Below are 72,089 nucleotides of genomic sequence, written 5' to 3' on the forward strand. Positions count from 1 at the left end.
CTAAGTGCCAGAGTGGCATATAGGGTTAAAAGGCATATCATGGGGCACAGTGGCATATAGGGTTAAAAGGCATATCATGGGGCACAGTGGCATTTAGAGGGTTAAAAGGCATATCATGGGGCACAGTGGCATATAGGGGGTATAAGGCACTTCTGAGGCAGATGTGCATAACTGGGGGGCAGGTTGGAAAATAGAAGGAAATAAAACCAAAATATTTTTCTCAAGCATAGCTTTTATTAAAAAAATTGTTTAAATGAATTAACATTTACTGGTAAAACTTTTTTCCTATAGGGTCGTCTTATATTCAGGCTTTTTCTTTTTTTCCTAAATTAATATTAAGATTTGGGGGTCGTCTTATAATCAGGGTCGTCTTATAATCGAGCAAATACGGTATATATATATATATATATATATATATATATATATATATATATATATATATATATATATATATATATATATATAATATATATATATATATATATATAATATATATATATATATATATACACAGTGGCAAAAAAAGTAAAAGTAAGTGAAACCTTTGGAATTGCCGCCATTTATGTATACATTCGCTTTAATATGTCTTCATGGTGTAACCACCTTACCTGTGGCTACGGCTACAGCAACCTCCCGCAGATGCCGTCGGACCTTGCGCATGCGCAGGCCACTCCAATGATAGCTGAGCATTTACTCCTGTGGCAGGATACGCATGTGCAGGCCATTTCTCCATCTATTTGTGCACTTGGCTTGGGGCGGGGTTATCTGCCTGGGGCCTATTTTAGGGCTCCTTAGCTGTCCACTGGCTGCCTGTCAAAGAGATTCATTGCTTGTTCTCTGGGCTCTGCTTGTGCTTCTCAGTTATCCTGTTTGTTCTGGTTCTGACCTCGGCTACGTCTCACGGCTATCCTGACTTCTCCAATCCTCGACCTCGGCTTCGTTTGTGGACTGCTGTACCCGTGTCCCAGACGCCTGTTCTGGTTCGTGTCTGGGTTCTGAACTGTGGATCCTCAGTTACTGATCCTGACCGTTCCTGGCCGTTACACATCTAAGTTACAATAATAAACACAATCGTTTTTAACCATTAACACACGTTATTGTATTGTTCTTGTCCATACGGAATACATCATTCAAACACTCATAGGGCGGGTTGGTAAAAGTATGTGAACCCCCAGGCTAATCACTTCAACAAAAGCTATTTGGAGTCAGGAGTTAGCAAACCTGGAGTCCAGTCACTGAAACAGGATTGGTAACTCTTAGAGTTACTTTGACATAAAATAACCCACTCCAACATTTTGAGTTTGCTATTCTCAAGAAGTATCTGCTGATGTTAATCATCAGAACACCCGCAATCAAGAATTGTTGATTTGCATAAAACTGGATAGGGTTACAAAGTAATCTCAAAGAGTTTACATATTCATCAGTCCTGCTTTTAGAGTGTCACAATCAGAGCCCAGACCATAACCCATTAGAGATGATGTGGATTACCTCAAGAGAGCCGTTCATGCTAGACACCCTTAGAATATTGCTGAGTTTAAGAAGTTCTGTAAGGAAGAATAGGCTAAGATTGCTCTTGAACATTGTGCAGGTCTGATCTGCGGCTACTAGAAACACTTGTTTGAGGTTATTGCTGTCAAAGTTATTAAAACCAAGAGTCCAATTACTTTTTTCCACCGGCACTGTGAATGTTTAATGGGTGTGTTCAATAAAGACATAAGAGATAATCATTGTTTGTAAGTTATTAGTGCACATTTCTATTTACTTATTAAGCACATTGTGTTTGTCTATACTTGAGACTTAGATCAGATCCCTTTTTGTGAACAATTAACGCAGAAAACCCAGATAATTCCAAAGGGTGCATTTACTTTTTTCTTGCCACCGTATGTACATAATAAATATATAATTGTGTACATAAAATTAGCAGATGCTAAATAAAAACCTGTGACTAAAGGGATTCTTAGGCTGGATGACAAGGGTGATAAGAATGTAGGAGCTGATGGAAAGGATATGTACAGAACTTTATCATGGCCCAGATTTTATCACAAAAATAAAACTGAAAAATTAGACTTTCACTGATTTCAAAGTATAATGTTTGTATATGTTGACTATACAGTACATGTAATATGGTTATATTAATTTTTCAAAGGTCCGTGTGGATCTGATGTTTTATAATAGACAGGAAAAAAAATGTATGGTCAGATGTATTGTTTTTATTTAAAATGTGCAATTATTTGCCATTTTCTTAAGATCACTCCTGTTTTAATTGCATATACCAAAAATATGATTTTTGTTTGCTTTGTATAGATTTGCCTCTGTCTTGTGGATTTTTCATCCTCTTAATAACATAATAACTGTAAAAGTAATATTTATCAAATACATATTTTATCTTACTTGATGGAATACTTTTGTAGCTTTTTTTTTTATTTACAAAATGAAAATGAAATGCACAAGGAAGGCAACTTAGGGGTCTGTTGGTGAGTTTTCAGAAAGGTTGCGGTTATCATCATCGCCTGTCAGGGTCCGTGTACCAGACCCCGACGCAGTAACTCACCTTAGTACCAGCTACTCGTGGGTTCCTGATCTAGCACCGTGTCTCCAGCCTTCTCCTCATCTGCATCCCACGTGTCTGCTTCTGGGGTACTTTATGCGTCCCCGAGTGGAGACGGTGGAGAACGCACTCGGGTGACGTCACACACGGAAGGGGGGGGTCTGCTGAGCGGCAAGTTTAAAACTCAGCACTGAGCATTGCTCAGTTATTGTGCCTCTATACCTTTCCTGATGTGAAGCGTGCTATTTATGTATTTGATTCCCGTGTACCGAACCTGGCTATTCCTTTAGACTTTGCTGACCTCCTGTGCCCCTGACCTTGGTAACTAAACGGCTCTCTGATTCCTGTGTAGTGACCTTGGCCAGTGAACCCGGACTCCGCTACTGGACCTTGCCTTCTAAGTCACTTTTGCTGGTTCCTGTGTTCTGCATTCTGGACTCCTCAGTACCTGCCCGCCACTCCCGTGACATCGCCTTATAAGACCTTAATCAACAGAGCACAGAGACTTCCCGTACGGCTCCTGCTGCCTGAGAAGATGATGTATTATAGCATGCAACCACCTGTCCCCTTCCTGATTGGCTGCTGCTTTTGTGTCTTTTTTAAATCATCATAATGCTTTCTGTCATAAGAGATTGGCAGGTAAATTGAAATGTTCTATTCATTTTTTTGCTACAAAAACAGAAAATGTTTTAGTTGTCATAGTCTACTGGGGCATAAAAGTGTTATAACCTCTGAAAATTCATTATGCATGATATAAGGTTATAAATAACAGCTAGGTATATAATATGGTATAGTTAAAAATTTAACATGGTTTTGTGTTGCTGACTTGTAAAAGTGTCAAAGATGTGAAAAAAACAAACAAAAACCCAAATGCCACATTTACTTAAACACTTGATTAATAATACGGTCATATATGTATGCTCCACATTATTCCACCGCATATATGTATGGAAACCTGTTTGTACTTTGTTTTATTAATTAAAATTAAATGAACCATCGGTAATTATTGATACGCTCTGTTTCTATTCAATAGTTACTTTTACTAGGGACACAATGTTATCTCAGAACCAGTAATCTAACTTCTCAGATTCTCGTAAAATATTCATCTCTTCGGATATTCTACATTTGTGTTTTGAAGCAAAAGTTTCTTATTAAATAATATTGACAGAATTGGTAAGAGAAACATGTATAGAGAAACATGGGTTCAAGTGTTAATCCCACCGCTCCATTTACCTTCACCCCTGCAGGTTACTTTCAAGACTGAATCTGCTCAGTATGTGAGAACTTTACAGGGCGTTCCCACTGACATGGCAGGAAACACCCCCTTTTAAGAGGGACATAGGCGGGGAGCAGGGCGTGGGTCAAACCCGGAGAGTTCCCAGGTATGCACATGTCTTAGTTTGCATATGATAAAGTTAGGTAAATACAGTCTAAAGTAGATGTTAATTCCCTGCAAAGTTATGAATTTTGGAAAAATAAATTTGCAAATTATATCTTCAATTGGGTTGTGTTAGGTAGATCATTAAATGAGAAAGACCAAGAAGACCTGTTTTTCCCAAAGCTACCACCACTCTAAGGGATTCTGGGTAGGTAGGCCTATATGTAAATAAGCCCAACAATGATCACCTTTTTGCTTCTATATCCACTTTAAATATAGACCTCTTGGAGCAAATGTACTCTGTACTAGACAGCCTTTAAACAAAGCCCGGGACAGGGGTGCAGAAGCCAGATCACCACACATGGACAGCTTGGGTTTATTCAACAACTGAGTGTACATTACATACAAGGTAGGCTGCGACGCAGCATAGGACACAAACATCAGCAGCTTAGCCAAGTACATCCTGTGATGGAATTAGTATGCTGTCAAAAACCAACAGTATACCTAAACCAGAAAATCATGGAAAATACGGAGACACATCAGTAATCACATCACACGTTTAACACTTTCAGGGGCGCAGAAATAGCGGTGCCAACTGACAAACCAATGAGTTCTCAGAGGGTCCATCCAGACCTGCATTCAACTAAGCAAGTCAATGGAGCCCAGCTCTCTAATCACAATGTGATTAGTAAAATAAAATAAAAAATGAAAAAAAAATAATAATAATAAAGAAATTGGTAACATGCAAACATAGTTCCCCAATGATGTCACCAAAAAAAGTCCAAATATATATATTTAAAAAACTTCATGAGTAAGTCCTAAAATTAGCGCTGTATCTTCATAAAAATTGTCACATGGAAAGAGTTTTTAAATGCCCATTGGGTGCCTAGTTTAAAAAAATGTATGATTTGATGGGGTAAATTGAATCTTCAAAGATGTCCCAAAGATAGGACATGGGCACAGACTGACCAGATGTCCAAATTCCAAAAAAATGCAGATCTCAGAATGGTGGCGTTTTACCTCCCAAATAACCCAACAAACACATGCATGTGGGGTACTCAGGAAATGTTGCTGAACACATATTGTTGTTTGACAGTGACATATACCAGGAGTGGCAAATTCATACCTGAAGTAAAATGGGTGTGAAAAAAACAAAAAAAGATAAAGTTTGACAAAGGCCGATACTAGCATTTGAAATACCCTGGGGTGTCTAGTTTCCAAACATATATGGTTTGATGGGGTAAATTGAAGCGACTGGCTCCAACAATCTCCCGAATAGGCAGGCAGAATGACCATATTTGAAAAAAATAGTTTTTAAATAGCAAAACGCTACTTGTACTTATTACACTATAACGTGCAAAAAAGGCATTTCTAAACTCAGGACAAATAGTAGTATCCATTTAAATAAAAGTTAGAAAAAGTCATTTTTCAAAAAAAATCACCATTTTTTTTATAGTAAATTAGATGACATGATAAAAATAATGGTATCTAAATAAAGTCCTGCTTGTCCTATAAAAACACTATATTCAATGTGTGTAGGTGCACTAAATGAGAAGAAAATTACAGCTAAACAGCAACACCGCAAAAATCTTAAAACAGCCTTTGTCCCAAAGTGTACTACAAGTAAAAGTCAAATATATACCCAACTTATATATAAATCACACAGACGGTATCTTAAGGGTCACCATGACTATTCCTCCCTATCACATGTTGGGTTTTAGTCCCCATTAGTCATATTTAAAGAATTAAGTGTGATGAACTTGGAAATGGCATTCAGTAAAAAACAAATTCCATCAACACATTGTAAAGTCAGTCACTAACTATTTACCACAAAGGACCTAAACAAAATTAAGGGATTAGCTGCATTTTTATTGGATGTGCAACAAATGTAAAAAAGCATTATGTTTCAAAATGGTATTTAACTCCTTCACAAAAAAGCCCGTACATGTACGGGGTCACGATGCAATGCATTGATGACAAAGCCTGTTACGGAGCACATATTGTGTTGTTTGACAGTGACATCTACCAGAAGCGGTACATTCACACCTTAAGTACAATGTGTGTGAAAAAATTACTACCATAAAGTTTGGCCAAGGCTGATGGTAGAATTAGTGCATGGAAAGGGTTAAAATACCAGCATTTTAAATACCTTGCTGTGTCTAGTTTTCCAAAATATATGGTTTGAGAGGGTAAATTGCACTGCCCGGCTTCAAAGATACCCAAAATAGCACATGAGCCAGAATGACCAGATTTCGAGAAAAAATGGTTTGAAATAGCAAAATGCTAATTCTAATTATTGCCCAATAACTTGCAGAAAAAAGCAAAAAAACATAAAAACATTGGGTATTTCTAAATTCAGGACAAATAGTAGAATCTATCAGGTTTTTGCATTACTTTTTGCAGATGAGTAAAAGATTTTTTCAAATTGTTTACAAAAAATCACCATATTTTATCATTTTAAATGATGATGATATGATAAAAATAATGGTGTCTAAAGAAAGCCCTGCATGTCCTGAAAAAATATTTATTGTGTGTGAAAGTGTACTACGAGTAAGAAACAGTCTTGTCATTAAGGGGTTAAATTACACAACTGTGTTTACAGCAATAAGTGTGCCTATGTTTGTGATTCATGCGCATTGGCGTCAAGCACATTAAATCTCAAGGCTCTACCTAATTGTGGCGTTGTGTTCCTTTCATTGGCCTAATTATTGCAGACAAAGGATATAATATATATTTTGTAAACAGTGCGTACTTTCCCTTGCTTTATTCATTAACCCCTTAACGACAATCCCCGTACATGTACGGGGTTGCCGTGCAACGGGTTAACGACAATGCCCGGCGTTTTCGCCGCGATCGGCGGCTTTGCAGCATCCACAAGTGAGGCTGACCGTGGATCCGGGGAGGGCAGCCCTCGGCAGCCCTCCCCGGAAGAAAAATGGCCGCCGCCGCACCGATCATCAAAGATCGCGGCGGCGCCCGGCTAAAACTGCTTAGGAAGCGATCGGAATCGCTTCCTAAGCATAAACTGTGTTGCTGACATGCCTCAGTATCGAGGCATGTCAGCAACACTACCCCCCCGACCCCCGATCGCCTTGTGATTGCTCCGAGGAGCAACCACAAGTGCCATCCTGTGAATGACGTTGCCGTCATTCACAGGATGGCATTAACAATCTATCCAGACCCTCTTGAGAACTCTCTAGCTCCTCCTGCAGGTTGAATGCATGTACTGCATCCAACCATGCAAGGTCAATGGAGCCCAGCTCACTAATGAGAGTGACTAGTAAGTAAAAAAAAATAAAAAAAAAATTAAAAAAAAAATTAAAAAAATGTTTCAAAAAAAATGTCAAAAATATGGTAACATGTAAAAATCCCCACTGTCACCAAAAAAAAAAAAAGTTTTTAATAAGCAAGTCCTAAAATTTTTTATCTTTACAAAAATTCCATTATGGAAAGAGTTAAAATATTGGCATTACAAATGCCCATAGGGTGTCTAGTATTAAAAAATATATGAGTTGATGGGGTAAATTGAATTGGCCGGGTTCAAAGATGTCCCAAATATGGGACATGGGGCAGATGTCTAAATGGCAAAAAAATACACACCTCACAAAGGCGGCCTTTTACCTCCCAAATAACCCTACAAACCCATGCATGGGGGTATCGCTGCGCTCAGGAGATGTTACTGAACACATATTGGGGTGTTGTGTGACACGGACATATACCAGGAGTGATAAATTTATACCTGAAGTACAACGTGTGAAAAAAATACAAAAATAATTACTACCATAAAGTTTCACAAAGGGTAGTGGTAAAATTAGTGCATTCAAAAGATACCCGAAATGGCACATGGGGGGAAGAATTACCAGATTTGGAAAAAAAGGTTTTGAAATAGCAAAACTCTACCTGTACTTATTGCCCCATAACGTGCAGAAAAAAGCAAAAAAACATAAAACATTGGGTATTTCTAAACTCAGGACAAATAGTAGAATCTATTTAGTAGGTTTTTTCATTAGTTTTTGCAGATGAGTAAAAGTTTTCTGTTTAAAAAGTGAGAAAAAGTAATTTTTTAACAGAAAATCCCCATATTTTATCATTTTTTTTATAGTAAATTAGATGATATGATAAAATGAATGGTATCTAAAGAAAGCCCTGTTTGTCCTGAAAAAAACAATATATAATATGTGTGGGAGCATGAAATGAGAGAGAAGAAAATCACAGCTAAACAGTAACACTGAAAAACGTTAAAAGAGCCATTGTCCCACAATATACTACGAGTAAAAACCCCTATTGTCCTTAAGGGGTTAAAGATTGCGTTACCAGAAGACTTTGTATTATTATTTGATGTCCTAAGCAGCTGCCTAAACTGCTTATGATGTCACATCTCCCAACACTTAAACTGGACAGAGGGACAATTTTACTTTAAAAACCCCTTGCTACTGAAAGGGTTAAGGGCAGTGGTTCGAGACATGGCTATGGGGCAGGGCTATAGGAAGACTGTATGTCACTTTGTGAACCACTGATAGCTACTTTAATGATTAATTAAAACCATTAAAACAAAAGAAGTATTTTATTTTTTAAATACACATTTTTGAGGCAAGTGGCACATTTTTGAGGTACGGTACCATTTATAGATAAACCGAGGAGGAAAAATGATGTTACTGGAGAAAAATAATGGCTTATGGTAAAAAAAAAAAAAAAAAACAGAAAAAAGAAACAAAAAAATGCAATAAGAAAATGTATCAGATAAATGCTAATACATACAAACATTTGTTTCGACACTCTTAAGTCACATCAGTTCAAAATAATAATAATGATAATATAATAAGGCCTCTTGACATGGGTTTAGAATAAAATACGATTTTAAAAGTAGATGTTTCTATATTTGACATCAAGAAAATACTTGGCCGCTATTACATCACTCAATAAAATGCAGAAAATAATAATACAATTATTATTATTATTATTATATACAAGAAAATGTCTGCTTGGGTGTAGATGTAAATATTTCCCAATGTAATTTTACGTGAAGAGCTGTCTAGTGAGTTTTGAAGAGGATCTGGCTTGGGTGTCACTCTTACACCCACTCACTGCCTCCACCCCTGCCAGGTTATACGAAGCACAATATTGGCTTACGTGTCCCCTCCTTCATAAACTCACAGGTCTGGAATGATCTGTTTGTTATCCCAAGAGTCATTGCTCTGACATGAGGATAAAGGACTAAAACTTAAGGGGAGGGATAAGTTACAGTGACATCTCCCTGAAACCTTGGCTCTCAGTGCTAAGCAGAAGTCAATGGCGTGACAGCACAAGACAGAAAGAGGTTGACCCAGGGACACTAAGAAGCACTGAGGTTCTCTGGGCTTGGATTCCACGGGAAATGAGCTACGTTATGATGGATCAGGGATTACCCTCGTCTTGCTATAAGGTACGCAGAATATTATTGTATCAATAGTTTTAACGAGGTTCAATGTTTAAAATCAAGTTCCATGCATAAAACTGCATAATCAATGACCTAATGAAGTCCTTGCTAGATAAAATATCATTTGTCAGAGTGTGTGGCTGGCTGGTGATTAAGACTGGGGCATTCTATTGTATACCACAGGCAGTATGATAAGGAGTCAGGATGTTTTTCTAGTAACAGAGCTAGAACACATAGACATGGCTAAAATGCCAGTGTTTGGAAACATTGTATTATGCAAAAACTAGAACTGTCTTAAAAAAGGAAAAAATCAAAATTTTTTGAAAACGTCCTTTTAATCTGTTACTAGTAAATAATTGTGGGAATTCTCCCTTAAACATCCCTTTGTTGCATACGTGTAAATATGTATGTGTCTAACAAGATGTAAATATTAAATGTGTCAACTATACCGCAGCACAGATACAAAAGAAAACAAATCTTCAGAAGACATGCATTTAAAAGGTTTAGCTGTAATCTTCTCATGGTGCTTGAAATTAACCTAAAATCACTAGTGAGCCGATGTTAAGCAGAGTCACGCCAGGTCAATGACCAATGTTCCCTTAGGGCCAGGTTTGAAAGAATAATTGTATAAAGGCATCACTGTCTTCCCATGAATGCTCCACTTTACATGAGGTATCTGTGATGTCATAAATGCCGAAGGACCGCGAAGCAGATCTTCATAGGAGGCTAAATAACACTCCAAATCCGGCTTCCTTTTATTTCATTCCATAGATAATCCTACCGGTTGAGTACAAACCATTTTCTAAATCCCTTACAGAGATTGTGTTATTATATATTTGTCGATGGACATTCACACCCACCAGAAAGTGGTATCAGTAAATGGAGATTAACTTCAGTTTCGGTTTCACACCCCTTTCAGTCTGCAGATTCCCCGTTCATGACAATAAAGGGAGAATTTAAGGTCATATAGACAAGTAGCTAAGTGTGCATTTATTGGGGATGGAACCTTTGATCTACTAACTGGCTGTACTGAAAACCACGCTTTAGGGTGTTGTTACCTAGTTAAAGAAGTTTTACATTAATTCTATATAGCAATATAGCTACTGCCACTGTGCTATGATAGCACCTATATTACCTGTTTTTTTAATTAAAAGTCTACATCTGGCCTTTTCTCAAAGACAACTTTAGATCCAATGGCCCCATCAGACAAGAAGCACTGTTAGGATTGCACTCTTTGCTGTATGTCTCCTATCCCCATCAGTGGGGAAGGATTGTAGCCAACTGAATGCCCCGCAACACAAAATGAATCACATGACCAGAGTGTCTGGTGCCCCCATCAAAACATGCCTCCAGGCAACCTCCAGGAAACCCTGACGCAAGACCGGCCCTACCCGTGCTTTGATTATATCATCTTTGTCGTCTCCATGTTCCAATTAGCTCAATAGAAAACTCTGTTTATAATATGTTGTAGCCCTATTGGTTCTACCTCATTTTCCTTGTGATTCCACAAACTGGTGTTCTTACTCCAGATCTCCATTCTCTCACTCTGTTACTGTCCACTCATTTCCATTTCTGCCATGAATTCCCCTATAACGGACTCTATTTCCAATCTTTCTCTACCTCTACCTTTTAATACACGGAAGTAAAGTCACCCATCCTATCATAATCCTTACTGGTTTTCTAAAATATTTTGGGATTGTGAAATCATCAGTGTTTTTCTTCCTTATACTCACAGCACGCACCTACAAATAACTTCTTGTAGTTTGTTGTATCATCATGGCTCATACATTTAAGTATAAGCAAGCAGCTCGTGTCATTTTTGTTTTTGAATCTATACACCATTTAAAGGTTTATAAAACAAAAAGTAATGAATGACACATTCATTCCAGTTTACTCACATTTCCGCAATAACTACTTAAAAAACATAATAGTTAAGTGTAGGAGATGTGGCATGGAAGCAGAAAACACTTTGTCAAAGATGATTCATTTCATTGAGGTAACTGCTCACAAAAAGTGTTCCCAATTTTATTGGCAAAAAATGTTTGTTTTTTTAAAACCACAAAAATGTGTTTTATGTAAGAGGTAACTTATGGGTCAATTAAAAAAAAATCAATGAAAAAACAAATCACTAATCAGAAGCTCTCTTTGTAAATGCCACTAAAACAATTTTTTACCACAATTTACAGTATGTATTTGTTAATAGATATAGCTTTGTCCCCTTTTAGCCTTATTCTTGCTGTCAAAAGAAGTATAATATAATATTCATTTTTTAAATCACTTTTTCGGTATGTTATTTTACTTTGGTTTTAATAAAAGTATTGTGACAGTTGCCTTAGAATAAAAAATAGAAAGGTACTATAGATACAAATTGCATCATTCGTACAGCTAGTACTTTTTTCTCCATTGATCAGAAAGTAAAAACATTAAACAACTTTAGCAATAAAGCTAATTTTAATATATTAATATTTTTTTTATAATAAAACAAAGTGACAGTTATCCTAAAGTTAACAAAATGTTGAAACCGTATATATGTTATAGCAACCTGAATACTTCTCCAGTCCTCTAATTATTTCATATGGCCAAAGAAGGACACTTTAGATTTAGGGTGAACATTTACCAAGACTTTTTGCGACACGTTGCTTGCTATTTATTTAGCCAAGTAAGGTTTTTGGAAGAAGAATAATGATGTATTTATGGTGTTTCTTCTATACAAATTATTGTGACTTTTAGGGCTGTAGATACTTTCATACCCAGCAAACATGTTGAGCTTCTAGGGGAGAAGAGAAGGAAAGAGGGATTTGGATTTCAAAGAGGTCTTTTCCATCTTAAATAGAGATATTTGGGAGGTATGTGGCCCATGTACTTCATGGGTGGTAATACAACCCTGCGGAAAGTGGGATTTGGTTCCTATTAAAGATGAACGCTGCTAGTAGCCCCTTCAGTAGTGTTATGTAAAATACGAGGGATGTTCAAAGAATTTCCAAGATGTTCAATACATTTTTTTAAAAACAAATTACATCACTTTTCTACATAGTCACCTTCCTTTGCGATGCAATTTTCCTAACATTGTACCAACTTTTAAATGTCATCAGCAAAAATGTTTTTGGTTAAACTCGTAGCCACTGATGCACCACTGCTTTCACATCAACATCATGATGAATGCTTCCACTGCATACTCTGCCGCTTGCTTCCGGGCTCGTAAAGGTGAACCCACGTTTCATTATCAGTGACTGCAGAAAATCATCACCTTCTTCTTAATAACGGACCATGTGTTGGGAACAAACGCCGAAGCGTTTGCGCTCCTCTGTCAGCTGCTTAGGCACCCACGTGGCACACACTTTACTGAACTTAAGGCTGTCATGAATCAGGACAGAGGCAGATCCAACACTCACACTCAGCTTTCCTGCAACCTGTTCAACTGAGCACACACGCGAAGATGATTATGTGCTCCCCGCACACCTTCTGCCCCAAAAAGTTTCGCAGCCATCTTCACCCCAGGGTGAAAACTCTTATACTAAACCCCAAGGGGCAGCTGGCTTGTCAGACAGAACTAGTCACATAAGTCGCTAAGACATGACCAGTTACTACTCCTCCTGCCTTCACCATTTCCAACGAAAATATCAAAGTGCGGAAACTTTTTGAACGTCCCTTGTATCTAATCTTTAATTTATAAGTAATGGTACTAATGGCTACAATGAAGCAAAAAAAAAGAGAAACCAGTTAGGGGAGTTCAGGCACAGGTTGGTACACGGGCACAGAAAGGATGATAAATGAGGAAGAAGATTATATGAATAGTTGGATGCCCTGCTAACTAATGTTTTGTTTAGTTTAGGGTTGACAGATTGACATTAAAGTACACCCAAGTTATTTTTAGATGACGTACATATTTTAAAGTCATGTTCAATTGTTCATTGCTATTTTCATAAAATGTTTCCATAAACATGTTTGACATACAGATTAATACTAATTGATTTACCGTATTTGCTCGATTATAAGACGAGGTTTTTTTCAGAGCAAATGCTCTGAAAAATACCCCTCGTCTTCTAATCGGGGTCGTCTTCTAATCAGACCTCAAATAGAGGTCTGATTAGGAGACTAAGATCCAGATCCCCCGCACCGCTGCAGGGGACCTGGATCCTCCTGTCTCACCCGACCCCCCCCCATCATACACACTTACCGGTGCTTCCTGATGTGTTGCCGGGGCAGCGGGTTGACGTCTACGCGATCCGCGTAGACAACGTCCGCTGCAGCCGGAAGGAGGTGTGGCTAGCAGCGGGGGTTGTCTGCGTCCGTCGCATACACCTTCCCCGACTGTCAGAGATCAGACTTCCCCGCACCGGTGCCGCACCGGTGCTGGGAAGTCTGATCTCTGACAGCCGGGGAAAGTATACGCGACGGACGCATACAAACCCCCGCTGCTAGCCACACCTCCTTCCAGCTGCAGCAGAAGGCGACGTCAACCCGCTGCCCCGGCTGGAAGCACCGGTAAGAGAGGGGGGAGAGCGGGGGAAGGGGGGTGAGAGAGGGGGGGTGAGAGAGGGGGGGAGAGAGAGAGAGTGTGTGTGTGTGTGTGTGTTAGTTAGTTAAATGGGGGTATAGGGTGTGTGTGTGTGTGTTAAATGGGCATAGGGCATTTCTGGAGTGGCGTTAAGGGGGCATTTAATAGAGCATTCTGCCTCCTGAAATGCCTTATACCTCCCTATATGCCACTCTGCCCCATAATATGCCTTTTAACCCCCTAATTGGCAGAGTGGCATATAGGGGTATAAGGCATTTCTGGAGGCAGAGTGCTCTATACAATGCCTTTTAACTCCCTTAATGCCACTCTGCCTCCTGAAATGCCTTATACCTCCCTATATGCCACTCTGCCCCATAATATGCATTTTAACCCCCTAAATGCCAGAATGGGATATAGGGGTATAAGGCATTTCTGGAGGCAGAGTGGAACATAGGGGGGTCAAAAGGCATACCATGGGGCACAGTGGCATATAGAGGGTTAAAAGGCATATCATGGGCCACAGTGCCATATTGGAGTGGCAAGCCTGGGGGCAGATGTGCGTAACTGGGGGACAGGTTGGAAAATACAAGAAATAAAAACAAAAAAAATCTTTTTCTCAATCATAGCTTTTATTAAAAAAAATAGTTTACATGAATTAACATTTACTGGTAAAACTTTTTTCCTTTGGGGTCGTCTTATATTCAGGCTTTTTCTTTTTTTCCTAAGTTAATATTCAGATTTTGGGGGGTCGTCTTATAATCAGGGTCGTCTTATAATCGAGCAAATACGGTAGTACTTTCATATATCCTCCATTGTACTTTTCATATCTGATTTCAGCAATGATGGGTTTAAGGGCATGGGTGTTACCAACCACAGGCAGTTATGAGGTAATACTAATCTTCTTGTTACATCACCAAAAACACACAAACAAAAAATGCTCTAGGTAAGTTAAAAACAATATGACTGACTGGTTATAATAATGACACCATGTTCTCTGCAGGAGGAAGCATCTAATTATGAGTTATCTGTAAGGATCATTCAAGCTCAGAATATTCATGGCACAGATATAGGTGAGTAATGAGGGCCATATAATGGAAACTAGGCTTAAAAATTTTGTATTCGCTTATAAAGAGACTGAGGATTCACCCGAGTATGTGTGGGAAGCTTATCTCCTTCTTATATTCTTATACTCTATATTCTTATATTCTTATACTTATACTACTGGTTCCAGAAGAGGGAAATGGTGGAGAAGTCCTTGTTCAGATAATGCTCCTTCTGCCACAGGCTGCCACCAATCTCAGCTTCCATGAGATGAAGTTGTAAAGAAAAACAACCAAAATAATTACACTGCTAGATAAACAAGAAGTAAAAGCTATATGCAGTATCAGTTAATAATTATATTATGGTAAAAGCTGCAACAGTGACAATTCCCCATTACGGCATCATGGGAAGAGCATGGACTGGATATGGGTGAAGTATATGTGGTGAATCTTTAGCCTTGCCTACTTCCAACTGCATAGGAAATCTGTTCTACTATATAGGCCCTTAATACAGATTTATCCAACTGCGTATTATGCATTGGTTACAATCTCACCAGTTGTGTGTATGTACGCTTATCAAATACTGATACTATGCTAGAATGTCACCTAAAATGACATGAGCGAAGTGTCATAAAGAATTCAATCTTCTGTATTGCTGGAATAATGCATATTTTTAATGTTAGAGGATACACTGCAAATATTAACCCTTGTACAAACATCATAGGCATTTATTCACCAAATAGCAGGATGAAGAACATCCCCTCATGACATTAACTGTGCAGTCTGAAGATTCTTTCCTCCCGTCAATTCACTTTTTAGCCAAAAATCTATGTCCTAACCCAAAGTTATAAAACAGTTGCCTTGGATATACAGCAAAAAGAAGAGAAAGAGAATGTACAATTAACATGTCATGCATTTCTCCGTTGCAGTTACCAAACCAGACTGCTATGTATGTCTCTGGCTTCCAACTAGTTTGCAGGAAAAAAAGAAAACCAAGACCTTATGGAATTGTAAAAACCCTGTCTGGAATGAGACCTTCAACTTTAGAATCCACAGTCAGATCAAGGTATGAAATGTGACAAAAGGCCAAGCAAATACACTAAAGACCCATTTTGACTTCTCTGTATTAGCAAAAACAAGTAATATTTTGTAATAATAATAATAATAATTGTACTGTGGATAATTTTCTGTGTTGTTACCTTCTTGCTGGAGATTAACATATAAAGCTTCTGCCTTTAGCTCTTATATCTTGGTGAGCTAGAGGTCTTGCACTATCCACAACTTATTCCCAACACCAGGAAGAACACACTAATGCTTCTTTTTGGTGAATTCTATTGAGAACTAGCTATGGAAGCCACTCATCTCTCTGTACAGAAAGAAACTGAAAGTATACCTATTGGGACTCCTATTGGGAGTCCTTAGCAGACAAGGGAAGACTTCTTTGCTGACCATACATAGACTCTGCAGATTAAGATATAAAGGAAAGAAATGACAGAAACTGGCTTTTGACAGCAGAATATATTTATAGCTAAAATGAATAGATGTCTTGCCATCCCATAAATGTGTAAAGGTGTCAATCACTCAGTAAATCTGCTGCATTATCTGGACTGGGTGTTTGGAACATTGGTCCTCTAGTTCCCTCAATGGCACAGGTTTTGTTACTTCTTCCTACTAGCAAAGACCTGAAAGACAGATTCTAATTGGTCTACCTGTGCTTATCCAAAGAGGCAATGTGCACAGCTGTGAGTCTTGAGTGCTCGATTCAATCACCAGCTTAAGCCTTTATTGGTGTTGAAGTTGGAGCCATTCAACATTCTTACTAAAACCAAAACAGCTATTGTGAATCTAAGACCCTGACTGCTAAAAATGGTATATTGAACTCAATAGACAGTATTGGCACAACTTATATGGAGACATTTTTAAACATATATTTCTGAGCATAAAAAAATATATATTATGCCAGGATATGACACATAAATTGCTATTTTTATCAGCAGTTCTTACACATTTTCAGATTTGTGCTCTGGGAGCATTGTGTGTCATTGAATCGAGCCTAAGGAGTTACTCTGATTTAAACTGTACCAAATTTCTTAGTTTTCATACATTTTTATATCCCAAGAACATCCTGGAGTTGTCATTGCATGATGCAGACACGGGGACTGAAGATGACCATCTTTATACAGTATGCTATGATTTGGGAAATGTTACACTTGATAATCCAGTCCTGGAGACTTTCCCTTTTAATAAAGAGGTGAGTGTCAGACCGTTCATTTTGAGGTGTGTTATCGAACCTTTCAAATTATCTTCATATTGTAGTCAGTTTTCATAACACACCTGTCAATTTTTTTAATATGACTTCCCTCATGTATTTGTGAATTGAAAACCTATAATGTTCTACAGCTAGTTTTAAGTTCACCGAGACTCTTCTGCAAACAACTTCATATAATAATTGAATTTCTTTGCTACCCAACACACACAAATTCCATGTTCCAGCAACACATGAAAGGGACAGAGAGGGTGGTTAGGGACAGAGAGGGTGGTTAGGGGTGTATTTGGATAGGAGGGTAGAGATATAAGGGGTTGCAAAGTTGTTGAGGGCTCTGTAGGTGAGGAGTTTGAATTTGATTTCGAAGGGTATGGGATGCCAATGGAGCGATTGGCACAGAGGAGCAGCAGATGAGGAACAGTAAAAGAGAAAGATTAATCTAGCAGCAGTGTTGAGGACAGATTGGAGTGGTGAAAGGCAGGAGAGGGAGTTGCAATAATCCAGGCGGGATATCACAAGGGCGTTGGTTAGTATTTTGGTAGTTTCTTGTGTGAGAAATGGGTACATTTGGGAGAGAAGGTGGCAGGATTTGGTGAGCGATTGGATGTGAGGGATGAAGGAAAGAGCAGAGTCAAGTGTGACACTAAGGCAGAAAACGTGGTCTCTTGGTGGTAAAGTGGAGTTTTCAATGGTGACAGAGATGTCAGGAGTTGTGGATGGAGGGGATGGTTAGATAACCATAAGCTCAGTCTTTAAGATGTTAAGCTTCAGGTAATGTGACGCCATCCATGATGCAATCCCAGAAAGACAGTCTGCAATGCAACTTAGAAGAGATGGGGAAAGGTCAGGAGAGGAGACATAGATTAAGGTGTCTGTGCAACGGTAGTATTGGAAGCCACAGGAAGATATGACTTGTCCAAGTGAAGAAGTGTATATGGAGAATAGTAGAGGCTCAAGAACTGAGCCCTGAGAAACACGAGGAGAGGGGAACAATACATCGCCACCAAGTATTAGATAGAACCAATTAAATAAACACTGGTTTTAGGACAAAAACTATTAGTTACACAATTATTTAGTTTAATTCAAAAGTATTCGCCATTTGTAGCCTTTATTGTGTGTGTTTTTTGTATTTTAGAGTGGCGAAGAGCTTCAGGTAGAATTCACTATGCTGCCAATGTAAGTATTTATAAGAAAACAAACTCATAGTAGAGAGATCTTACCCCAAAATAAAGCTGCTAGACTTTTAAAATGATAGTTACGTCCTTGGCTGATGTCTAGATGCTTGATTTTCACTTTCAATTTACAAAATATCACATGAGCGGTGGCTCAGAATCTGATGGAGGGCAAGCAATAGGACAACATTTAAGGTTTCAATGGAAAGTGACCTTTACTAAATCATAATTCACTGAGTATTAATGAGGAAACTAAATATTGTTTTGATTATTTTTATAGTATTATTTTATTTTTTAGCTCAGAGCCAAAGAAGACAGTAACAACCAATGGAGTGTTAGTGGTAGGTATCATCCCATTATGCCTTGCTGTGCCAATAATAATAATACAAAATAACCTTCTTTATATGCTCTAATGTACTTTAATATTAATTAACAACAGGGGTCAGTTTCTTTGTAGTTTTTGGTTGTGGGATACAATTTCCATCTTGCCGGTTCATCCAAAACCTGTAAGACAGCTAAGACAGCTGTCCCTTTTTTCACTCAAACCCTTCTCAGATCTCTCTGCTGATGGGATAAACAGAACACACAAAAGTTTTGTCATCTTTCGTTAAGCAACAACTCTGCACGGATGTCATATCACGTCTTGAGTTGTGAAGGGGTTAAAAGTTTCTATGTTTTTACAGCTTCTGAAGAAATGATAAAATTACAGATTTGTTTTAGTTCATTTGCTTAATATGTCACAGATGAATTAATATTATGAATTAATACTCATATTATGATAGCCCTGGACAAATAAATCTATTTTCATTGCTTATCGTATTCTGTCTAGTATACATATTGAGGATTCTATTGCCATGTATTGCTTTAACCAACAACTATATCAAATTACCCTGATTTTGGCAATCCCTGTCTAATCCTAACATGTTGATTACTGTGGAGCTGAGCCATGTATTTGTTAAGTCATGATGCCCCTTTTATGTTTTTGGTGTACCCACATGAATTAGACATGGGAAACCACAGAAATACATTAAATTAGAAATATATTCCCTTGGGGATCTCTCTTGGATCCAGTGGGATCCAGTGATATCATGGTGGTATTACTAGAGTGGCGTTAACTTTTTTCAGATTAGTTTTGCATTTTGATCAGGAAGTAGGACTTCATAGCCCATGCATTACTAATATCAGTACCAGCGGTGTGGTGATTAGAGGTGCCACCAGGGTCAGGACAGACCTTCCTGGGTTTCTAACCCTTGCTAAAAAAAAAAAGGCAAAAAATGAAGAAAAATGCAAAAAAAGGGACCCAAATATCTGCCCGAAAAGAATACGGGAACGGGCGAATACGAAGGTATTTTTGTACATGAAGACGAACAAAAAGACTTGGCCGCGCCCGAGTCTAGTTTCTACTTGGACAACCAGCGGAAGGGAATCCCTTCTTGCGACATTTAAATACCTTAAATACCTGTCACATTGGCTGAAATAGAATTCATCAATCTCTGTAAATGAATACTTCCATTTGCAAGCAGCCCTCTTGGTAGGCTGAGCTCATGTAAATGTTAATTATGTGTTGTAAATATAGGTTGTCAAAACCTAGTAATGTTTGAACAGGTTTTGCCACATTAATACTGTACTTTTATGAGTACTAAGGCATCCTTCAAGATTGTAAGCGTGTGAGCATGGCCCTCTTCACCTAATGTATAGGTTTGTCTTAGTCTGCCATTTAGTCTTGTCATTTTCCTTGAATATATGTATTGTATTAATAAAAGATAATAATAATAATACCCAGCGCTGATGACAAATGATGTATTACTAAAGAATCTTTCAAGGAACCATGGGTGGATCAGTGATCTAGCAATATTGTATAATATAACTAAATATCTAGTGATATCTGCAAATAATTCCGAACATTGGGAGTTATGTATATGATTCTGTAGCAAAGTTTGAAAAAAATAGCCTAATTTCCATGGCAACCAACAGAATTTCCATGCTGTTTAGACCAATGCATTGGTTGCTGTGGAGGTAAGACAACCTAATGAGCCCTGTACCAAAGTTACTTTTTATATGTAACCCCAGATGGTTCATTTATTAAACTTTAAGTCATGTGTATAAGAGAGGACAGAAAGCAAGGGTCGTTTCTTCTCCTTCACGTGTGGTAGAGTAGTACACATAAAGAACTCCATGTGGTAAAAGTACTAAGTCATACAAATGTGACTTCACTTTCATGGTGTATAAATATTTTTCAGTGTCCTGAAATGGCTGCTCTAGAAGTCCAAATTGAAAAGGCAAAAGTGGAAAAATGTAAAGGTAAGTCTGCTGTTTGTCTACTTGGTACAAGGAAAATATCAGATACAGACACAACATATATAGCGGATCCAGCTGAAACCATCCAGGTTTAGTAAAATTAGTATGAGAGGATATTCATTAAATCCAAACTTCATTAATTCCCAAAATGGGATTGTTGGATGAAATTCAAGGATGTACTAGCATAAACCCAGCTACAGCTGTAATCATCAATGAATAGTGGATCCGTTACCTTTTAGAAATCACGTTTCTGATTTTATTTATCTTAAATCTTAATCTAAGGTCACTATTCATGGCCACCTTAACGTGTCAAGGATGCACTATGTATTGCTTAAGGTGCCAGTCTTCTTGGGATATCCCCATGGTAGTATACTGTCACAATGTCAGTGCAGGGATAAGCAGAACAGATATCATTCTGGAATAACATAGAAATGAGTTAATTGAACAGATAACAAGATAATGACAAATGGGTTTCTCTGCACTGCTTGTACTATATAATTTCCACATGGGGTTTGAGCATTCTGCCTATACCGGATCACATTTCAGATAATAATTCACCTCTAGAACCCATAGTATTCTTGTCTGTGACACACAACGACACAATGGCTGCCCTTATTGTGGAAAGTTACTTTATATATTCCAGTAGGGGTCACGGGCTCATAGGACATATTCTTACATTATACCCAGCATGATACTTCTAGAGTTATTGTGTCACCATTTACTGTTCATTTACTTTGAAGAGCCACATCTTGTTACGAGTCTTGCCTTTGTTGCACATTCTATAGTTTTCTTCATTAATATAAATGTGCTACAATATACCAACCTTTATCAAAAGCCTGGGAAGAAAAAAACAAATGGGGAAGAATAATAATCATAATAGGAAATTAAGAATGAAGAGACAATGAATCTGTTTTTTTTGTAATTATTCTATTTTTAATCATTTAACATAAACATTTAACTAAACCTTCCTGTCCTCTGCACAGAGATATCAAAAGCCAGATTATGTTCCCCTTCAATAAAATAAGTATAAGTAAAAAACAGAGTGTATTCTACCGAAAGTAAGGGCTGACTGGAGACCTGAGGGAAATATTACAGTATTTCCATATCTTCCATTGCCATCAATCACATTAACTGTATTTTTCTTAGATAAAACAGAGCTAGTGCTGACTGTGAAAGGCTCCTATGAGGATTCGCACAGAACTATGTTCATTCCAAATATCACAACTGGATCGAGTTCAAAGGAAACGTTTGAGTTTCATTATTCCAGAGACTCGGCCGCAGAACTGACAGCTAGTCTGAACAAAGTTTATCCTGTTGTGGATGTCACCTTTGTAAGTTCCATCACTGCTTTTTTTTAAAGTGTTCAAAAGAAATGAATGCACCAGAAAGTAAATATAATGTACCGACTATGAAAAATATACAGGTAGAGGAATAAAATAAATACCGGTAATAGTAACTTAAAAAAATAAATAAAAAAGAGACGCCAACTGATATAAAACAACACATGGGTTGAAAAATGTGGGAGGCTTAATGAGAGGGTTTGGGACAATACCATGGCTTTTAAGAATTACAGGCACTAAAACGTAGTACAAAACCCCCCCCACTACCTTTCCTTGTTGTCAATGTGAAGTTGTGAGTATACAGGTATAATGGGAAACACTGTGTTTTATACAGCTACAGTAATGGGTCTGATGCCACTGTTTGCCCTATCACCAATGCTTACCTGCATTATTATTTATATAATTTATATATCGCCATCATATTCCGCTGGGCAGTACAATTGGGGCATGAGGTCAATGGCATATACCTCCATTCTTAATGGTCTAGTGAGGTAGCAGTTGGATAGCAGCCTCCTTTCCCCCCTTGCTTCTCCATAAATGCATGTGGGACACTAAGGACATAACTCATAAACCAGAACCTTGAATACTTTCCAATATGTAGATTAGTGGGAAGAAGGAGGAGAGCAACATAAAGATCCATATCTCCATTTTACCCAATGAGACACCCAACAGTGTGGGTTGATTATGAAAAAGTGTTAAATTGTGGGTCCAAGGGCTGTCCATTTACCCGAGGTGATAACAAATACATGCCATATATGTATATAACCTTCATTTTATTTTCCTACATACAGAGTAATGAAGATGACCATTTGAACCTAACCACAGTGCCACTTAATGTGATCTCTCCCGACACCGAAACCAATGTCCAGTTACCCGCAATGGAGGCAAGTGAACCATTCCACGTATAAAGTGAAATCTAAAGGCTGGTAACATTAAAAGTTTTAGACTAGCATGCCTGCTATGGCTACAGTTCTAAAATAGCGAAGAATAGTGTTCTTTGACATGAACACCCTCCCAACGCTTTCCAGACTAGATGCAGGTTCAGGATTTAACCAGAAGGACATAGAACAAACCAGGACTTCTATAGATCATTGCTTGAATATGTGAGGATTTAGTCTTAGTTTTTCATCATTTCGCCCAGCCCTGTCCACTCTGCACACACTCTCCATCCCTCCTAAGCCCCTATGCCCCTATGCATAGCCCTGTCACTACATGCCCCTTCTGCTTCCGATAAGGAGAAGTAGAGCTCCATAGGGGAGCTATGGGAAGTTCACCGGTATGATCGCTTTGGTAATACATGACCCAGTAAAGTCCATAATACATTTTAATTTAACCCTAGATATTTTTACTGCCTTTGCAGTACATTTTTACACATTTGTAGTATCTGTTTGTCAGTGTTGGGATGTAAATTTACACAAAAGACACTAAAAATAATATTATTTTAAGCACATTATTTTTTTGTGCAGAACAAGCCACTGGAAATGCAACTGAAGTTAAACGAATGGTAATGTATTTTATCTCAACCCTTTCAGTCCATTAAATACACGCTGTAAGTAAGGCTATATCGTTTTAACATGGAAACTATATATTTAATTTGGGAAGAAGAAAGACTGTTCTCACCACCATCTGTGCCCAGATTATACAATCAGAAATATGATGACAAATGGTCCTAGACGGGCTACCAAATTAGCCCCCCCAGTGCTTTCATAGACATGCTTATAGGACTGCAGCCATTATTTGCAACCCCATGATCGCTCTGCCCCCACTTGGCCATATACTGAGCTTGTAATGTAGCATAAGGTCAAAAGAAGACCTTATGAGCCTCCATATCTACAGATAGCTAAGCAGAGCAACCGATATGTCTATACGAGGAGAGTAAAATGTTTTATGAGATATCTAAATTTATGATGTACTCTGTGTGATCTCATACAAATTACTTACAAGTCTAAATTTGTGTTCCATGGTAAGTCAGATGATGCTGATGTCATGGACAAATCCCTGTCCAAAGTAGTTACAGTATGATTACACCTGCGTTCATGTAGTATGCTCATGAATACAGCAGTTATTCCCCAAACAACACTTCATGCAGTAACAGTTATATTAAAATATTATGATATCCTACTGTTTAATCAGCAACATTTTGGTCAACAATTCACTTGTTCAAAAAATTGCAGTTCTTATATGTTTTACCAAAAATACAGACTAGGGGAGGGTACAAAAGCATAAAAGCCATACAGATTCAGATTCCTGCATTGCTGCTTGAATAATAATTGCCAATAAATACACAAATCAAAGCGAGAATTCAGTGCATACCCAGCAAATACAAAAAACACCTATCTAAGGCATAAATATTGGGGATTCCATCACACATATGTGGCCATATATTGCTTCGTCTGCCACTATGTCAAAATACCCCAAGTCCTATCTAATTTTCCATGGCTATATTGCTTACCAAGGATGCATTTTTACCCAAGCAGACTCTTAAGCTATGTTTTTTTAATGTTTTACAGCCCGGAGAAACTGGATGTACGTCTGGGCTTTAATTTGTGTGATCAAGAGAAGGCGTTTTTGGTCAAGCGACAAAAGGTTGTAGCTGCAGCATTAAAGAAAGTTCTTCAGTTGCAGAATGATTTGGTGGGGGAAGAGGTAAGTGAGCCAAAGGAGTTCTTCTTTCTCTTATTAAAAATGGATGGATTACACCCCAAGCACCCCAGACAGAACAGAAACAGCTAGCACTACCCCAGACCTTAAAGTAAATAAAAGATTTTGTACACAATGGTAGAGAATGATGAAACATGGATGACGACTTGAAAAATAAGCAATACATTGGATAAAGTGGGTGGAGCATACATCAAGCCACACCCACTTCCCATCCCAAGGGCACAATAAAAAGACAGCTGAAGTTCCTGTATTGTATTTTTGATCCAGCTCCATTAACGTGCATTTTTATCTATCATTTGGAGTAGTGCTGAGATTCAGTAGTCTGCCCTGTCATGCAGGCAATTAAATTTTTTTCTGATTAATGTCATCATAATTTATGTTTCTCCTGTTAACCAAAATGTAACACGAACAAAAGGAAAACATATCAGATGTGCTCACTATAGTTTCCTAACACGTGGTAGAATGCTGGTTTATTGAAGCAGTTTGGGTTAGGTTAATATGTCAAAAGTATTATTGCAGAAAGGCAGTGACAGGTATAGCTGGAGGTCTTAGTGCGTAATGTTTATTACTGAGCAGTAAGAGGGATTTCTGGACAGCGACACCCATGTTCACAAACATGTTAAAAAGATAGACTGAGCATCCCCCTCATGGTTGTTCACTGCACCGCTCATCCAAATGAAGATGACCGCATAGTTCTATGGTTTCTCCGTGGTGGAGTATTTTTTTGTTGGCTGGAAGTTAGGCTTCTGAATTTCTATCATTCACAAGAGGTAACGTGGTGCCTAAATTTACCAAAATGCCCACCATAAATACTTAAGCTGGCTACATCTGCTTCTAGTTGAACAACATCTGAAGATCTCCATTTGGCCATACCTCGGAGTAGGTAGATATGGCTGCAGTCACAGATTGTTGATGCTCCATATTCTGCCTGCTAAATCTGATTAAGTTGGAGAACTCTTTAGTATAGAAATGTTGTGATTATCCCACATTTCTTAAATTGTTGCTCCCCTTTCATGCAGATTCCTGTTGTGGCTGTCATGGCAACTGGTGGGGGAGCTCGAGCCATGTCTTCTCTGTACAGCCACCTGTGTGGCCTGCAGAAGATGGGTCTCTTGGATTGTGTCACCTATATGGCAGGGGCATCTGGCTCCACATGGTAAGCAAAAATCCACGCATGCTATGATGAAGTGAACTGCCACCTTCACAGCAGACACCATACCTGGGAATTCTCTGGGTTTGACACGGAGATTGCTGGCTGAGCTCCAGTTCTCCAGGTCAAGACCCGAATCCTCGGGGTGGCGGAAGCAGGATCTTGACACGCCCCGCTCCCTGCCCATTTTCCCTTTAAAAGGGGGTGTTTCCTGCTGCCATCAGCGGGAACCCCCCCAAACGTCAGTGGGACCGCCCCCAACATCAGCGGGAACTCCCACTGATGTCAGCGGGACATCCCACCGACGTCACGGGACCGCCCGCTGATGTCAGTAGGCAGTCCTGGCCGCGTCCCGCAAAGGAAGTCTCCGGGTAGCCCGAGACCAGAAGTTCCCAGGTATAGACACCACTCTCACCGCTGTAGAGAAAAGGTTGCTTCTGAAAGCTATGAGGCTGATCTTACATACTACCTACAAAATGCCGTAGTAGTCCATCCCACTATATGTGCATTGACTAAAAAGCTGGCCATTGCTTTGTATAGATGACTAATGAGACAGAGGTTGTAATTTGGTATCTTAACCAAAATTGTTAGCTATCATATATTTATATTTAATTTTAAACATATGACACAGATGGTCATATCTTATTAACATAGGTCCATTTTCACTAGTTCAGTCAAGAGGGAAAATAAAAACTGATAGGAGGTAACCATTACCCATAACTAGGTCTTACAGGCCATGCCCATGTCTATAGTGTCTGCCTGTAAAATCCCATGGAAAGTGGCCTTTATTAGTTGTAAGATAATGAACACCAAATACTTTAACTGGCCTCTTCCAGTTTGCCAGAGGTAAAATTAAAAGAAAAAAACATTAAAGTACTTTATAAGTACTGCAATATGCATTATTTTAAAAGGTTTTAAAATAAATGTTGCAGCTCCATGGTCTTACAATTCTTGCCACTGATTGCCTGATTGCATGCATATTATGGCTGGACTGTCACTTTAAATTAAACATCTGTATCAAAATAAGAACAATTAAAACAGTTCTATTAAAGCATCCAATTAGTTAAAACCAAAAACCAGAGTGACAGAATGCTTGATATTCAACTTTATTTTACACCAACCATCTTTTAGGACAATGAGCAAGTTATACGGGGACCCTGATTGGTCACAGAAGGAGATGTCTGAATCAATAAATGATGCAAAGAAATACATCACCAAAAAGAAAACAAGCACATTCTCAGTGGAGAGACTGAAATATTATCGTCAGGAACTACATCAAACATCTAAGGAAGGCCAGAAACCCTCCTTTACAGACCTGTGGGGGCTGATGCTTGAATCAATGTTTGATAATGGGGTATGAATGATTTCTGGTTAATCCAAATAATACAATAGCAGGACAGGAGATGCTTCCTGGATTTGTGTCTGACTTCATTATTCTGTTATTTTTAGTGCCTTTAACTGAACCCAATGTTTCTTGACATCTACTCTTCTGACTAGGGTTTTATTTCAAACAGGTTTTTATTGGAAGGTTCTGGTTGCAGAGAGCACTTGGTTGGAGAAAGAGTGGTTTATGATGGGTTGACTAAAATGACTATTTAATAGATCCTAAAGGCATCATTATATATATGCTGGACCCATAGGGCTGTGGCTATATTACTATTAAACCAAAGAATAGGAGTATTTTTAAATGGCTTATTGTGCATGAACGTGAGTACATATATACTTGGCTGTGTTCAGAACTGGAGAAACCTATCTTTTAGGGTTAAACTGAGCTCCTCTGGTCTCGGGAGAAGGACAGATGTTTACCCTCTTGTCCTATTCGCTTGTCCTTCCCTTCTAGTCAGAGGGATTAAGATGACCCATCATCCAATCCATTGTTGGCTATGATGGTGCACAATTGAGTTCTGGCATCTGGGAATTGTCCTGATTGTTACTTAATCATTTCCTAATATGGTTACAGGTACTATCATAATACCCAATAAACACCACAGTTACCTAATTCTAAAGAGGTAATACATTTCATCACTCACTTTATTAAGCATTTGAAACATTTCACACTATGAAGAAGATATGCAGCCTGTGAGTAAGTAGTGGATCAACCATCATAACCTTTGGATGTGTGCAGAAACAGATATGGTGACAAGAACAGAGTTGTGTATGGAACCTGCACATTCTGTTAATTCCAGTGTTGAGATTAGAATGCTGCCAGGCATAGCACGGTGTGAACTGTATTATACAATAGAAGAACTATTCAGCATGGAAAAGGTTTAACATAAAGAAAGCCTGAATTCTAAATCTATAACATATTGGACAAATAATCACATATTGTTTTTTTCTTTCATGTAGAGAAATGAAAGCAAGCTTTCAGATCAGAAGGCAGCACTGGAAAATGGCCAGAACCCTCTACCCATTTACCTAGCCATAAACGTTAAACATGGCAACATTAGTACACTGGATTTTAAAGGTAACCAGCATATTTCATTTATAGGTACTCAAATAAAAATGAGCCCCATAAGCATCAGATCAAGAATAGCTCAGTATGCACTAAAATATATAGCAGTTTTTATGGGGAAGTAAAATTGATACTTGTAAACACTTGTTACACTTTTTTCAGAAGATTTTCTGTGTTTTGTCATGCCTCCATATTTCCCATATGTATCCACTTTAAGAGTAATTAAAGCACCTAATGTTTTTAGAATGGTGTGAATTCACCCCTTATGAAGTGGGACTCACCAAGTACGGTGCTTCCATCCGCACTGAGGATTTTGGAAGTGAGTTCTACATGGGCCGTCTGATGAAGAGGCATCCTGAACCTCGGATCTGCTACCTGCAAGGTATTCTTTTAATCATTTTCAATGCTTTAATTTACCTTTTGCTATCTAATTACTCAATTTAGCCAGCGCAGGTTTTCAAGATACCCCTTACATAAACACAGGTATATAATCCATAGGAGAACCATCCACTGAGGGTGCTGCTGGTGTCTAAATATACAATAACATGGATGCAATTAGTTTGTTCTCACATTACCTCAGATTCCACCAATTGTGTAAATGCATTTCTGTAAAGAAATTCATATTTATATTTTGGTTATAGGGTTATGGGGTAACGTCTTCTCTCTGAACCTGGTGGACACTTGGTATCTCACCACTCAGCTGGACACCTTTTGGGAACACTGGATGAAGCACAGAATTAAGGATATTGGTATAATATTTTCTTTATACTTTACTTTATACGTGTCAGAACTTTCATCTGAATTTTCTTTATCCGATGTTAAAATCATTGTCTCATAATTTGATATATCACTAATAACAAATAATGCATTATCTATGTTACCATATGAAAATAAATCAATGAAGGTATAGGTTATAGTATTGTTTATAAAAATATTCCGGCAAACACTTTTAACTAGTTTTAGCGCAGGGTGATCAATTGTAAAAAAGCAGATAAGAGCATAATGTGTTTTCTTCATTGCGACTTCTGAGCAATTTACTGGTTTAATTTTTCTTTTTTAAAATGTTGTTTTGTTTTTTTCATCCAGATAATGAAGACATAAGGAGGAGGAGGGAAGAGGCACACACAAAAACCCACCTATTCACCCCATCAAGCACATTCTCCAGCATTCTGACGGGGTTACTTACTAACAGACCCATTGATGGAGAACAGCAGAACTTCCTAAGAGGATTTCATTTGCATAAGGATTATCACCAGCATTCACAATTCCGCACATGGAAAGGTAATCCTTGTACCCCCGTGATATGGTTAGAATGCAGAAGCTAAAGGATAGATATTCTGCAAAGGCTTTATTTTGGGCTTCTCATGTCAGAGACCTCATTATTTTTAGCTGGATTGGTTTCAAAATAATTAGCTATTTCTGTTGGTTGGTAACAGACCTGAACATGGCATTCCAAAAATGATGTAGCCCACAACATGGTTGATAGGGTTAGCGACATGGACATTTGTACAGTGACACCCCTCCACTTGGTTTTTAGGATATAGTCACCATGGGTTTCCCTCAATATGGTAGGGTAGGCCCTGGTAGGTATTTCCCTTACTCCTCATCCACATTTGCCTTTTTTCAGTTTTTTTTTTCCACGTAATATGAATTGTGAAGTTTTTTTTTTTGCAAAGTTAACTATTAAACTAAAAATAAATACATTTTCAAATGAATGATTTAAGGTATCAGTAAAGATTATGCTGTTTTTTTTAGAATCTGTGTTTTGTAGAAAAACTGGACTATATAGTTTTTACATGAAAAAAAAATAGAATGATGACTGTTAAACTGCCCATTTAATAAACACTTTTTAATCATTCACCTTCCATTTGTTTGAAAATGTTTGACAACCTAATAATGCACATCTCCAGTCTATGCCTCCTAGCTGACATTAGGCATATTGAACTAGTCTGAAAAACACTGATCTATGAGATATTGGAGGAAACATTGTTTGTTGGTTTGTTTTCCAGATACGCATTTGGACATCTTCCCCAATAAACTCACGCCACTGGCTGACAATCTATGCCTGGTGGATGCTGGTTACTTCATTAATGCCAGCTTCCCCCCTTTACTGAAACCAGAAAGGAAGGTGGACATCATCCTATCTTTTGATTACACTTTAGACACCCCACTTCAGGTTAGTACTGAGTGACCTTGAATTAAGGCTCTTACCAAACTGCTCTTCAGATGTCTTTTAGGGCAGCAATAAAACAATAGTTATTCAGTGTTCTAGTTATACGAACATGCATTATGAGTTCAGTGTGATTTTATTTGCTTCCTTCTCACCTCTGTAATGTACTTGTTGACATAGTTGTCATGACCCTGGTAAGCAGGTCGGGTAGGAGTCCTGTCGCAGGGGATACAAGGGGTTCTGTCTGTACCCCACAATGCATGACGGCTAGTAGGATGGTACAGACAGGCGCAATGAAACACAGCACAGGCAGAATACTTTGAAAGGTACTGTATTAACGAAGTTAACAGGAACAGCAAGTACAGGCAGTAAGTCTCTAGGGAGGATGCCCACTGGCAGGGTGGACGGCAGGAAGCCCACTGGCAGGGCAGACGGCAGGATCAACACAGGGTCAGGTACAGGGCCAAAGCAGAGCGGTCCAAACACTTTAATGCAAAGGCCCTGACTGAAGGGCAGGGCAGGTCTTTTAAAGGCAGGGCTTCAATCAGGTAATGGGTGCAGCTGTACCTGATAATCTGATTCTGAGCACTCCAGAGGGAGGAGGGTGGCCACTAGTGGTAGCAGATGGACATGACAGCAAAATAATTACGCATGGTCCGGGCTAGCAGGGTGAAATCCTGACAATAGTATACGATCTTTTTAAAAATATTAAATGTGCTTTAAAGTTTGGGGGAACAGCAGGGAGTGGGTCAGACTCCTTAACGACTTTTTAATCAGTACTCGTTTCCACATTCAGTAAGGCTTCTTAGTAAAATTGTTTACTTCGTATTTTATTATTGTCCCACAGAGATTTAGACTTGGAGTCCCTGGGTGAAAAGCTTCTTCCCTGCGCCAGTTCCCCTCTTACTCCCCTCCTATGCATGGCTGTCTGGGGTTAGCCCCGCCCATATTCATGGATACCCTGCCCCACACATGGCTAGCCCCACCTCCACAGATGGCTAGCCACACCCCCATTTAACCAGCAGACAGCCCTTGTCCTGTTTAAAAAGTACAGAAGTAACAATGTATTACAGATTTTGGTAATATAATGTAAAATAATATGTAACCATTTTCTGTCTTGTATTCATTTTGACAATACAAAAAATTACATTTACTAAATAAAGGAGTTTTGAAACCAATGTGTAAAGAAAATTATAATACGGTAATTTGAGGCAAGAATAAGCCATTCACTGTGCCTTTTGTTCATGCAGGCACTGGAACAGACCTGTACATACTGTGAAGCACAAGGCATTTGTTTCCCAAAAGTTTCACTGAGTGAAGAAGAAAGGAAGAAACAAAAGGAGTGCTATGTTTTTGTTGATGATGATAATCCTACAGCTCCCATAGTGTTACACTTCCCCCTTGTAAATGACACGTTCAGAAAATATAAAGAACCTGGTAAGTGTTATCATTGCTGTAATTTTATTCTTTCTCTGTTAGTTTGCCCTTGTCATTCATATTTATAGATGACATATATATATTTACATGACTTAGCATGTGGTCTGTAGCTCAGTCAGATATAGGATCTCTGGCTCGGATGAGCAGGAGACCATTTGGCTTACCTGAGCTGGAGGTAACTAGTTTTTCTTTTATCAATTTAGTAGCCTTTACTTAGATGACTTGTCTTGAATTGGGTGATTCAACTCAGATTGGATGAGCTGGGTATTGTTTGGCTTGAATGGGGTAGATTCAATGTGTAAACTTGTTTTAGATTGTATAGTCTTTTGGCTTGAATGAGCTGGAGGGTTTTTGGCTGGAGAATATTTCTCATATCAGCAGGTATTGTTTGGATTTGACAAGCTAGAGGGCTTGCATTAGCTAGATGGTCTTTGGCTTGGATGAGCTAGATGGTCTTTGGGTTGGATGAGCTAAATGGTCTTTGGCTTGGGTGAGCTAGAGGGTCTTTGTTGTGAGTAGGTAGAGGATATTGGCTAGGTTGAGTCGGAAGGTCTTTGGCTTGTGTGACATTGGTTGTATGTAGCTTGGATGACTGATGTTTGCTCAGGTGCGCTTCAGGCACTTTATGGAAATGTGATGCATTTCCCCTTTTGTGATATACAGAATACTAGGAAAGTATTACCTATAGCACTATCATAACAACAAATGATGCTCCGTGGCACACTAGATGTCAATATACTCCCAGGGCTCATATTTTGTGCAGAAGGTGGGGTCTGGAAGACAGATTAATCTATTACAATGTGTGAGTGGTACCCAACAGTTGTAAGAAACAATACTTCTGCCCACCCAATCAGCCAACACTCCGAGGTCCCCCGACACCAGCAGCTGCCACCTGGATCCTCTGCCTCTGACGCCAACTGCATGGTTTCTCGCACAAACAGAATTGCGTCTTCTCCAGGACAGCCTGTTAAAGGGAAATGACCTCCCTTCTTCGTCTATCCCTGACCTCGGCTTCGCGTACTGACTACGCCAACTGAATGTTTACGTGTTCCAGATTTATTCAGCCTTGTGTTCCTGCCTGCCATATTTCCCTGGTGGTCATTATCAAGTTCTTGCACTGCTGGTCCTCTAGCCATGACTGTAGTATTCTTTACCCACAGAATATTATTCACAAAATCAAAAATGCAAACTTTAGGCAGATACATTTGATTTCATAAGCAAATCTACTGAAAAGAAACCATATTGTATATATGATTGCCAACAAATGTCAGAAAATGTAAAGTTAGTATATTAAATTTAGTATATTAAATATTAAAGTTAGTATATACATGAACAACTCAAAAAAATATTGATTAATAAATGAGATTTATTTTCTAGGTGTCTTACGAGCTCAAGAGGAGATGTCGGAAGGCAATATAGATGTGACTAGCTTCTTTTCTCCTTATTTGTTGACAAACTTTACTTACAGCGAGAGTGACTTTGATCGTCTAATGAAATTTACGCAGTATAATCTTCAGAACAGCAGCAACTTAATCTTAGATGCCATGCGCACTGCCGTAGAAAAAAGGAAGAACAGGAATCTCTTAAACAAGATGTATCAAAATAAGACTCAAACTAAATCTTAATTCTTTCCTGCAGAGGTAATAGACAATGGTTTTGTCTCAAAGCTGAAAAGCACATGATAATTTTGGCCAAAGACAACTCAACAGGTCACATGGAATAAGCAACAAGAAAATCTCAAGAATGTCTTGAACAGATATCTTACGGTGTCAGCGATTGATATAGGTTAGGTAGATGAGAGGGCTATTTTTATAAACATAAAGAAACACAGGACGATAACAGACAACTTGCAGAGACAAGAAAGCATTTGTACTGTGAAAGTTAGATTGTATTTTAAGAGGTGCAAAATGTCATCTGTGCACATGTTCCCAAAAATTAATAAATTGTAAATTAATTTCATGGATGTTCAATTTTGTAGAATATTAATGCTAAAAGTCGTCCGAAAAATAATGTCATTTTGCCAATCTATGTTGGAACAATATTCGCATGCAGGCATGGTTTGGAGAGAGACGTGACTGCAGCCAGTATGGTTGACACTGGAGCTTTGGCTTCAAGGTGCCAACTTCTACTCTTGACCCAATGGGAGACCCGGATCAAGTACGGGCCATATTGCTACTAAGTATGGAAACCAGTGGTGTGTTCCATGCTTAGCTTGTTTATAAGTTCGAACGTAGGTATTTTTTCCACATCAGTGGAAAGCCAGGTACAGCAGAAGTGCTATTCATGCCCCCTGTTACTTATTTAGTTTGTACAGAGGTCCAACAGGTATACAGGGTATTTTTTATAAGCAGATGCGCCAGTCACGATAACTTCATTTTAATAGTTCTAGTGTCTAAAAATAAAAAAAATGTCTAAAAATGGGGTTGGCATTTCAATGCAGCATATAGATTATGAACAAAAACAATGCTGTAGCTTGTGAAGTAATACCACAGGCTCTGATTTGTTCAAATAATGACACACGTTAATTAAACTAATTATATACAGACATACACACAAACACTGGCAACAGAAAAGGAGGATTTTTTTAGATCTTCTCTGCATCTGCTCAAGGTCCATCCGAGTAGAGGTCTTGCCGTGAGCCACAGCAAGCATTATTTGACCATGAGTATGATGTTCCCTCTGTGTGATGGATGAAGCATGAAGATGAACGTACGATGAGCCTTATTTAATACCCTGACCCAATGGAGGTTTCATTCAGAAATGTCTGAACATTTCTAAAAATTGCTTTTCTTAATATTCTTATTATCCAATGATAATATCGATTGTCATTTATAACTTGATGTAAACAGACTTTTCTAATATCATATATAGATTTGTGAACCTTTTTCAATGGGTACTGCACAAGCTGTTTTCATGTTACAAAAGTGAATAAAATATAAAAGTCATAGCATTTTGTTGTCGTTTATATGCATATTTTTCTTTGCAAAAAAGGCAAAGCGGATACCATGTGCAGGTGGGTTAACACCAAGACCAGGTGAAAGCATCTTGTGACTTTTCAGGTGACCATCTGACAACTTCAGGAGATACCAAGGTATCTCAATATGTGCGGCTTGGGGGACAGAAACATTAAAATACATAAAGGGATTTAAGAAAGTACAGGAAGGAAGTTTATTTATTATTAAAATGTTAGAACAAGAGGTCATATACTAAAATTAGAGGGTCAGAGCGCTGAGATGTTATGTAGGGAAGTTTTACTTCGAGAGTGGAAGCCCAGGAGGGAGATGGCACCCTGCACTTTATGTTCTACCTACACCATCGGAAGACGGCAGAACTCCTGCCTGAGTAGAGATTCTAATTACTGGTGATCGGGCAACGGATACTCGGGGCACTCGGTGCCGACACCACATCTTGGACACTAGATGCTCCCTCTTTGAGAATGTGTTTGAATAACCACATGGTAGGACCTGAAGCATTATGTCTTATACTGCTTTTAGAGATTTGAGAGATCTATTGCACTCTAGTTTTGGTGACTGTTCCTGCATTTATTTGACAAAGGAGATACGTTTTTGCTATATTTTTGGACTGTGGTCAGATCCAGTTGAATTTGTCCTTTGGGATTTATTGTATACACATACTGTATGCTACACTGCTTTGCGGACAGTAGTACTTTTTTTTTTTTAATCTATGCCCTTATCTTTTCTCCCCTTCTTGTTATCTCTCTCTTTATCTCTCACTTCTATCTCTCGCTTGGCACATTCTGGCCCAGGTGCAAGTATGTACACAAACACACACACTAACACACATACACATGCTTCCACATACTTACTCATACTCACTAACACACCTACACACTCATGCTAACCCACACTCCCTTTTACAACTTGCACATACACATCCATGCTAAGACACACTTAAACGCTTACACATACACATATATACATTCTCATTCTAACACACATACATACACACATACATACTCCCTCCCTTACCCTTTTGCACCCCTTTACCGGCAGCTTTCTTTCCAGCTACTCGCACACAGGTTGGCCCTGACTTTGCATGTGTAAGTGTGTGTTACCATGAGTTTTTATGTGTGTGTTAGCATGAGTGTGTATGTGAAAGGATGTGTTGGCATGTGTGTGTGTTACCATTAATGTATATGTGCAACTGTGTATGTTAGCATTAGTGTGTGTGTGCTAGCATGAGTGTGTATGTGAAAGGATGTGTTGGCATGTGTGTGTGTTACCATGAATGTATATGTGCAACTGTGTATGTTAGCATTAGTGTGTGTGTGTGTGCATGTGTGTGTGCTAACATGAGTGTGTATGTGTAAACATGTGTGTGTTAGCATGGGTGTGTAAATATGTGTGTTAGCATGAGTGTGTATGTATTAGCATGAGTGTGTATGTGTAAACGTTTGTGTTACCAATAGTGTGTAAATGTGTATTAAAACGTGTGTTACTGTACATATGTTTGTAGCATGAGTGTGTATGTGTGTGTTAGTGTTAGTGTGTGTAAATGTGTGCCAGTGTGTACGTTTCCGAGGGTTTGCGGTAAGGGACCGTGGGGCCAACTCTCCCCTGTCACTGCCTCGTGATTGGCCCCCAGGCAGGTTCACGCCCAGCACCGCTAGGGGTCAGGCGAGCTCCCAAATGACAGCACGCTGGGCAGCTGACAAGTGATCACGGTGACACCCGAGTGACATCATTGGGATGATGAAGTGGAGGACGCCTGAAGCATGTGATTGGCGGTACAGTGTATCAGGGCGTGGTCGAGATGTTGCTCAGGTGACGTGTCCCTGGTGAAGATGGGCGTGTTCCACCGGTGATACTAGGAAGTGGGCATTTCATAGTGCATGCTGGCGACAAGCTGCCCTGCTATTGCCCTATTCAGCTCCGGTGCAGGCGGTCACTGAGACACCGGGAGAGCCGCTGCTGTCAGCGTGGAAGCAGTCCCAGGGCTGACAGTCTAGGTGTGAATTTGAGGCGCCGACATGTTCAGTTGGCTGGGAAAGGAGAGCAGCAGCGGCCGCGGCACGCAGGATGTGCTTCAGACGGTGACGGGCGGCCTGCAGTCTCTGTACACCGGCAAGCTGCTGCCTCTGGAGGAGCACTACCGATTCCATGAGTTCCACTCCCCGGCCTTGGAGGAGGCTGACTTTAAGAACCTGCCCATGGTGCTGCTGGTGGGGCAGTATAGCACGGGGAAGACCACCTTCATCAGGTAGGAACATGTTTATCAGCTAAACCCCTAGGTAGGGGCACACCTAGCCAGGGAAGGTGTGGTACTAACAGGAAGGAAGGATGGAGAACCTGGAGACTTTCATCATGCAGGACCTCTCTGTCATCAGGTGCAACTGCCAGGGAAATTATGGGGCTATTAATCAGGTAGAGACACTAAGAAAGCTATGGGGACAGTTTCATCAAGTAGGACCTGCTGTCACCAGTAAGGGTAATGCGGGAAAGTATGTGGACTCTATTAGATAGACCACAAGGTGAGGTAGAACCCCATGGGAGGGTATGTGATTAGGAAGGAGCAGAATGAATAGAATCTGGATCACCAGAATCACCAGTCAGTAATAAGGAATTTTCTTGGTGCCAAAACCTCATAATTAATTTGTAAGAAAAAACAGATAACCTGTATTTACTTAAATATTAAGACATAAATAGTTAATTTGCTTTACTTTCAATAATGTCAGATCTACACAGGTGGGGAACTGGGCCCTGTACAGAGCACACGGGGTTAAACGGAGAGGTTGTGAATCAAACTCTCATTAGGAATCTCTTAGTTCTGAGACTTTGCCTTATATTTACGTTTTTATTTGTAAAAATCCATTTCAGGAAAATGCTTTACCATCTGTGCCATTCCCATTTATTAATCTGTTTGTATGCCTTATAATAGTAATTTGTGTGTCTTGTAAAAATCTAAAAGCGCATTACCAATTTTATTTGTAAAGAAGTCTTTAGCTAATAATATTAGGTGTGTAAAACAATGTACGCCCTTTTTTTTTATGCTCTAATAACCATGGCAACAAAATAGCGAATCAAAATGGTAACTGGACTAATGATTCATTAAATTAGTTATATTATATGAGTAATAAATTATCATTGCATTGGACCCATTATGCAAGACTTTTGATATGCAACAGGATCTTCAAAAACCTCAAAAGGGGCCTCATCTGTCCACATGAAACATTTAGCCTTTTTATATTGTAGCATCTATAGGCTAAAGGCTACGCTTTGTTGTCCAAACTGGGTAATAGGTTGAGTAGGTTCAAAAATGTTTAAGCTTCGATAGGCGGTATGTAGGTGTCGGTGAATCTCCCTCATATAACTGCCTTGTGTCTACTGGGTACTATGTGCTGGATATCCCCCCCATCACCAATTTATATGTCCTTTGGTATTCACTATTCAGCATCCTTCTCTTAGAAGTGCTTTTACTTTGCTGAAGTATACTGTAGAAACCCATGTTCCTGCAGAACATGTGAACAGATCATGCATTTCATTAGGAAAATAGTTGCCCGTTTCATTAGCGTTTTCTTGGTCCCTGGTACTTGATCCACAATGAGTTATCTGTCATTCTGTTGCATTGCTTGGAGCTTTCTTAAAGCGGTACTGTCTGTGTCACAGCTTTTAGCATCCGACCATTAAGAATTATCAGAAGGTTCTCCCCTACAAAAGCTGCATGAATAAATCATCAGTGGGGTCACTAAAGAGAGAGCGGCACGGTGAAGAAACCTGCCAGTGTTGGCCCTTCGTAATAACATACTCTCCAGTATGTGAATGGACTCCACTAACCTAACTGGGGAGAGAGATAACCAAGTTGGAAGGAATAATAATACAGGTCCTGAGAAAAGAAAGTTGAGACATCTTTCCCTTTACACATTAGGCAGGTTTTTAACTCCTCAATGCACCAAACATAGCTAGCAAGTTACCACCCAATGGTTTTACGTTGTAGTATTCTTTACAACCTAGAAATGTGTGCGTTAAATGTTTTGATCAATGCATCTCTTATTCCTTGTAACTTAAATGGTTTAAGCTTGCATAAGACGTAGTTCTGTTCATCCCATCTGAAGCATTCATTACTCCATAAACGAGTTAGGCATAATTTGATTTGGAAGATGTGTGTTCCACTAACCTTGCTATAATGATTGCAGTTATGATCATCTGATTTATTCATGAGATCAGATTCTCAAAATAGTTTCTCTGGGAGAGGTGACCTTCCTAAATTAAGTTTATGTTGATGTTACTTTTGCCAACATTTTTTTTGTCTAATACACAATTAAACATATGTATATTTACAGTTCACAGTAAGCATTATATATGTTAGAAGCCCACGTTATGTGTATACTATGGGAACGTAGAACTTACTGTTCTTGGGATCTGCATGGTTATTCCTTTCCATTAAAAAAAACCTCATCTTTCATGTTGAATTGCCAATTATGTCTGACTAGTTCAGGGAGCCTTTGTAATAGTAAATGAGGAGAAAGAAAGGAGCCAAATTAATTAGATAATGAGACCACCAGTCTCATCTTTGTTTACAGCAGGGCTTGACAAATTTGTTGGCGCCAGCTAAAAAAGTTAGGAGCCAGGATTTTTTTTTAAAACTAACAGTTGGTCAAGAGTGATCTGATCATCATCAGCCCCTTACTAAACTCACAGCGTTTGACCTGGAAGCACCCTGGACTTTCAGGTCAGTGCTGGTTTTTTTTTATTTTTTTTTTTATTAACTCTTTCAATGCTGATGTTCCATTGGAGCACAGCATTGATTGATAGGGGACAAATGTTAACCCCTGCAATGCCACGAATGTGTCATACACAATTGTGGCATTGAAGGGGTTAACGCTGCACTGTCGCTCTCATGGAGCGATCCGGCAGCAGGGGAGGGTTGGGGCTGGTCTCCACACTCATGTGGAGACCGAAGAACCCTCTCCCCCTGTCCCTGAAGCTGCCTCTGGCAGCTGGGACGCAATTGCGGGTCTATAGACCAGCCATTTCGGGGGGGGGGTCTCTTTGATGACTGCTGTAGGCTTCCATGCCTACAGAAGTCATCAAAGGGCTTGTGGGGGCTCGTTTTTGCTGTTGCTGGTCTGCCTGGGCAGACCACCAGCAGCAGAGCCCCGTACAAAACGGGAATTAACCCCTAAAATCGCGGCATTGAAGGGGTTAACGCTGCACTGTCGCGCTCATGGAGCGAACAGGCAGCAGGGGGGTGTTGTGTCAGGTCCCCACACTAATCAACACACAACCCCCTTCCCTGAAGCTGCCTGTGGCAGCTGAAAACACGATTGCTGGTTTTCCTGCAACCTCGTTTTCTGCCTACAGGATCACTCCGTGGGAGTGATCACATGCTCGGAGTGGCTGTGCTGGTCTGCCTAGATGCGGGGGCAATTTTTTGCGAATGTAAGAGGCTGACAAACACCTAGGTGCCAGGACAAAATTCTCTGTCGCCATGGCGACCTGGCGCCTGGAATTTGTCGAGCCCTGTTTTACAGTTTATCTCTAAAACATCAACAAACAAAAAAAAGATACAGGTAATTAGTAATGCTAATTGCTTAATTTGTAGATTACAGAAGTGACACACTATAATATTACCAGAACAGTCAATGAAAGCATATAAACCTTGTATTTTGACAGATCTAAGTGACCTCCATACCTTCCCACAATATTTCACCTGTATGTTTTAACGGCCATGCCAATATGTGTAATAGTGTGTAAAAGCCTGCTTATGACCGCGCACAGGATAAGTGAACTTGTTTCCTCTTTAATTGGGTTCGTTGTCTACATAGGATCACCTATTCCATCTCTTGTACGTAATTATACACTGTGGGCCAATAAGACGTTAGTAATATCTGGAAGTTAGGTTCTGGAGTGATAAGAAAAGGGGAAACACTTTACTTTAAGGTAAAGTATCCATACTGATTTTCCGAATACAATTTATTATTATTCCAAATGATTGAGTTAAGGTGTTTCGGCTGCTAACAGGCGTATACAATGAAGCACATAGGCAGCCATCTCCATAGACATATGTTAGTTCAGCTACGGAAATGGTTGACCAAGCACACTCACAGAGCTTGGATTCCGAAAGGTGAAGGTGAATAAAAATCACCTGTCCTCTGTAGTGAGTGATGGTACAACGTGGAGACTCAATGCCAATGCATTGGCTGGAGTGATGTAAAGCATACTACCACTGGACTCTGGAGCAGTAAAAACATTCTCTGGAGTGATGATTAATGCTTTACTATCTACAAGTGTGATGGACAAATCTGGGTTTGATGGATGCCACGAGAACACTACCTACCGGAATGGATAGTGCCTACTGTAAAGCTTGGTAAAGGAGCAATAATGGTATGGGGCAGTTTTTTTTCAGGATTTGGATCCCTTCGTTCCAGTGCAGGGTAATATTAATGCTACAACATAAAAAGACATTTGAGACAATTGTTTGCTTCCAACTTTGAGGGAACAGTTTGGGAAAGGCCCTTTCATGTCCCAGCACAAAGCAAGGTCCATAAAGACATGGTTCGGATGAGTTTGGTTTAAGAACTTGACCGGCCACACAAAGCCCTGACCTCAACCCCAAAGAACAGCTTTAGGATGAACTGGAATGGAGATTGCGAGCCAAGCCTTCTCGCCCAACATCAGTGCAAGACCTAACAAATGCTCTACTGGATGGATGGGCAAAAATCCCCATAGAAACGTTCCAAAATCTTGTGGAAAGCCTTCCCAGAAGAGTGGAGGCTGTTATAGCCTCTAAGAGAGGGATAGCTTCGTGTTAGTGCCCACGGCTTTGTAATGGGATGTTCCTCATCAAGCTCCTATAGATGTGATGGTCATGTATCCACATACTTTTGATTAGATATTGATTTAGATTTTTTTTTCCCCCCTCAGATAATTTTCTCATCGCCATTTGTTTTGTTTGTGACTCTTCCATCATTTTTCCCAAACCGAAATGAGCAATGTCTTGTTTGACAAGTCAAGATGATTGTTTAGATAAATGGAGTTTTTTTTCATGAGGAAGGAAGGGTAACAGTGCTGGAAGTTCAGATGGGAGGCATGAAGTTTGTTTGCGGAAATGTGCTTGCGTGCTTTCTGGTAAGCACAAGCAGTGAAAGACTGTGCACAGGGTCATTGTCGTTACACCTCAAAATAAATAAATAAAAACACAAGATAAATAAATAAAAACACAAGCTAAACGTGGGATCTTGAGTTAAGAAATGTGTTTTTTTTAGCTCTATTTGTGGTCTGCTTTTTTTTAAATGTTTTCTATAGACATGTTTAGTTTTTCAACACTTGAGCAATGTCTGAAAGTCTTATCGTCTGTGGACTGCACTTTGTATTTGTCTAGTTTATGACATATTTGGCATATCTGCAGTGCCAGAGATTCAGGGTTCACTGAGTGAGGACTAGCCGTGAGAAATGTTACTTTGGAGGGAGGTTAGAGCGCCCACTGACCGGAGAAGGGTGACCCTATGCCTTGTTCTTATGCTCTTTGCACATAATAAAGCAGATCTGTGCATCTTTACAGTTGTTTTATAGGCATCAGAGTGAGGTTTTCACAAACCCTGCCCTTGGTGCAGAATGTTGTATTCTTTATACGGTTAGCTTTTTCTTTGTTGCAAGAAGATTAGATGTACTTAAATCCATTCTTTATCATCCCTGTGCTTTAAAATTAGGCTGCTTACTTCAAAAGTCTTCGAATGTCCACTGCAATCTCACATCTGAGACTGGCACGTTTCATATTGTACTCCGATTTAACCATATTTCATTCGTCTGGTTGTAGTTTTTCCTTGTTTTATCTGAAAACTAAGATATGTGCACACAGGTTGCTCAACTAAGTATAATCTTTGAATATAACTTCTGACTTTGGACCCTTTGGTTATTATAATTGTATATAGATTATTTGTTCTGTTTAAAAGGCATATTTTGTGGGTCCCGGGTCAGATAATTTGGAAGCTGCCAGGTAAATATATAAGATGTTAATAAGGAGGAAATGCTGTATTTGTCATCTTTATATTTACTATCACGGTAAGAGAAACAGAGAATTGTTACAAATAAGAAGCACTTGGCCCATCTTGGCACCTATTTTTATGTTCATGATGGAACCACTTACAATTTTTGTGACATCAAACTCAGCTTGGTTTTTACTAAAATAGTGATCAGTAAAGCATGTTTGCTTCACGGACTACTGAAAACCAAATATTACTTACCCCTCTACAATGTACTGCTAGCTAAGGGGTCTGTCGGCAGTGTGTTGATGAATCTTATTATAGGCTCAGGAGAGCCTATAATTATATAGCGCTAAATGCAACATTCAATGTACTGTCACATGGCCATGCACTTCAGAGAAATCAAAACCTAATCAGAGAATATTCCAACAATCTCCTTTTTAATATGCGTCATTGGTTCTCCCAAGGACAGGTGTGTTTTCCATTAAAAAACAATAATACATTGTTGTACAGTCCATATAAAAAGTTTCATTTTTCATAATTGCTTTTTATTTTGTGAAATAAAAGAATAGAATTTGAAATGCAGTCGCAGAGTTAGAATACTAGACACAACTGGTGTTATTATATATACTTATTGTACATTGATGATTTTATGTTTTTAATTGGGACTGATCTACTTCTCTATCGTTGTGTGTATTCTACAGGTATCTGTTGGAGCAGGATTTCCCAGGAATGAGGATTGGTCCAGAGCCAACCACAGATTCATTTATTGCTGTAATGTATGGTGATAAAGAAGGAAGCATCCCAGGAAACGCGCTGGTTGTTGACCCAAAGAAACCATTCCGCAAACTCAATAGTTTTGGAAATGCCTTTCTGAACAGGTGAGACGCTCTATTCCTTAATGACCTGACACTACTATTCTCTCCAACTGTGATTAGATTTTCCACCCATTTTTCATTTAAATTTCCAAAAAAGATGAATCTTTCTTTTGGCAAAAGGTTAACTCCTTTTAGGAGAACTTTACATATTAAAAAGGTTCATAATTGCTGGAATTAAACATTCAGTGTCGCTGGGTTTACAGTTAAACATGTCCAGGTATTATTATTATCTTTTATTTATATAGCCCCAACAATTTACACAGTGCTTCTTACAATACATAAATTCAAGGTATAACAAGATGAGAATTGATGGACTAAGACAAACCGATTCATTAGGTGGATAGAGCTCAGCTCACGAGCTTACACTCTTGAGGGAAATGGGGTGAGAAACAGAAGGCACAGAGAAAGGGTGAGAGGTAGTGTGGTGGTTGTATCAATGACAAGGAGGTTCTAGCAGCTAAGATGGTGCGGCTTCTGTAAAGAAGTGTGTTTTGAGCTTTTTCTTGAATGTCGGGAGTGATGGTGAATGCTGAAGGTTCGTTGGAAGTCGGTTCCAGAAATATGGGGCAGCCCGAGTCAAGTCTTGAGATGGGAAAATGAAGCTGTGATAAGTGAGGAGGAGGAGATCCTTAGCTCGTGGGAAAAAAGTAAAGATCGAGTAGGGGAGTATTTTCTTCAATACTGAACAATTTGCTTCATTTCTTTTTCATTTTTAGTTCTAACAAGGCATATAGGTTGGGCTGCTGAGGACCTCGCTTTGCAGACTGTTATTTTACAGATGCAAGTTTATGGAGATCACATTCTATAAAGGTTCAGACCAAGCTTAAAGTGCTTGATGGATGTTTTGTGTTTTTTTTTTTTTTGGACTCATTGCTTTGTGTTTGGTGATCAGGTTCTAGAACACCCGGTTCTGCCAGAGTCTAGTTCCACTGATAAAGGCACAAAATGGGATTTTGGGGTATTGAGAACAAGTGAAATAATCTGTGTTCAAGCAGAGACCTTCAGTAATCTGAAATGGTTTGTTGCTGTTGAGTTCAATACCCCTTGATGAGCCCAATTTACTTTTTTTTTAATAACAAAGCCTCTGAATGGTCACCGATTTACGTTACGTAAAGATCAGAGAAGTGGAGTTTATTCGGGAAATCTTGTTCAGAGAGGTCATCCCGCAGCACTGCAAGGTGGCACATTCCTAGAGATATTGCAACTTGAGAACTAGTATTTGCACATTCCAGAAGAGAGCCTTGTGAGCTCTCCCTCTGTTAACCTGAGATAGTAAAAGATAACTGCCTGGTAGAGGCCAGCTAAGTGTCTTTTGTTTTTTGCTCTGTAATCTCTTAAACTTCCCCACCGCTTGTTTTTCTTGCTGAACGAGCCTCTGATAAACCGCTGCTTGCTCTTAGACATTGTGTGCAGTGTTCCCTCTAAGCGCACATAGCTTTTTAAGAGAGCGCACACGTCCAAAAATTGTGCGCACAACAGTTTTTCCCCAAAAAAAGAAAAAAATAATAATGTTTGCTCTGTGAAAATTTTTGCACAAGAGAAATTTTCTCCGCACGCCAACTAAGAAAAATTAGATGGAACATTGATTGTGTGCAAAACAGCAGACGTCCTTTACAGCTGTGTTTGTAAATAAGTTACCTAATGGTGGGCTTGGCTTTTTAGTTTTACGATTGGTATATTTGTTTTACGTAACTTAAACTGTATATTTTGTTTTAATTACAAATTCTCATAATTGTAAACATGTATTTCATACCTGATGTGTCTGTTAAACAATATTCCCCCTTATGTACCATTTAAACGTATCGCGTATCTTTAGTAAATTGTGTATAGTAGTTTCCGGGTGCGGTAACACATGAGTTGTGAGTGCCGTGTTTGTTTCATTTTCTGATTTATAATCCCTTTTCAGGTGGTATCATTCTTGTTAATAATTACTCTGCTACAATCTCCTGCAGGTTTATGTGCTCACAGCTCCCCAATCAGGTACTGAAGAGCATCAGCATCATTGACTCTCCCGGAATCCTTTCTGGAGAAAAGCAACGCATCAGCAGAGGTAGAACACTGGGCGGCTGGGGTGCTTACTAACTGTATTGCTTGTTTTTTGTGTTTTTTTTTTTCCTCTAAATGCGTTATGAGTATTCAGAGGTTGTGTAGCCTGAGCTAATGATAAACTTCCTTGGATTGGCAACCTGGTGTTTTCCCCCCTTTTCTGGGGTTGTGGCTTTGTTTAGGGGCTTCAGTTGGATTTTAGTGAGAGTCGGAGAAGCAAGTCCCTGTTATGATGTAAACATATTGTCAGGGGATCCTGGGATTAACCCTACGATAAGTAAAGGAGCAAATATGTACATATCTAAACATTTTTTTATTTAATAATTTAAGACATGTTAATTATGTTTCACTCTCCATACCCTTCAATTTGACCAAAGCTTGATGTAGAAGTTGATTAAAAAAAAAAGTTTACTCTCTCTGTGGCCTTAGTTCATATTCTTCATAGCCGATAAGAGGAAGTTGGTCCCTACTTGTTTTACTTCTTATGAACTATGCAAAAAAAACTCCAGTAAGAAGTGTTAACGAGGTGTTAAAATATCCATCCAAACGAGAACTCCAAATAGTACTTTTGCCTTTTCTTTAAGGAGATGGACCATAGAGAGAGTATATATATAATTCCTCTCCAAGTATTCTTTTCTTGTCTTTAAAATCTAGCATGTGTTTTGCAAAGATAAGAGTGGTTTTATGCTGTGCAGTAAATAAGAGGAAAGGGAAGTTTATGTAATGTTTCAGAACTTTATTTATTTCCATTTTTGTTAGATGTGTGCTGCCAAAAGAGCATTTATATCGTGTTGTTTTGTGGCAATTAGACATGTCAGCTCTAAAACTGTCCCAGCTTCAGATGATTCCAAACCTATGTACCTTCTTTTTCCAAACATTTTGTTTAATCTTCTCATTTTATTTTTTTAGAAAACCATAAAATGGTTTGCATTATTTTTATCCACATTTTGCCACCACTAAAAATGGTGGTTTTCTAAAGCTGGAAACACCTGCTTGACTAGATAAGGAAATTATAAAAATGTACTAGCAGTAGTAGTATTAGTAATCTCTGGTGACTCTAGAACAGTTTAAAGAACAAAATAATTACAGAAACGTTTTTACAGGAATTAAATCATTTGCAAATTTTTAAATCATTCTTTCCTTTATAAAAGTGCATCTGTTGAGTAGTAGTAATGTTAGTAGAAGAAGAAATGTGGTTTGATATGGGAATGCCAAAAACATTGGTTGCCAGTTGTTAAACTATCATTCCCAACCAGCAGTTGGGTTGGAAGCACTTGCATAAACTAGCAAATCTGGAAGAAATCTGTTTAAATTATGTTTTTCTGTTTCCTTAGGTTATGATTTCTGCCAGGTCTTGCAGTGGTTTGCAGAGCGCGTAGACCGAATTATTCTTCTGTTTGATGCCCACAAATTGGACATATCTGATGAGTTCTCCGAGGCAATTAAAGCCTTCCGCGGTCAGGATGATAAAATCCGAGTGGTGCTTAACAAGGCAGACCAGGTTGACACTCAGCAGCTAATGAGGGTCTATGGTGCCCTAATGTGGTCTTTAGGGAAGGTGATAAACACCCCCGAGGTGGTTCGTGTGTACATTGGCTCCTTTTGGGCAAAACCCCTACAGAACACTGAGAACCGAAAACTCTTTGAAATGGAAGCTCAGGATTTGTTTCGTGACATCCAGGGCCTCCCTCGAAATGCTGCCCTGCGCAAGCTCAATGACCTTATCAAACGAGCTCGACTTGCTAAGGTAAGATCAGCAACACACAGTGTATTAATTATAGCAGATTAAAGCCCTGCTAAGCTTTCAATGTTTGTTAAAAAAAGACAAAATGCAAAGAAAAATGTACGCTCGGTGTGGCGTATTTACTAACTGGGAAGCAGGAGACTTAAACATTTGATATCACTATACATTAGAGGCAGAAAACTTCAGTGAGATTTATCTTGCAATAGGGACTGAGTTGACTCTAAATAGTTGAATCAAGAAATCTCCAGCATTAACTATACACTCACTGGCCACTTTATTAGGTGCACCTGTTCAATTGCTTGTTAACACAAATAGCTAATCAGCCAATCACATGGCAGCAAATCGATGCGTTTAGGCATGTAGACGTGGTCAAGGCACCTTGCTGAAGTTTAAACTGAGCATCAGAAGGGGGAATGAAAGGGGATTTAAGTGACTTTGAACGTGACATGGTAGTCAGTGCCAGACATGTTATAGATGAATAACAATTGGCAAACGCCAAATTTTAAATTATGGGGAAACGGCTTTTTTATCCAAGGCCATTCTGGGGTCAAGAAGGAATTTTTTCCCTAGTTTGTTGTAAAATTGGAAAGAGTCACAAACTGGATTTTTTGCCTTCTTTTGGCTCAACAGCAACTAACAGATAAGGGAAAGGCTGAACTTGATGGACGCATGTCTGTCTTTTCAGCTTATGAAAACTATGTAACTATCCTGTTCTTAGTAGAGTGTGTAGTTTCTTGTTGCACTACACCCTTATAATAGCCTTCATCTGAGGACTGTATTCCTTGGATATCCTTGTCTTCACTTTAGCCTCCATTTTATAGTTTTTATGAATAGTCTTTAATTCTTCTTCTGTAACTAGCCACTGACTATCGCAAATTGCTAAAGGTAGGATTGAACACTAAGGTCTTCAGCCAAGGGCTGGGAATGTGGACAGCTCTGCATTTGCCCCCCTGTGTTCCTCTTATATTCTTGATGTAGCCAACTGCCCTAGTCATAGGGCACATCTGAAGCAAAATGTAGCCTGGATATAGGCTGGACTTTTCAGCGTTTAGTAGATACTTTGCGTTCCTTCTGTGGGTCTTATGAGTGGACAAGCTGTGACATTTGCTGGTGTTGTCCAGATGTCTGTGTGACAAAATGCATGGTATGTGAGCCAGTTGTTTTATTTATCCCTGAGGCTGTAAGTTGCCATCTTTTTCTTGGGTTACCCATGCTGGACAGAGTAAAGTTTTTAGAAAACACCCTATGGTACGCTGCGTACTGCCACTTGGCCAGGAAACAGAGTCAAATTCACAGAAGCAGGGGTGGCAAAAGTTGCCGCTGCAGTACACACCATATTTATATTCTTTGCAATGTTGTGTCGTATATGTCAGAGTGGAAAAGTACACAAAGAGCAGATCTGTGGACGTTCAGTTTTCATGCCTAGGACTTATTTATTGCAAAGTCAAGACCGGTTTTCCAGGTCTCTAGAGCCAAGTCTATCACACGCTCTAGCACAGGAAACCTCTTCTCTGACTTAATAATAGAGCTTACCAAAAATACATAATGAATGAATTCTTAGCATGAAACCCTGAAGAATAAAGAAGGAAATCATTCATTTGGGTGGATGCTTTTATATTATAACTCTTGATGACTGTAACACTTCTTCCGGTTTTAAATAGACTATTAGAGGTCAAAATAAACTATATAAATATATATATATATATATATATATATATATATATATTACACACATTATGTGTGTATCCTGTGGTAATTCACGTTGAGACCTTGGCTTTAGAAACTAAACTTAGTTTGGAGGAGAGAAAACTGACGTCATCTCATTGACCTTAACTATTCATTAAGAAGTGACAGCCTGTTCTTACTCCTGTTAAGATAATGGCTGCATTAACCCTATATAATCCACAGTTTAAATTGTTATTTCAAGAAAACTCGTAACATTATTTCTGCCTTTATGGAGGAAGAAACCTATGGAAGAACTCTACAGAATTGGCCCTTTATAATGTTTCAATACAACAAAATTCAAACGTGTTTGCACAGTTTTTGTAAATAGACCCCTGGAAATACTTGAATGTGTGTGTTGTCTAGCTGTGATTTATATTGGCTGCAGTGTTAGCAAGTGGACTAAAGGAATGTCTGATATCATCCAGTCCACGATAACATAAAGCTGTTGTTTTTTAGGTCTCCATGTTACAGGATAAACAGAATCGCTGCTATTTAAGGTACACACTTAACGCCAGTCTGCTATCTGCCATGTTACTTTCTGTTTGCTGATAACATGGCAGTACAGCTTAACATTCATGGTGCCAAAAGAAGCGAGTGAGCAAGGTTTTGGGAGGCAGTATGTATGTATGTTAGAATTAGACTGTGTAAGTATTGGTGTGTGTGTCTAAGAATGAATGTGTGTTAGCATGGAGTAGGTGTGTCTCAGTATGAATGGGTGAGTGTATGTTAGCTTGACGGTCCCTCTTCTATTCTTTCCTCTGAATGTTTAATTATGTAAAAACACTGAAACTTTTAAGACATATTCAGTTTTTATGGCAGCAACCTGTCAGTGCCTGATTGTACGTCACATGACAAGTGCTGCGGGCCAAATAAATATTGCATGATTATTTAATCGTTTCTGGGAAAGGCTGCGTACATTCAACAGTACGAACAACAGTGCTTCTAATGTTGCATTTAGTTACAAACATGTTAAGTGGGGAAGCTAGTGTTATATTCTGGCCTATGCTTACTAAGCAGGTCTGGAGGGCTGCAGCCCCTCTTCTATATAACGGGGGTAGGTTGTGTTATTGGGCAAACGGGCTCCTCGGGCACAACCTACCGAATGTGCTTCTTTGAGATCTCCCTTGTAGCTTACTTCTTTACACTTTGGAGACAACGTTGGCATAGTCTCAACAAAATGCTGTATCTGCGCCTTGAGAGGTAGAGAGGACAACAGCACAGATGTACGGGGCAGCTGGGGTACTGTCCTGGGTCGGACCTAACGTCAAGCAAAATAGTCCTTTGTCTAAAGTGACGCCCCAAAGGATGAATTCTCTTTGAGTAATTACATTAGCAATGTGGGTAACATATAATCAAGCACTGTGTTCCTTTTTTATGTAAAGCCTACTAAAAATACTAAGTCATCCAGTTTCACATATAAGCTTTGAATAATAAAAGGAACCATTTAAAGTGTCAGTCTAGAGACAAAGTGTTCTACTTTTATGGAGACAGACAGGGTGGGATTAAGTATAAATTCTATATATTTCATTTCTGCGTGTTATGCTACCAATTCAAGGCACTGTGTTTAAGGATCAGGTTTTTATTAGTGACAGCTTGGTGTAAGTTACAAAAGAGCAGTGCTAATTAAAACAGGATCTTGCAGTATTTGTGTGATACATTTCACGCAGTACAGAGAATGTGGAATTTAACAGACCTTTGGGGGAAAAAGTACAAAAAAGGCACACTTAGTAATGTAAAATTCTAGTAACAGAATACACTAATGAAAGAACATAAAAGATGCTGATGTCACGAATATTCATACGGAAATACATACAAAAAAAAAATACATAGTGAGGTCCCCTTAACATTCCTAAAGAATTCATTTGGAATAGAATATTTTAAAATGGCTATTTTTGAGTGCTTTCAGCTATTGAGACACATTTTTTTTTCATTTCCCTTTTTTTCTGTGCATTTCCGGTTTTGGCTGTTAGATATGTGCTGCGTATGGGAAATGTTATCATTAAAGTGACCCAAAACCATCTTATGAAATGTGCTTTTATATTGAAGAGGGTGATTCAGACAAGGGCGAAAACACCAGCGGCATGTTATTACAAACAAAGGCAGGATGCTGCTTGGCACAGATTTTTGTTTTAGTAATAGGTGCGCTTCCTTCCGGAGGACTTGGGGTACGGGGTACACATTCCTCATAAAGTCGCCACGTTCAAGGTTAAGGGAGATTTTTTTTCATGTAAGCTAGCATACATTGAGCAGCTACTTTGTTTTTTAAAATTGCGTTCTTGGGGTTAGGGCAGGGAGTCAATCATTTGGTGCACATCTTATCTCTGAGCAGGATGCTTCTGTGACACGCAACAGGAAGTCAGTGGTGCAAAGGACAATGGTTTCCCCCGTCTGGAAAAACATGAAACTTCTTGGCATATGTACACTTTTATATAAATGTGTATCATAAACGTATGACCACCTCCTCCTCCTCTCCCCGTCTCCTCTAACATATGAACTGTTGGCGCTATAGAAATACATGATTTTGATAATTGATCTGAAAAAATGCATGACCTCACTTTGATTCTTAATGTGCAATGTGTGCCACCTTGCGGTGAAACATGCAAATGACAAAAATGTGGACTTCAACTAAACTATCCGCACATATTAAAAAGATAAAAGCTAGTTTTAGTAAAGATATGTTAAGAGGTTAATGGCGCAAATGCTTTTCTTACCTTGTCCCGGATTCAAAGCTGGGAAATATTATTGGATCATTTATCTCTTGACACCGTGCTAATGTAACAGGTTAATCAAAATAACCACCTTCCAGACTCCACCAATAGTGAGTTGGCTGTGTTTCCTTGCTGAATGAGGTCATCAGTGACATCAACAATCTGTTTTTCTGATATATGAAACATTACATCCCCTTTCGAAAATCCAAAATGAATGTAGCCAGGCACTGTGGTTGTAGTTTAAATTAATTTTTAATTTTGTAGACAACTAGATGATCTAGAACAAGCAATGATATTCACGCTAACTATTGTGAACTGATCAGATAATATTATATTGGGAACATTTGCCAAAAAATGGGCAAATTGCGGTATATCCTTACCTGCGACGGTTTACAGCTGGTAGACCATTTCAGATACCGATGACTCTGCCGGGCACAAAATGTACTCGATGATGAGGGGCCTTGAATAGGTTGGTAGTAAAGTCGAGTGGTGTGTTACAGCTCTCTGCTCTCTTGCAGGTACATGCCTATATTATCAGCCACTTAAAAAAAGAAATGCCAGCAGTATTTGGGAAAGAAGCAAAGAAAAAGGAGCTGATAAACAACCTCCCAGAAATTTACCGCCAGCTGCAGAGAGAGCATCATATTTCACCCGGCGATTTCCCCGACGTTAAGAAAATGCAGGTAAAGAGTTCATTATATACCCCTTTTAAAGGACCACTTAAAAAACAAAGAAATGTTTTCGTGTGTGTTCTGTGCTGTCTTTGGCAAAGCATTCAGTGGCAGAGAGGTTTTTTTCTTTTCTTTTGTAGCCCTGCAAACTCCTATCGTTTTACTGAGACGTGGTCTCTGCTTTCTCTTGGCTTGAGAGCTATAGTGTCTCTTAAAGGTATACTCCTGCCATCATATGCACTTCTTTATATCTTGCTTTTTTTTATCTTTATATTTGGCTTGGTTCCCCACCCCAACTCATCTTACGTTTGCTGTGTCAATGCATGGGATACTCTCCACCAGCTCCACCACTGGCTCTACCATGCGCAGAATGCACTCCTATTGGTTTCAAGTTGAGCAATTTGAGCCTGTTGCTTATTTTTCTTTGTTTTGGGTAAAGATTATGCTATGTTTATGCGCGTTCCATACATTTGTCTTTTAGCCTCTCTGGGCTAATTGACTGTCCTGTTGATTATTAAAAATACAGCTCTATCAAAAACAAAGTGGAAAAGTTCAGTTTACAATATGTTTATACCGTATTTGCTCGATTATAAGACGACCCTGATTATAAGACGAACCCCCAAAATCTGAATATTAACTTAGGAAAAAAAGAAAAAGCCTGAATATAAGACAACCCCAAAGGAAAAAAGTTTTACCAGTAAATGTTAATTCATGTAAACTATTTTTTTTAATAAAAGCTATGATTGAGAAAAATATTTTTTTTGTTTTTATTTCCTTGTATTTTTCAACCTGCCCCCCAGTTACGCACATCTGCCCCCAGGCTTGCCACACCAATATGGCACTGTGGCCCATGATATGCCTTTTAACCCTCTATATGCCACTGTGCCCCATGATATGCCTTTGACCCCCTATGTGCCACTCTGCCTCCAGAGATGCCTTATACCCCTATATCCCATTCTGGCATTTAGGGGGTTAAAATGCATATTATGGGGCAGAGTGGCATATAGGGAGGTATAAGTCATTCCAGGAGGCAGAGTGGCATTAAGGGAGTTAAAAGGCATTGTATAGAGCACTCTGCCTCCAGAAATGCCTTATACCCCTATATGCCACTCTGGCATTTAGGGGGTTAAAAGGCATATTATGGGGCAGAGTGGCATATAGGGAGGTATAAGGCATTTCAGGAGGCAGAGTGCTCTATTAAATGCCCCCTTAACGCCACTCCAGAAATGCCCTATGCCCCCATTTAACACACACACACACCCTATACCCCATTTAACACACACACACACACACACACACTCTCTCTCTCTCTCTCCCCCCCTTCCCCCTCTCTCACCCCTCTCTCACCCCTCTCTCAGCCCTCTCTCAGCCCTCTCTTACCGGTGCTTCCAGCCGGGGCAGCGGGTTGACGTCGCCTTCCGCTGCAGCCGGAAGGAGGTGGAGTTGGCAGCGGGGGTTTGTATGCGTCCGTCGCGTAGACCTTCCCCGATTGTCAGAGATCAGAGTTCCCCGCACCGGTGCCGCACCGGTGCGGGGAACTCTGATCTCTGACAATCGGGGAAGGTCTACGCGACGGACGCAGACAACCCCCGCTGCTAGCCACACCTCCTTCCGGCTGCAGCGGACGTTGTCTACGCGGATCGCGTAGACGTCAACCCGCTGCCCCGGCGATACTGCAGGAAGCACCGGTGTAAGTGTGTGTATGATGGGGGGGTGGTCAGACAGGAGGATCCAGGTCCCCTGCAGCGGTGCGGGGGATCTGGATCTTAGTCTCCTAATCAGACCTCTATTTGAGGTCTGATTAGAAGACGACCCCGATTAGAAGACGAGGGGTATTTTTCAGAGCATTTGCTCTGAAAAAAACCTCGTCTTATAATCGAGCAAATGCGGTACTTTCTTTTCTCTATAAGTTTCTTTGTAAGCACAGTTGATTTGTTTTGGTCTACGTTTCCAAACACAATAACCAACCCAAAATACACTGCTTACCCCTCTATAGTGCAGCATGCACCTTTTTACATAGTACCTTGGAGCAGTCACCTGTCCCATTGCCTTCTAGAATTTTTTTTTTCTTTTTTGTTGTAGAATACTTTGTATAAAAACATGTATCTGATACTTTGTGGTATATACTGTATAATTTGAATATATATTTTTGAATTGTAGCAAAGATATCACAATCGTTGTCATGGTTTGAGGACGAATGTTAATATTATGAAATGTTAATTTGTACTTGGTGGACATGAGTAGCATAATGCAAACATAGTCCAAACATGAGGACCAGTATTAACATAAGCACATATTTTATCATTCACAGCAACAACTGGAGATGTATGACTTCTCCAAATTCCATGCACTGAGGCCTAAGCTGATTGAAGCTGTGGACAACATGCTGGCTAATAAAATATCGTCTTTAATGAGTATGATTCGTGAGGAAGAAAACAGCATGCCGCCTCAAATGGTACACGGAGGGGCATTTGAAGGAACCACAGAAGGGCCCTTTGGCCATGGCTATGGGGAAGGAGCAGGTGAAGGCGCTGGAGAGGAGGAATGGGTGGTGGCCAAAGACAAGCCTGCATATGATGAGTTGTTCTACACGCTGTCTCCGATCAATGGCAAGATATCCGGAGTCAATGCCAAGAAAGAGATGGTCAACTCAAAGTTACCGAACAGTGTCTTAGGGAAGATCTGGAAGCTGGCTGATTACGACCAAGATGGCATGTTGGATGATGAAGAGTTTGCCCTGGCCAAGCACCTTATTAAAATTAAGCTGGAAGGGTATGAGTTGCCCAGTGATCTCCCACCTCACCTTGTACCCCCATCTCAAAGGAAACACCAACAAAACTCTGAGTGAGCCATGCAGCAGTGGGCACGGAAATAAATATAATACTTGTTGTTATTACACAGGACCATGTAAGATTATTATGGGTAAAGGCCAAATGACCCTTTGAAAACATAGTCTCAATGAAAAGGTTTTTTTTTTCTTGCATATATAACATGTATATGTAGAATTATATTTTGTAACCAGAAATCTTTAAAAAAAAAATGATTTTATTTTTATATTCACGAATAGTAGAGGTTGAAAATAACCAGTGTTGACCGTTATATGAGTGAAGAAAAGTGTTAGACAGAAGCTGGCTATTCATTAAATATAACTTTAACTACTATATAAAATTTGCTGGAAAGATCCAGTTGTCTATGACTACTAAAATTGAAATAATATACAGTATTGTTGTCTCTGGATACAGCAAATGTCTTAACCCCTATCAGCTCTGATATAGATATGAAATTTTATATATGCGGTTAACATTAATTTATTAATATCAGATTTAAAACTAAAGACGGAAAGTCTTCAAATTCTGGGAGATATATGGTAAGCTATATATGGACTATTTTTATTTTTAATATTGAGACTATGTTTTAAAAGGTGAAAGCTTCTTGATTTTATTTTCATACGATGGTGGCTGTTGTACAGAATTTCCTGGAGATTAGCTAGAATAACTTGACAATGTTCTATGTATTTCTTGACATGCATCCTTAGCCTAGCCAGAGAACAACTGTTTTTTTTTGTTTGTTTGTTTTTTGTTGTTGTTTTTTTAACAAATACAAATGTATTTTATTCACTTTAATTAAAGTTGCAGTAGACATAACAAAGTTTGTGCTATTCAGATATCCAAGGCAGCCTTAAATAATCGCGCATATGTATATTTCACATGTTTAGAAAATGCCTTGAGAGGTAGTAGGCTTTTAACACTGTAAGTGCCACTGCGGGCTATGAGTTCTGTTTGGACAGTGTTATAATTACTACATGCTGATAATGCCTTTCATATTGTTTGCTCTGGTACATCCATTTTCCTAATTGATTTTTGAGTGGCTGATAACCTAATCAACCAACTGCACCAGGGATAACACTGCCCAAGAATAGTAGTAGGATTTGGGGAATAAGTAGATAAAAAAACAAAAAAAAAACAACCTTTTATTAAATAAATAGTTGCTTGGTTCAGTCTGTTCTGTATAGTCCTGCAGAATATATTTTGTTACATAATTATTTCAAGGATCTACATGTGGATGATTAACCAAATGTACTCATCTCTCTAAAAAATAAAAAATAAAAAAAAAAATAAAAATCTCTGTAGTGGCTCTCCTACCCTATCCAGACAATACTGCATGGAATAGGGAGTCACAGCTCACCCTGACATCTTATTACGTCTGGACTTCTCCACTCTTTCCATTTCGAGTGGGCATAAGCACGTTGGCAACCACATAACTGTGAACAAGGAAGCCCTTGTGTTTTCCACCACGTACGCAATTTTTTTTTAAAGAATATCTTTTAAAGAATAGAATGATTTGCTAGCATTGATGGCGTATTTGTCAGTGGGAATAAGGCTATCCATATATATTTTCACTAATTTTCCCGGCTATTTGTCCAAAACGTTGTTTTATGCAACACAATCAAGCACGTTCTCTTTTGATCTTTACATTTGCTTGTAGATTGGCTAGAACAGACAGATTGAACAGATACGTGATTCCAAGCCTGTTTTAAGTAGCTTTGCGTATTACTTTTGTAAAATAATGAAAAAAGCCGACAAACCTCAGTTGCATGTATTGTGTCTCCCGGACCTGAAAGGTTATCTGTTGTGGCCAACACCAAACACTGATGTTTTCTGGCATAAGTACAATTGCAGAATAATTCTTTGAAAATAGTTTTCACAGTAGGTAGCTGTTGTTTAAAATGTGAAAGATCTACATCTTTGCTGTGAAATTGTTTTTACTGAGATTGAAATGTGAAATCATAGCAGCTCTTACGTTCGTTCTGCGGAACCACAATGTGTTGCCAGGGCAAGAAAGACATTCTGTTGATTTTGTTTCTGGAAGTTTGTAAGAATAGGCAGTATCCGACTGTCCAGGTCCTCTAGTATCAAACTGAGCATTGCAGGAGATAGACATGATCTGACGTGAATGATTGCACGGCCCTTGTTAACAATAAAAACTTTGGGAGTGAAGATAATGGGTCACCTTCATGTAATCAGGGGTTTGAAAATGGGGATGCTTGGGGGAAAAAGGGATTTCTTGTGCGTTCCCAGTTATATGCCAGATTTATATGAAGGTCCTCGTGGTCTAGAGGTTGCCTGGTCCTGGAAACGAGACTTAAGTAATAATTAAATGGTCATAATCTGCAATTCACATTGAAAGTTTAGTGAATTATGGTCAATAAGGAAAATGGATATAGTCTTTAGTCTAAGTTGACACTTTTTTTTTTTCTAGTGGTTCAACATAAAAACAAGAAAGTCACACAGGCTTTTGGAACCTCGGAGGTCTCATCTTCAAATCTAACGCACTCCATCAAGAGAAGAGGCAACCAAGGTCTCAGAAGCTTATGTGACTCTATATGTTTTCTATGGGGAATTATGGTTGAAACTAGCGTTCCAGTTTTGAAGTGGGTAATTCATTGTTAAAGATTCCTATAAATCACATTTAAGCCTAGTGGACTTTGCAGTTAAACTCGACAAATTGAGGGATTAAATGGCAACCTCCTATTGTAGACTGTAATTCCTTGTCCTAAAACTTTTTTTTATCAGTTCATCTGATACAACTAACAGTTATCCCTGTACTGTATACATATTTCTGATGTAAATGCCATAGCTGTTAATATATTAAAAAAAATATGTAGACCTAATCGTAACATGGATTTTATTTGGAACTGGAGTATTGTATACTAAATAAACCTGTTTCTGGTCTGTCCTTTTGCTTATTACATTGTAATGACTTTTGCATTAACGTTTTCTATTTTATTTCAAATTGCTTAAAATTAAGGTTTCACTATTTTGCCCATTCGATAACAGTAATGACAAAAGATATTCAGTCCCGCCAATTTTTGTTCCAGGTATAGGCATCAGCCATGTTGTCACTGCAAAAGCTATTCAATATGAAATACTCACTACTACAACAACAACAACAACAACAACAAGTATTTATATAGTGCTTTTCTCCCAGTGGGACTCAAAGCACTTTACAGGTATATGCATACGAGAGAGTGAATTATCTGAAGGATTGGGAGAAAAGATGGGTTTTAAGTCTTTTTTTAAAAGTCTCTAAAGATGGAGCCTCTCGGATTGAAAGTGGTAGAGAGTTCCATAATGTGGGAGCAGCATGGCAGAATGCGTTGGAGGCGGATTTTGTGCGCACTTTGCGTAATGAGAGAAGAGACATATGTGTGGATCAGAGTGGGCGAGCAGGGATGTAGGGTGTTAATAGCTCTTTCAGGTAACAGGGTCCCTGGTCCTTTAAGGCTTTAAATGACAACACACCTATCTTAAAGTGAATTCTCCATTTGATAGGAAGCCAATGGAGAGACCGTAAAATAGGTGTAATATGGCAAGAGCAGGGTTGATTTGTTAATAGTCTGGCAGCTGCGTTCTGAGGCAACTGCAGTCTGTGAAGATCTTTTTCTGGGAGGCCTACATACAGAGCATTGCAATAATCCAGACGAGATGTCACAAATGCATGGATTAGGGTGGCCGTATCCTCTGGTGGGATTAGGTGCTTTATCCTGGCTATATTCCTCAAATGGAAGAAGGCAGATTTTGTTGCAGCAGAGATTTGACGTTTAAGTGACAAACCATTGTCAAGGAGTACTCCGAGATTTCGCACTTCACTTGACCTGAGTAGCTCTGAACCCCCGAATTCTATGCCAGTTGTGTTAGTATTTCCGAGGATCGGCCCAGTTATCTTTTGTCCTCTGATCAACAGGACTTCTGTTTTATCAGGATTTACCTTTAACCAGCTAGCTTGCATCCATTCTAAGAGATCTGCTAAGCATCTGTTGAAAAGAGATGTTGGATCCTTCGTTCCTGGTGCAAAGGAAAGGTAGAGCTGCGTGTCATCTGCATAGCAGTGGTATCTTAATCCATGTTGCCTGATGATGTCCCCCAGTGGGAGCAGAGCCGGCCTTAGGTGTTCTGGCGCCCTGTGCGAACTACTCCACTGGTGCCCCCCCTCACTACCCCCCCTCTGCCCCTTCAAACTACACCCCCCCTCTGCCCCTTCAAACTAGCCCCCCTCTGCCCCTTCAAACTATACCCCCCCTCTGCCCCTTCAAACTAGCCCCCCTCTGCCCCTTCAAACTACCCCCCCTCTGCCCCTTCAAACTACCCCCCCTCTGCCCCTTCAAACTACCCCCCCATCTGCCCCTTCAAACAACCCCCCCATCTGCCCCTTCAAACAACCCCCCTCTGTCCCTTCAAACTACCCCCCGCCCCTTCAAACTACCCCCCCCTCTGCCCCTTCAAACTACCCCCCCCTCTGCCCCTTCAAACTACCCCCCCTCTCCCTACTTCTCCTTATCCTAACTTACCTTGAGGAGTCCTGCCGGCATCTCATGTTGAGTCACGGAGAGTAAGGGGCGTCGAGCAGTTGCTGAGAACTTCACGAGCAACCGCTCGGCGCCCCTGCCCGGGTCATAAATGAAAACATTGGGGGTTTTTTTGTTTGTTTTAACTTTATTTAACATCATATTAAATAAAGTTAAGAAAAAACTTTATTTAACATGGAGGATTTTAAATAAAGTAAAAAAAACAACAAAAAAAAAACGATGTTTTAATCTAGGTTCAGAGGGGGCAGCAGCGGACCCCACGGCGGCGGCATCGTTGTTGGGCAGCGTCGGCAGACCCGGAGGCGGCGGACCCCGCGGCGGCGCCCCCTGGAGTGTTGCGCCCTGTGCGGTCGCACAGGTCGCACACCCCAAAGGCCGGCCCTGAGTGGGAGCATGTATATGGCAAATAGAGTGGGCGATAGAATGGATCCTTGTGGTACTCCACATGTTAGTGGTGTGGGAGCTGAGGACCACGTTCCTGATGAAACCCTCAGTGACCTGTTTGTGAGGAATGATTTAAACCATGTTAGAACTGTGCCTCCCAGCCCGCATAGGTCTTGCAGCCGCTCAATAAGAATCTTATGATCAATTGTGTCAAATGCTGCTGACAGGTCTAGAAGAATTAGGATTGAATGATCACCCTTGTCTCTTGCCATCAAGAGATCATTCAGAACGCGAACCAGGGCAGTTTCAGTGCTATGACGTTTTCTGAAGCCTGATTGGAAAGAATCAAAGATATTATTACTTGACAGATGGGCCTCTAGTTGCAATAACACACATGTTTCGATGATTTTTCCCAGAAACGGGAGGTTGGAGACGGGCCTATAGTTCTTTAAGCATTCTGGGTCTAAGGAAGGCTTTTTAGCAGAGGTTTAACGATTGCTTCTTTCAGTAGGTCTGGAAAAACTCCAGAGTCCAGAGAACATTGGACTATTTTTGTAAAAACTGGGCCTACTGTTTCTGAGCATGCAGGAAGGAGATATGTAGGTGCAGGATCTAAGTCACAGGTGGTTGCCCGCAGGTTTTCTGAGATTGAGATGATTTCTTCCTTGCCTAGAATGTTAAAACTTGTCCACAGCGTGGGGGAATTTGAACCCTTGTTTTTGTACCTCTGTAATGCCTTTGGCTGTCCTTTTGAAATAGAGGTCCGGATGGAAGCTATCTTATCTGAAAAGTAGGCTGCAAAATCTTCACATTTGGACTGTGTAAGATTTGTGGAGGTATGCAGGCAAGATGGGTTGCAGAGTTGGTAGTCGGTAATGTGCTCGATTAAGGAGCGCTTATCATCCTGGTTCTTTGTTTTACGCCACCTTCTTTCAAGCTTGCAGCCTTTTTTCTTCAGCATTCTGATGGTGTCGTCAAACCATGGAGCATGGCGGATGGTTTTTATAGGTTCAATGCGAAGTGGAGTAAGTTTAAGGTATCACTCACCCTCTTATTATACTGTTGGACTAATAGGTTGGGGTCTTTGCAGGTGCCCAGTAATTCTGTTAGGTCGAGGTTTGATAAAAAGATTGGTGAAGTCAAACCCTTTAATGAGAGACGTTTGGCTAGCCTTGGAGGGGGAAGTTTGGTTCGCTCTGAGGAGATGGAGAAGTTTAGGCAGTGATGATCTGACCATACTACTGGGTTTATTTTTACAGCAGGGATATCAAGTTCAAGTTGGAACACTAGGTCGAGTATGTGGCCTCTTTCGTGAGTGGCAGATGTGACCGTTTGTGTGAAGCCAAAACTACTCATCATGTTTAGGAGGTCCTGGCCAAGTTGGGAAGCTGTGTCATCAATCCAGGCTCTATACCCACTCTTGATTGGCATAGACGCTTATGAAGTCCACGCAGAGAAAGGCTTTGGGCTTCCTGTAGAGTGTTTCTCCTAAGAGCAATATGTAGAGGTATTGGACTTTTAAGAGGCTGAATGTTTATTAAATCTAAAAAAAAAAAAAGTGACTCATGACTCTACTACTTTTATTTTGTTCTGCCATTTTTTGCCACTAGATGGTGATAGATCTCTCTATAAGAAGAAGTCAATGTCTCCAAGTCTTACGTTTTTATGGTTATATAGTTATCATAGAGATTCAGTGAAAAGAGCTTCTAATAGAACCTTTAATTATTCAATGAGATGCAAAATGGTTTGAGGATGCACGAGACCATCTTGATTTTCTTCCCAGAAAAAAGGACATATATATATATATATATATATATATATATATATATATATATATATATATATATATATATATATTCATTTTACCACAATTACATCCTGTGTAAAGCCTCATAACCTATTACAGACAGTCCTCGCTTACTCTGGATTAGTTAATGTGATACGGTGATGTATGATGCACTGATGAAGCCTAATTATCAAAAAATTTCATGATTGGCCATATGTTAACTTATTTTCGTCCGCCAAATTGTCCGTTAGAGATAATCATGCATACAATGTGTAATCAACTATATAAACAGCGTAAAGGATACTACCTAAAGGGCACTGCTTTATGTCTGTTAAATAGTGAATAATTGTATATGTTGCAGAGCACATTCATGTTAATAACTTGATGAGTTGAGAATGTTTAAATGGAAAAGGAGACTGGTAACATTTCTTTTTTAGTTTCCAAAATCATCATATAAAAGAAAAAAGATAGTCCAAACCTGCCATAATGTCATTTGAGGCTAGTTATGAAACAGAGGTGTGATGTAGATATAAATCACTGTAAACTGAGGCTACGTAAAATAAATACCTATGTAAGAGGATAAATATTTCTTAAAGACAATTCTGAGCTAAAGTTTGTTGAGCAGCACCAGATTCACACCAAAATTCTGAATGAGAGGAGCGGGCTTGTAACTGGCACGCTATCATACACAAGTTCTCCAGCCTTGTTAAGTAGAAATTTAAACTTGAGCTTTGAAATCTGCATACCAATGCAAGAACATTATTTGTAACTCCTGTGTTTAGATGCAGCCGGAAATAAGATGACATCAAACTGTTTTTAATGGTTTGAACAAGACTGAACATGTATATTTTACATCTAAACAATCATTTTATGATTTTATTTATATTTTTGCCTTTTTCACTTCACATAAAGTCCTGCAAAGAATATAGAACAGCACAATAACTATAAAAAGTCAGAGCAAGTTTAATTGATCCAAATAGTCTTCAGTCTGCCACATCCAGTGAGGTAAGAAGGGAGCTAAATGGTGGCTAGTAGACTTGGGCGCCGGCCAACTCTTCGTGTTCGTCTTTGTGGGGGGAATAATCTTTGTATTTTATGAATATTTGCCCGTTCCTGTGTTCGGTTCGGGCGAATATTCATGTACATTCTTTGTGTTTTTTCTTTGTTTTTTTGCCGTTTTTTGTAGAAGAGATTAATATGGGGTTAACGCAGTACAGACTACGCAGCTTTGGCGCCAGGAGTTTAAATATCCATACGAGCAACTCTATTGGTTGCCTGCAGGGGGCTCCTCTGCCATCAACCAATGAAGTACACCTGTACTTCATTGGTTGATGGCAGACGAGCCCCCTGCTGGCGACCAATAGTCGTTCGCACGGCCTCTTAACCACTGACGGCGATCCTACTGATTTCTGCTTCCGTTAACCCTTGCGATGCTGTGTAGATAAGGTAGGCTAGATGGGGAAGGGACCAGGGAGATTAGTAGACGAAGACGAACACGAAGATTCTTCGTGTTGTGTGTCTTCGTCTTCATGTACATTTTGCGGCCGCTATCTTCGCTTCTTTGTTTCTTCGGGACACACAACAAAAACGCACTCTTCGTGTTCGTTTTCATGTTCGCCCAAAGACGAATGCACAAGTCTAGTGGCTGGTACTGTCTAGTGGTCAGCTCTATTGAGAGAGTAAAAGATGAGAGAATAGTTAACTGCACGTGCGCACAACACCCTCATCTCAGCAGGAAACTTAATCGATCTGCAGAAGTTTAAAATTGTGCCCAACTCAACTTCAACACAAATGGCCGGGTCTGAACTTCATCCGCACAGACAATCTGAGATGCCGGGATGCAGGTAGAGGTCAGAGATGCAATGTTTATAAGGAAGCGTGAGCGAGCAGTGCTGTTGGGTACGCCGTTGTCTTATCTCTGGGTATCTGCTTTGTGGGTCTTTGTAGCAGCGTAAGCTAGCATGCCGCACGCTAATGGGTAGCCCTATAAAAGTGCACCAAACAATGACATATTTGCTTCGTCATAGCAGCTCCTCCGTTGTAGTGTATTCTTGCCCACTGCTCCCCTTTGCCTGTATCCTGACCCCAATCCCCTTAGCATTTGCTTACCTGTGGTTTTTGACCCTTGGATTGGTTCCTGACCTGTGCCTATTTCGACGTTTCTGGTGCTGTTTCTGCCTGCCCCTTAACTTTGGACCTCCTGATCATTCTTTTGTCCAACCCCTGGTGTTCTGGCCTTCCTGCTGCTGCTGCTGCTTGGATGGTCTTGCAGTCCTCGAAACTCCTCAAGTTAACTGTATTTGCAAGAAGAAATGCATGTTCAATCGCGCTGAAAAATATCGATCCCCAACATTAACACTGAGTACACCGACAGACCCGCCGCACATCTGTAAGATTTTCCAACAAGTCTGTCTATTCTGAGGGAGGAGAAATCTGGACAGCCATTTTATGAAAATTATTGGGAGTGTGATTTTACCACTGACCTTATAGGGTTTAAATTGTAATATTATGTATGATGGCCCTCCTTGTTTTAATTTCTAAATGTGTTAAGAATGACTCGGGGTCTAATCTATGTTTAAGTGTTATTTACATAATCCCTTCATCTCTGTTTTGTATTCGCCATCATTAAATGTGTGAGTAGATTAGTTTGATGTTGACATAATCCCTTGCTGGTATGTTATATGCTAATTATATTAATGCTTTTCAGTTTCCTGTCTAAATCAACTCCCTTTTTCCTGCTGAAATAGTTATCAAAAAACATTCCCATTCCCAATAAAGTGTTCTTTTCAATCCTGATTGGTGTGTCGTGTCATGACTGGTGGTACGGTTCTTTGGGAGACCCTTTTCCCCAGAGCAGCACCCTTACTCTGAGAAGCATAGCGACTACCCATCCTGTAGCCAGTATTCGCTACAAGGAAGGTGACAGCAGCGGCCATGGACTTCCCACTAGATCCCCAGTTCCCGTTAGAATATGTAATGTTCTATTTAATGATGCTTATACTCCCTGAAGGGCCCAGCAGAAGCCCCGGGAAGAAATTCTTGATTATGTTTAATTCACAATAGAATTGCTGGTGGAGAGCCAAGGTCTATGTGCTTGACCAACCATCGACATGCATCCAGATTAGCCGGAATTGTGGGATGCTTCCTAATCTCCAGCAGGTGATGTTCAGGGCGAATCCAATATAATGTGGAAATTGGAGAGGGATAGCTTGAGTGCCACCCATGGCTTAGAAGATCTGGACAACAATCTACAGCCTCAAAACTAGAGATGATTGGGAGTACCAGCCCAAGCCAAGTGAAATTAAGGCGAGATCAGGTCTCAAGGTTCCTGACTACTTAATAGGAAAGGGTAGCATTGTTTAGGCTGTATGAGTGCTTTGAGTTGGGTGCCAAATGTTTGTCCAGATATTTCAGAGGTGATCTGCACCAGAGAAAGGGAAGAGCATCCTCAGACCAAAACCCAACATTTTGGACTGAATTAATTTTGAAGTCAGTGATGGAACTCAGCATCTCAACCACCACAGGAAGAAAGACCTGAGGCTGGGACACCACAAATGAAGTGATATTGTCTTTATGCACAAGAATATAAAGAGGTGCTTTCCAATGTTGGACTGCAAACTTATCCACTTCAAGGTCTCAGGAAGAAAAATTAAATTCCGCCACTGATCGAATGGCTATGTTTTTTCCCCAGTTTAAAGTCAGATCTAAGAAATATTTTTTTAAGCAGAGGTGATGTATGACCTACTGTCATCAATCCTTAGAGTCCTGTGGTTTTCCCCCTTAGTATTTCCCCAGGGCAACTAGGAAGATCAGGGCCTCCTGCAGGCTTCAGCCAAGGAGGGAAGGATGGGGCCGCAAATCCATATGGGGAGTGCAGCCGCTGCAAATTTTGGAATCTAGAGATGTTTTTTGACATAGAATCACCAGTACTTTGGGCTCCAATGAAAGTGAGATTTGTTTCAGAATGCAACTTTGTATTATGTAGGGTAAGCTCAATAAAATCACACAGCGATTGGTGCTTAGAGCTTTATGAACATTTTTTTAAAACTTCTTTAAATGCCATCATGCAGTTATGCTGGTGAATGTAAGCATTTAACTTAACTACATGGCAATACTAAGTGGGAAAACACCTTGTATACTAAACAAATGATGCTTATGTGACTGTGGAATTTAATTGCTGGAAAGCAGCATTGTTAAACATCAATCGGTGGGAAGCACCATTGCTCTACAAGCAGTTGGAGATGAGACACCTTTCTACATTTACTATTTACCCAAATGTTTTTAGATTAACGTGGTTTCATTTCACTTGGAGACCTGAGGATCAAAATAACCTTTATATAATATTTGATTGATTAATTCTAGGCCAACAACTTGAAGTGTTCATTTATTTAATTTCTGTGCGTGTGTGCGCGTATGTGTATGTATATCTTCTGAATTTGTTCTTAGTATTATTAAGTCATGACATCTCTCCTTTGCTAAATGTTTTGTTCTGTTTGAACCAGAACCTACAGAACATAGGAACTGTAGAGTTGTGGTAGTTTGCAGAATATGAGCCTGTGATGGTAGATTTACCAAAGATAGTTATTAAATATCGGGCCTTTAATTAATGATGAATGTTGCTCTTTCCTTGGGTTTCCTGATATGGTTCCATTATTTAGTTCTAGGAACAACTGATGGCCTTATTTTACAGGGTGTGGTTAGCGGTATTGGCTTTACTGGGATTGTAATGTTACTTTATGACGTTTTGATAGCTGTGTATGAAGTATTGTAAATGAGGTCATGTTACTGTTGTGTTTAAGACCGTAGAATACTGTGATACTCTCATACTCGGCAAACATTCTAAACCAGGGGTGTCCAAGTTTTTTCTGCAGTGGGCCACTTCATCAGAATTGTATACGTGCGCGGGCCGCACTCATTTTTCACTGTGACAAAAAATATGGCCTTTAATAAAATATGCAGATTAAAATAAAGTAAAATGACACAAAACCTTTACTTTTCCTCTCACTGATTTCTGGGCCTAGAAAGTTTTGCGACTACAAATTCAGGATTCCCTAGATTTATTCTAGGGATGAACTAAAATGAAAATTCTGGACCAAAACATTCAGGGTTCACTTAGCCAAAACGAAAATGACCTTTACAAATAATAATAAAAACTCACATTTTTAATAAAAGTAGGTAACACACAATTGGACAAAATTAGCAATATGACTTGGCAACCAGTAAATGCAGGCAATCAGTAAATGCTGGTACCTAGGCATGATGGGACTGTGCTCGCTGTGATTGCTGTTAGCAATCACACTCCTATCATGCCAAGTCAGCCAATACATGCTGGTACAGGGTGGCTGTAAGTGATGTGCAGACCCCATACTGCTGGCAGCATCACTACACAAGGGGGGCAGCTAGCTAGGTTTCAGCATGTACTGGCTGACTTGGCATGATAGGAGTGTGATTGCTAACAGTAGTCACAGTCCCATCATGCCTAGGTTCCAGCACTTACACATCCATCCAGTAAATACTGGAACCTAGGCATTATGGGACTGTGATTGCTGTTAGCAATCACACTCCTATCATGCCAAGTCAGCAAGTACATGCTGGTACAGGGTGGCTGTAAGTGCAGACCCCATACTGCTGGCAGCATCAATACACAAGGGGGGCAGCTGGCCAGGTTTCAGCATGTACTGGCTGACTTGGCATGATAGGAGTGTGATTGCTAACAGCAATCACAGTCCCATCATGCCTAGGTTCCAGCACTTACACATCCATACTATCACACACACACACTCATTTATTCATATAATCATTCATTCACAGATTCATTCCCTCAATCACACACACTCATTCAAACACCCTCCCCACCTCCTTACCTGCAAGGCAGCTCCTCGATGCCGCTTACAGACTTCAGCAGGGGGCGCGGCCTCCCTCTGCCTTCTCTGCTAAAGCACAGAGGTAGGATGTCAGGTGAACTCCGCTTCCTCTGTGTGCAGTCCAGAAGTCCCTCCCACAAGTAAGTAGCAGGGCTTGAGGTGCGGCTCGCGTAAGATCGGTTGCCCTGGCTGCCGATCTTACGCGGGCCGCACCTCGAGGTCTCGCGGGCCGCATTTGGCCCGCGGGCCGCATGTTGGACGCCCCTGTTCTAAACTATTAGAAATTAGAGACATCAGGAAGGAAGAGGGACACAGGCCACTTAGGAGCTTAGGATGCATAGACATTGTTTCAGTGTAAAGTATAGGTATATTTTCACACTAATCACTAATAGAAATGATTTTAAAAAAAAATTGAAACCTTTGTATTTAGGTTGTAAATGCCTTTCCTCAATAACCGCAGTCAAAGGTCATTCTGCCTTAACTGTTTTAACTACGAGAAACACCCAGTCAATCACATCCTACTTTAGTCTCCTGAAGGAACAGGTTAACTTTCCTGTCGTACAGAAAGATCATTTGGACTTAACACCTGTAAGTAATTTTTACCCTGTAACACTTTAACATATTGTTTAAATGAACAGTGGTACTCGTAATCGCACATTAGCTTCTGGTGCTCTACTTGATAATTAGAATCAATTGAATGGAATTGTTATATCCGTATGATCCCTATGGTATGGTTGACAGTATTTTATCTTTGAGATTACTATTGCATTATTGGGGGCTAATGTAAGGTTACTTGAATTATCTCCACTCTTTACACTATGTCTAATGAATATATTGATGTGTGTGAATTATACAGATGAATTCATAGTTCTTACAAACAAGGTTCCGGTTTAAGACGTGATCATTTGTGATGTCTTGAAAGAATGAAATTTACATTATGATGACTCCTTAATACTATACATTAAAACCATTTAAAAGGGATTCTGCTCCTTGTTCCTTCTATTTAAAAAAAATAAAAAATAAACTACTGTTACTGGATTCTTATGAAAGTGCAAAGTGCGATATACATATATTTTGTGGTTAACCGTTTCATGTAAAAGTGAACATGTCACGTTTATACTGTATTACGGTATTTAGTATACTTAATATGTTAACACGGTATAGTTTATTGAACTTTATATGTAGCGACTTCTATAATGGTTTATGAGTCCCATGTAACACACCCAGTTATATGGCTCAGACTTACTTCCCCATAATGAACTTCTCATTAGGCCAACATAACTTTAAGTGGGTTATTGGTCCAACAGGCATATTAAGCAATACTGTTTGAGCATTGTCATTTAATTTTATGATACATTCATCAAACCTACATGATTTAAAGTTACATAATGACGCGTTTGTTTCAACTTTTTGCTTTTACCCTAGTGAGACCTGAAGTCAGTCTGATTATTATACAACAACATACCTGTAATAGTAGCAGTGTTATTTGCCTCACCAACAACCAATGCATTTGCAGTTTTATTTTTCTGCCTATATGTGCGATACTTGATTTCCCCATAAAAAAAATATTTGGTATTGATTAGAACCTTGATTTTAAAACATATGCGTAATTTAGGCCACTATCGCTAGTAAATTAAATTTCATATTTAATGTCTGCACCCATCAAGTAGCTCTGCTGAAGAAGTAAGCTTGTCTTCCAGTTGAGGATAACGGTCGGGGGGTAGTTGACCCACAACTTCCTTGGTCCTTCTGCTTCTACCAGATATGAACATACCTGATTCTGCAAATAACAACTTGCTATACACTGCAATTGATAATCGAAATTCAAAATATTCTTGGGTTAATTCACACTGTTTTTTTACCCGATAATGAGTAATTTTCTACATCCACATAGCTCACCTTCGTTCATCAATTGTATTCTCTAATTTCTTTCCCCACCAAAGGTAGATGTTAACCTCCATGAACAAAAGAATGTTAAGTGTATGGTGTTACTGTAATTTGTATATTGTTTTGTATCATTTTGTATCGTTTTAATGAGGTTCTTGGACTAAAAAAAACACATAAGCATGTCTGATAACAACCCTGCTCTGAGATCCAAAAACACGCACAGTGTCCAATGCACTTTAGCAATTTTAGGTGGAGACATTCAGATAACGACATATGGTATATCACTTTTTTGATTCCTCGCCCACTGTTACATGACTTGTGTCTCAGCCTCGAATTCCTAAAGTTCATTGGAAATTCGACATGCTTTGAGCTCAGAAGATGATGGTTGTACACTTGGCCATATTGCCAAAGGTGTATTTTGTTCTGCTGGATGAAGTTTATACTGTAATTATTATTATTTTCTTTTATTTATATAGTACCAACAATTTACACAACATTTTCTACAGTCCATAAAAAGGCATAGATAAAGAGGGAGAGATGTGACAATTATATAAACATGGACGTATCAGTGGCAATTAAAATAAGTTGTGGCTAAAAAAGGTTGTAAACTTATCTGAAAAAGTAGATTTTGATGTTTTTCTTGAATATTGAAGTGGAGGGTAAAAGTTGGAGGTTGGATGAAAGTGAGTTCCAAAGGTATGAGACAATATTTTCCATTATATTGTATAGACTGTATAATATACACGGAACATAATATCAAAAATTATATCTTTTGGCATAACAGACATTCAGCCCATGATCACTACTAAAACCATCCTATGAAAGCTTGTTTGTATGTGAACTGATTATTATTGGCTTAGCACTGTTTGTTGCTGATATTTTGTTTGCTTTTTCTTTATATTACAGGTCTTTCCCCTTATATTACTTCTAATAGGGTTTGATTTCTGTCTATCCTCGAACTCTAATACACTTGCTTGGTGAGTGGAAACACCCTTTTTTTAAAATATATTTTTATTTATTTATTTACATATTTCCACATATAACATGTCTTTGAATTTATAATATATCATATCTGTAACGGGTTCACCAAGAGAGCTGTAGTAACTCCCAGAGATCACCCACATGTATCCTCCTGTTGTCCCCGGAATCACTTCCAGCACCAGTCAGCATGCGCACCTTGGAACCCTGCTATGTGTACCCAATAAGTAGACACACAACTACCTTGAACTGAGTAAAGCAGGAATGAACAGCTTATTGTAGTAAAACATAGACTCATATAGCCACAGAACTTCATTAACATAAATTAACAGATACATGTATTCAACCCAACCTTTAATCCCCAGTCAGTAATCCTATTGATGGGATTAATTAAACAATGGAGTTCCTGCCTGTTTGGCAGCCAGGCTGGAGCCATCTCTGAGTACCTTGGGCCCCTGTATGACAGGTCATTCTGTCACAATATCATACAAATAATTTCTTAATAAAATATTAACAAAAACACACAAACAAAAACTTACATTGTTTATTCTACATTTATTTCCTAGGAGCTTAAATTGAGGGAAACACCCTTTTTATTTCTTAATACGATTTACAGATCTGAGAATTTTAGCCTAATCCCCAGAAATAGGAAATCCTCTTGCTTGTAACACTAGATCACATTCTTTAGCTAGCTTTCCCCACTTCACATCCTAGACACATTAACAGCTGTAGTCCCACAAGGGACTGATTAACATAGCATTCCCATTGCTGAGCTGGGAAAGAAGTCTGTGCTGCCAGGAGCTGTCATCCTGAAGAATTTTTATACGGCAGGTTAAAAGGCCTTTTCTGATAACGGCACATTTTCTCTCATTAATTAACCTTGACAAATAAAATGGCATGCTATTGGTAGTCCTTTGTATCCACAGCTTTTGTGTAGCCTGTAGGACAGGGGCCTTAGGAAGGGTGAGGCAAGAGAGGCACTCGCCTCGGGCACAGCTGCGAGGGGCGCACAGCCACCCACTCAGCAGCTGCAGCCTGCAGGACTGGTTGGGGAGATCACAAACCCCCTCTAACCAGCCCAATAGTAGGGAGCGTGAGGTCTGTCACTTATGACCTCGGCTTCCGTGCTCCCTAAACACTATGTGCCGGCAAATGATGCCGAGCGTAAGGATATGACATCATACCCCCATGCTCTGCATCCATAGCCAACACATAGTGATTAGGGAGCACAAAAGCAGAGGTCTGAAATGACAGACCTTGCGCTCCCACAACAGAATGGAAGAT

At 39.5% G+C, this 72,089-nt stretch overlaps 3 protein-coding genes across 3 annotated transcripts in view; all 3 read left to right on the plus strand.

The window, feature by feature from the left end:
• The first annotated feature begins 9,203 nt into the window (after positions 1 to 9,203).
• LOC128504811 (cytosolic phospholipase A2 delta-like) lies at positions 9,204 to 33,785 on the plus strand. Its single transcript, XM_053475032.1, has 20 exons — positions 9,204 to 9,348; positions 14,841 to 14,910; positions 15,810 to 15,946; positions 17,000 to 17,131; positions 18,282 to 18,322; positions 18,617 to 18,659; positions 20,559 to 20,619; positions 21,763 to 21,947; positions 22,748 to 22,840; positions 23,423 to 23,460; positions 24,467 to 24,602; positions 25,637 to 25,773; positions 26,899 to 27,121; positions 28,114 to 28,231; positions 28,464 to 28,601; positions 28,861 to 28,968; positions 29,306 to 29,500; positions 30,229 to 30,395; positions 31,640 to 31,826; positions 33,204 to 33,785. Exons 1-20 carry the CDS (start codon positions 9,301 to 9,303, stop codon positions 33,449 to 33,451), a joined length of 2,505 nt encoding a protein of 834 aa, XP_053331007.1. The 5' UTR covers positions 9,204 to 9,300; the 3' UTR covers positions 33,452 to 33,785.
• Positions 33,786 to 36,643: 2,858 nt separating this feature from the next.
• EHD4 (EH domain containing 4) lies at positions 36,644 to 56,506 on the plus strand. Its single transcript, XM_053474818.1, has 6 exons — positions 36,644 to 37,046; positions 43,473 to 43,649; positions 45,599 to 45,696; positions 47,027 to 47,439; positions 52,388 to 52,552; positions 54,852 to 56,506. The coding sequence occupies exons 1-6, from the start codon at positions 36,817 to 36,819 to the stop codon at positions 55,386 to 55,388; spliced, it is 1,620 nt and encodes a 539-aa protein (XP_053330793.1). The 5' UTR covers positions 36,644 to 36,816; the 3' UTR covers positions 55,389 to 56,506.
• Positions 56,507 to 70,733: 14,227 nt separating this feature from the next.
• The window catches only part of SPTBN5 (spectrin beta, non-erythrocytic 5), an 88,740-nt gene continuing 87,384 nt past the window's right edge, over positions 70,734 to 72,089 (plus strand). The window contains exon 1 of the mRNA XM_053474453.1: positions 70,734 to 70,804. The gene's annotated coding sequence lies outside the window, so the exon portion shown is untranslated. The remainder of the gene's footprint in view (positions 70,805 to 72,089) is intronic.

The sequence above is a fragment of the Spea bombifrons genome, chromosome 9 (assembly GCF_027358695.1).
Source record: "Spea bombifrons isolate aSpeBom1 chromosome 9, aSpeBom1.2.pri, whole genome shotgun sequence".
Lineage (NCBI taxonomy): Eukaryota > Metazoa > Chordata > Amphibia > Anura > Pelobatidae > Spea > Spea bombifrons.

What these genes read in the sequence shown, in the direction of transcription:
- LOC128504811 (XM_053475032.1), top strand. Translation starts at nt 9,301, where the DNA reads ATGAGCTACGTTATGATGGATCAGGGATTACCCTCGTCTTGCTATAAG. An exon ending in GAATTCACTATGCTGCCAAT is followed by an intron (nt 18,323 to 18,616) that starts GTAAGTATTTAT and finishes TTTATTTTTTAG; the next exon opens with CTCAGAGCCAAAGAAGACAG. An exon ending in GGGGCATCTGGCTCCACATG is followed by an intron (nt 25,774 to 26,898) that starts GTAAGCAAAAAT and finishes ACCATCTTTTAG; the next exon opens with GACAATGAGCAAGTTATACG.
- EHD4 (XM_053474818.1), top strand. Translation starts at nt 36,817, where the DNA reads ATGTTCAGTTGGCTGGGAAAGGAGAGCAGCAGCGGCCGCGGCACGCAG. An exon ending in AAAGCAACGCATCAGCAGAG is followed by an intron (nt 45,697 to 47,026) that starts GTAGAACACTGG and finishes CTGTTTCCTTAG; the next exon opens with GTTATGATTTCTGCCAGGTC. An exon ending in AACGAGCTCGACTTGCTAAG is followed by an intron (nt 47,440 to 52,387) that starts GTAAGATCAGCA and finishes GCTCTCTTGCAG; the next exon opens with GTACATGCCTATATTATCAG.